Genomic DNA, 72,089 nt, shown 5'->3' with positions numbered 1-72,089 from the left:
GTACTTGATACTAATGGAGTTATTGTGGATTGGTATTGTTAAACAATGATGGCCACTAAGAGGGAAGGTGAATCAGTGGATACTAAAAATCTTTCCCTCAACAATTTCACTCCCAGTTCATCTGTTGAGCTTCTCTACACTCAATAGTAGCACAGATATAGTCCTTTGGGATGCACAACCACACTACCACACACGTTCTTGTAATCTAACATAGGAACATTCAACCCCAATCACAAATATTACTGCCAAGAGCTGTTATGCATAATGTTAAAAGTCCATCACTACTGCCCAGAGCTGATTCACATAATATGCACCTGTCACTCAAACACAACCTCAAACATTGCTGGAGCCTGGAGGGCCTCACTGATGGCATACATATAGACATAAATCGTGTGACACACCTTTCCTCTCAATTTGGTGGATTGCGGCTTTGTTGGCATATCTGCTACATTTTTCTCCGATTTAAAGAAGTCAAGCACAATGATACCATTATCAACATATTGCCTCACTAGATTATCCCTAAGGTGTATACCTTCTCTTACCATTAATAAATCCTTCTCTTAGTCTTTGCAAATGTCGTCTAAAAATCACAATGTAGTAGGAACTGGCTTTGGCCATAATGGTATGTTCGCTACTGAGTTTCTAAGTCATTTGACTTTTTCTAAAGCCATAAGTTTAGCTTTCATGGTGGAACCTAAAGTGAAAACATAACCGCTGGATTGTTGACCTATTTCCATAAAATCACACCACCACCTAAAGTAAATACATAACCACTAGTAGATAGAGTTTCCTTTGAATCTAAAATCCAATTAGCATCACAAAAACTTTCAAGCACAATGAATCTTCAAAGACTATTTGGGAAAAATAGTTTTTTCTTTCAAAGAGTTTCTAGGCATTAGATCAAATTTTGAGGTAGAACTTTTTGGTGTCTTCTTTGAGATTCATAAAGCTACGGAATTGCAGATTCAAAGATTATGGATTAAATGTGATTCGGCTTCAGTGGTTGTTTCCATCTAAGCTAATTCGATTCCTTGGGTTTTTATGCAAGACTGGAACTTTTTTAGTCCATTAATTCCTCTCTTCTATTGTTTGGAAAACTACTCATTTTTATAGAAAGGCTATTCTCTTAACTAACTTTTTGGTGAAGGTGGCAGTGAAGCAAGGAATCTCAACTTCTCAGGTTGCCCTCCATTTCACATTAATAGGGAGGAGCTGCAAGGGATGTGTTGTGCAAAGATTTTTGTCGGAGAGAAATCTACCGGCGGCACAACTAATATGCTAATGAAGAAACTAGATGGAATTGGGAATAATGGAGATGAGGCTGCGAAATACTCTTTCTTTATTGAACACTGAATATTGCTAATTGAGTTCCCTTTACATGAGGGTCTAGACCTTAATTTATAGTAATGGATGCGAGTTTGGGCCATCCTTCCTCTTTCTATAGTTTCCTTTTCTGGGTGCACGGTTTTAGGAAACTCCCATTCTGGTTGTGATTCCCTGTAAATCTTGGGATCTCTGGGATTCTTGAGACATGTGGGACCTTCCCTTGGTGGTTACATAACTGCTATTGTGGGCCATACTTCATAACCATCACGCGTGTGGGATTCTCCAAGCACGCCCCCAACTTCCTTTTGCTTACGAATCTGAGGGGTCCACATGTAAGGTCAGGATTTGAAGTACAAATTATGGCGTATCATTTGCCCCCTACTCCCTTTACCTCGGTTGAGGTGCAGGGAGTAATTTGATGAGTACCGATGATGAGCCTTGACGAATTGCCCGAAGCTCAGGTTGCTTGTTTGAGTCTGGCATGCACGGAGCTAGGCCTAGTTGGAGATGATTCTTTCTTTGTTGGATATATTTGCCCTTCATTGGTCGTCTATACATGCACCGCCACTAGCTGCTGTTAGTGTTTGGGAGCGAAATATCTGTCGCCTTTTGCGCTTTTTGAGGGGAGATTGATGGGACGTCATAAAGTTTAATTTTTGAACTTCCTTACTTTCCTGGTGTTCTTTGATGAAGACGCCCTGCCTTCGAGGTCTAGGTCCTTTCCTCTCCCTGTCATCTGGTCCGTTGAAAATAATTGTGCATTTGGATCTAACGGGAGTTACGAGGGTGTCCCCAAGGGTATAAAATGTTTCAACCTTCCTTAGTTTTCTCATCTCATTGTCTTCAAGCTCCTCTGTGAAAGATATTTCTTCGAGTTCTGCCCTAGCATCGTTTTGTGCCTTCCTATCTTCTTCGATCGTAATCTTCTTCATCCCCAGTAAGTGTTTTTCTCTCTTTCTTTTTATCTGCATTTCCTTTCTCTTCCTTTTTGTATCAGCCTCGGGGAAATGGGGAAATCCAAGAGAAATTCTTCTTCCAAAGATGACTCGAAAGTAGAATCCCTGCTAGACGAGGGTGAGAGATTATTCCACGAGGTTACCCAGGAAGGAAACCAAGGAATCTCCCCTCGATCGGCCCTAGCTAGAGGCGTAAGTTCTAGAATCTTCGCATTTGTTCCTCGGAGCTCCACTGGGGGGTTGGCCAGCATCTCCAGCCTTGACTCCATGAAATGGCTAAGAAGGAGGGGTTATCGAGTTTGACAACCGCAACATGATCCTACCATTGGAAAAGGGGTTGACGAGATTCCCTCCATTCTGACTGACTATAATCTTTTGGAGATCTGAAATGTCTATAAGATTCCAGAGGGGGTGGTTCTTAGAGTTCCTTCTCCCGAAGATAGACTGAATCAGCCCTGACCCCTGGAGGTGGGGCTTATCCTTGACGCCTTTGAAGCGGGACTTCAATATCCCTTTTCTCCTTTCGTGGGTCGACTTCGCAGGAATTATAAGATATCTCCCAGGCAACTGGTTCCCAATGGCTGGAGGTGTGTGGGAGCCTTTTAATCAAGTGCTTTCGGCTGGGGAGACACCCTTCCTATGCCCTATTCATCAGGTGCTTTACCTTAAATCAGAATAGCGGTCACCCCGGGTGGTACTATTTTTGCCAACATGGTGTACCTGTGGTGGATTCTCTACCATCGTCCAACCATGGTTGGAAGCAAAGGTTTTTCTGGGCAGTCTGTGAGGGTCCTGTGTGTCCCACCGCGTGGAATTACCCTGATACCACGGTGGGAAACAAAATTCCACCCTTGGACTCCAAGGATCAGGCGACTTTGGAGAAGATGATAGCTGATAGGAGCCGCATCAAGGCAGAGGTTATCGATGTCCAGGATATGGGCGAGCTGGAGTGGGGTGAGCATCTCGGGAGCTGCTCCCTTCCCCCTTCCTGTGGTGTTTCAGGTTGTATTATAACCTTTTCTTTGTTTGATACTTTCCTTTTATTGGCTGCAGTGGAGTTTCCTTTGGATTCCCTGGCATCCTTCATAGAGGAGGAATATCTTCAGGTTGCAGGGGAAAAAGTTCTTACCCCCTTGAACAAGAGCAAGAAGAGAAAAGCACCCTCCACTGAGCTAGGCAAGGATTCCCTGAAGAAAGGATCGTTCAAGCTTCCCCCTGCACCTCCCCGAGGTTCAAAAATTGTAGAAGCTTCCTCGGGTAAGGAGAAGACTTCTGACCCAGGGTTGGTTTCTCGGGAGGAGGGGTCCTTCATGATCCTGAAAGGTCTTCCTCCCCCCGACAATACCAAAAAAGACAAGGGCAAGGGCAAGGCCGATCTTGATGTGTTCGTTCCCCGATGGTCCATTAGCAATGACCAGAGGGTGATTGGCATTATCGCGACTGCCGAGAATATGGCCCCGAATTATGTTGCCCCAGCGAACCAGGACTGGCTTTCTGAGATGTTCGATGAGACGTTGGAGAAATCCACCCTTGCACGGGCCAATGAGGTGATGTTCTTTCCTTGGTTTACACTCCTACTCATTTCTTCCTGCTTGTTGACCTTCATTCTCTTTCGCCTTTGAACCGTCATTTTACCCTATAAATAGGGCTGGTATCCTTCACACTTTTGCTTCCCATGGAGATATGGGTTCTTCAATGTTGTCTTTCCGTTGCCATTCGTTAGAGATTCTATGGTTCTTATGGTGTTTTTGTTGCCATTGTTTTCTGAGATGCAGAGGTTGCATGTTCTTGATGGTTTACCTTCTTAGAAGTGCTACTTTTGGCTTCAATCTTCAATCGACATTGGCTTTCACAGCTTCGATCCTCAATCAACACGTAGTGTCCTTTGGGTTGGCGAGCCGTGATGGTCCCTCTTTGTGTGCCTTCCCTTTGCCAACTCTTTGGAGAGGGAATGTTGCATCAAAGAGGTAGAGAATCTTAAGGTGGCTGCTTCCCGCCGGCTTCACTATTAACGTATTTGGTGGGCAGTGGCATAGATCTGTCAATGCGCTGGAGAACAAGAAGCCCATGAAATGCCCAAGGCTCTTCGGACTCCTCATCTCTTGTGGTTTGAGAGGAGTAGTAACAGGGCTATTTTGGTGCTTCAGGGCGTTGATGGTGAATCCCATTTGGCAAGGTAGCTGGCTCTTGATTCTCAGGATTGCTTTAGAGCAGGTGGTATTGCATCATGAATACCGAGCTTAGTATCGTTCTGTGTGATGCGGTTGTCAATGTTCCCCCTGTCTCACACTTTGCAACACTCGGTGCTCAATTTTCATCAGCCTTCTTCTGCTCGGGAGTGCATAGACGGTTTTCTCCTCTCGGGCATTCATACATCCTGATCTGATTATACCCTGAGTAGGCATCCATGAAAGAAAGCATTTCATGGCCTGCCGTGGCGTCTATCAATAAATCAATACGATGCAAAGGGTAATAGTCTTTAGGACAAGCTTTATTCAAATCCGTGAAATCAATACACATTCGCTACTTACCATTCGGCTTGGGCACCATTACAACATTGGAAAGCCATTCTGGATAGATAGCCTCCTCGATGAAGCCGGCATTAAGCAACTTGGTTACCTCCTCGATCACCTTTTCTTGTCGTTCTGGTGCAAAGGTTCTCTTCTTCTGGAATACTGGCTTGGCGGTGGGGTATACGCTGAGTCTGTGTTCAGCTATCTTTCTATCTATCCATGGCATATCAGCAGCAGACCAGGAAAATACGTCTGCATTTGTCCTTAAGAAGTTTATGAGGGCGGTTTTTCTTTCGCCATTCAGGCCTGCGCCTATCTAGATGGTGCGTGTGGCACCCCCTTCCACTATTTCTATAGGGACCAACTCCTCGACTAGCTCACTCCTCTCCTGCTCACCGATATCTCAGTTGTCATCCAAGTGGATCAGATGCATTTGGAGCTCCTTTCCATTGGTCCTCAGGTATCCTTCATAGCAGCATCGGGCCGCCACCTGGCTTCCTCGACATTCCCCTACCCCATGGTCAGTTGGGAATTTTATGACTAGGTGTGGGGTTGAGACCACCGCCTGTAGTGCATTGAGTCCGGGTCGCCAGCATATTCCATTGTGCGTGGAATTCACCTTTACCACCAAGAAGTTCATCATAAGTCAGAGTGCCAATAATTCGGAAATTTGAGTGTCAAATTCTTCTATATCGGCCTTGAGGTAGAGGATGGGTTTAACTCGGATAATCGCATTGGGATTACTGAGTTGGATGGAGCACCAACGAGGGCTCTTATCCCACCAAAGAAGAGGTTCTTCACTGAAGTTGGGGGTCAACAGGTCAAGAAGCCAATAGAGAATGGTAGTTTTGACAGAGGTTGGCCAAAGAACGGATTGTGTAATTTGGTGAATTACAGAGGTTGTGATCCGTTGAGGAGTGAAGGCTGAATCATCACAGACAGATTTGTGAGACGTCAGTAAAGGAAGAGAAATATCACCAGAGGGATGGCGAATTTGAATAGAAGCAGAATGCAGGATGAATGGTAGATACTTATGCATAAAGTTCGTACCAAGAATAAAATCACCATGCATGTTGGGAAAACAAGTAATTTTGGGAATCATGAATTGCTTGTTTTGCAAAAAGATTGGGATATTATGAGCTCGATACTCAAGGGTTGTTGTTGGACCAGAAACGCCACTAATGTAAGTTGGTTGTTCCATTTTTTCCCAAAGGTAACCAGGGATAGCAGTTGTCTTACAAATGCATCCGGTAGCACCAGTATCTATAAGGATATCGAGAGAGTAGGGTTGAAATCCAGGGAAATCAAAGTGTCCTTTAACATAGGTGTAGGTTTTAGGATTTTGATTGGATTGGAAGAAGATATCGGTGTCGGTTGTGACATACCGGTGAAAGATGTTTACTTTTATCTTGTAATTTCCACGGCCATATATTCGTATAGGAGATTGATGTCCAGAGGAACACCAGGTTAGAAGAACCGTACGTGTTTTGGACCCTTGTCTCTCCCATTATTGAGAACGGGTTTAGCCCCCAGGAAATTATCTTTTTAATTGCTTTGATTATCCATGGCTGCCACACCTCCTTGTTTCTGTGATGACCCGCTCATCCCTTATGACCACTGTATTCACGCCCTGCACGATCGCACTAGCAATAGTGGTGCTTTAAATTCTTAATTGATCTCACTTTAGACCATAATGAAAAAATTACAAAAAAATTAGATAATACCCTCACTCTTTTGTCAGATCTGGTTGCCCAACAACCGGAGACACCTCCTGAGTACCCTACCCGGGCTATTTTTCTTGCTATAAGCACCCTTACTGAGGATCCCCCTTCTTCTGACCCTCCTCACGATGATAACTACGTTTATCATAAGAAAATTATGGACCATTGGAAAGATCGGTATAAAGATTCAAACGATAAAAATGAACAATCCCGACTTCTGTCTATGATGCAACAATTCTATGTTGACAACCAACAGAGTTTTGTCGCACATAACTTTGTGCTTTCTTGGCTGATTATCTTAGTAGGCCATGAATCCTCGGCATCCTCCTGACAAAGGGAAAGGTAAAGCTCACGCGACACCACATCGCAAGAGCAAGAAAAAAGCCTCTTCTCTTGGCTTACTCCCTACCCCCCCATGGCGGTATTCTCATTAGAGAACCCCAGGTAACAGCGGCAGTACCTACCCAATGGACTACCCCTTGTTACACTCGAGTTCCTGCCACAACAGCGGAATTCTCTCCTTCCCCTTCTCAGCCTTTTAGAACCTATTTCTTCCCCAGAAATAGTAAAGAACAGGACAGTCAGGACCCCTTTTATTTGTGGAATATGACCCCAGCCAACTACTCCCAGATTGTACAACAACAATCAGCTGCAAATATTCCGCCTTCTTCTTTTGGTCAATCGGTGACAAACACCACTGATTTCTTTCATCATGATGGAATACCTACCAAATGGTATCATCAGATAAATTCTTTATGGAAAACGCAAGTTGCCGGTCAGAAAAAACCGTTTTGCAACGCGCTTACCGCCTTCTCAAAGGCTCTTGGCACTTTATATTCCAAGCAGCTCACCCTTCAAAACATTGTGCTTGACTCAATTAGACAAACTGATTGGGACGATGTCACTTCCCCTGAGAAAGTACACAGCTTTCTTCAGATTGCAGATTGTGTTGAAGATCATTTAAAAGATGCTCTCTTCCATAAAACATATAAAATCTGTTCATATTTAAAAGTTAAAGAACTCCTCCCCAGGGAAATATTTTCAATGATACAACGTCATTGTGATGAAGAACAATACCAGCATTATAAAGAATTTTTGCTGGAATTCCCAAAAAATATAATATGAACTGAAGCCCATAACCAGTTCAAACTCATCTTCTACCCCGGCTCCGAACCTTGGAGTATTGCTGCTGTGGAATGGGGACTAGTAGGCCAACTGGTCTTCTCTAGTGATAATACTGTTGTCCTCGACCAATTGCCCATGATGATCAGAACCATGATCGCCCATGCAGTCGCCAATTGGAGATTCTCTGGTGGACTCAAATTCATCATCTGCAGCACTCTTGGCTGGCGTGAACGCGAACGCTTCTTCCAGCCATACCAGCTCTGGCACCTTCGCCCTGCCTCCTGCTATTCCTTAGCAGAACCTTCCCTTGTTACAAATGAAGACGAAGCTTTGAATATTGCGAACCTGCATATTCATGCCGAAGATCTGTACAAATAGTCCTTGATCGCCTTACATAGAGAAGCTCTCAGACTCACTCACCCTAACGGCTGTCCACGATACAAATCCCAATGTACCTGCTACCTCTGTAATGAAAAGGGCCATTTTTCCAATGAATGCTCAAACAAATCTAAGAATGCCCGTAAGATGATTCGTTACCTCGACGAATCCAACTACAAGATTCTTTTCTTCTCTGAAGTTTCTGACCCCACAGAACTTCTCTATGAAGTCTTCTCTGAATCCGATTTCTCCGATTCCGATAACGACTCTTCCGATTTCATCTTTATGGAAAACGAGTCTACAACCGATTTGACTCCTTCTCCCATTGAAATCCAACCGATTCCCTCACCTGAAAGTGACTCGGTTTCTCTTAACAAGAACAATACCAGCGTTATAAATAATTTTTGTTGGAATTCCCAAAAAATATAATACGAATTGAAGCCCATAACCAATTCAAACTCATCTTCTACCCCGGCTCCGAACCTTGGAGTATTGCTGCTGTGGAATGGGGACTAGTAGGTCAACTAGTCTTCTCTAGTGATAATACTGCTGTCCTCGACCAATTGCCCATGATGATCAGAACCATGATCGCCCATGCAGTCGCCAATTGGAGATTCTCTGGTGGACTCGAATTCACCATCTGCAGCACTCTTGGCTGGCGTGAACGCGAACGCTTCTTCCAGCCATACCAGCTCTGGCACCTTCGCCCTGCCTCCTGCTATTCCTTAGCAGAACCTTCCCTTGTTACAGATGAAGATGAAGCTTTGAATATTGCGAACCTGTATATTCATGCCGAAGATCTGTACAAACAGTCCTTGATTGCCTTACACAGAGAAGCTCTCGGACTCACTCACCCTAACGGTTGTCCATGATACCGTTACCTTGTCTCAGACGAACGATGACTCTTCGTCACCCAGTTCATGATGGATTATGAGATCCCTGATGAAGTTGCTGTCGATACATTCCAACTGATCGACCAGCTCCAGACGTTCTCTCCCGTCCTCAACATCCCTGGCACTCTCCTTGCCAATGTTGCCGAAGCAGTTGAAACCATGGCCGCCGCCGAACTTGCTGCTCAGGAAGCTGCCGCTGACGCTCTCATCAACGACCCTCTCTTTTCCGGTCACGATGAAGAAGATGTCAACCTTGGATCTGACTAACGTCATCCCGACATCGCCATGGTCCCACATGAATACATGAAGTGTTGAGTACCGCCGCCCTACGTCGGCAACACGTCGGAAGCTTACTATTCGGAATTGAAATAAAAATTTTGGAATCCGTGCGACCTCTCCCTCTACATAAGACAACTCATTTCTTCAGAGAAAGCAGACCTTGCTCCGCCAGCTCTCGAGTTTCGCCTCTCGCCTCCCTCTCTTTCTCTTCTCTTTCTCTTCTATCTTCTTTTCGATACCTTCTCTAAGGATCGACCTCCTGCATGTAAATTCCTCCTTGGGATGAATTATGTCATTCGACATATCCCGGATTCATCAACGACTCCAAAAGCATTGATACCCTTGGCAACCAAATCAATTTCGTGTTTTGCCATATCCTTGATCACTGTTTAAAGGCACGTGCTGCCAAATAGCTAAAACAGAAGGTCTCCCCTGGCCTCTGCAAAGATCTTCTAAACAATGAGTTCGAGTTTGGTACCAAGCCATCTCATGTCTCTAAATCCAAATCTTCTCATACGTTTCCTTTCTCTCGTAAAAAGAAACGGTATCATTGGAAGAAATTCCATAAAAAAGACTTCCCTTCCAAAGATTTTTCTTCAAAGAACAAACATTTTGCCAATAAATGATTTGTTTCCAAACGTACTCCTTACACTGGTAAAAAGGACAAATCCCAATGTACCTGCTACCTCTGTAATGAAAAGGGCCATTTTGCCAATGAATGCCCAAACAAATCTAAGAATGCCCGTAAGATGATTCGTTACCTCGACGAATGCAACTACGAGATTCTTTTCTTCTCTAAAGTTTCTGACCGCACGAACTTCTCTATGAAGTCTTCTCTGAATCCGATTTCTCTGATTCCGATAACGACTCTTCCGATTTCATCTTTATGGAAAATGAGTCTACAACCGATTCAACTCCTTCTCCGATTGAAATCCAACCGATTCCCTCACCTGAAAGTGACTCGGTTTCTCTTAATAATCTCCTTCGTGAAGATGTCTCTTTTGACCCTAACCTCTTCACTAAGCTTAAGTCTATTAAGCACGATGAGGTCTACAAGCTCTCCAAGCTTAACCTCTGGTCTAGGCGTTTCTTTGACCAAGCTTGTGGCAATACCACTGCTCAGTCTACAGATGACGCTACTCTTGAAATCTCCCTGTTCAATCCGGCTCAAATCCAACGATTAGTAGCCAAACACCCTCGTTTGAGATACATTCACATTGGTCTCATTCAGATTGAACTCACGGCGCTCTTTCGCCAAGGCATTGACACTCCTGTTATCATTGCCGTCTTTGACAAATGATTCCTTGCTGATCCAATTAATGCTTTAATCGATGGAATTGAGTCAAACTTCATTCACGGTTCAGTTTGGTTCAAACTGCGACCCAACTTCTTTCTCTCCATCCAAGATCCTAATCTTTGTGATTCCGTGGTTCTTAAAATTAAGACCCAATGGACTGGGATGAAAGCCGACAGCCATAATCTTGCTGTTAGCTGGAAATGTTTGCACGAGCTAACCAACGTTACCTCTACCAAACTCTTGGCCCTTCTGGATAAACGGTTCGTTGAACTTTTTGAACCAAAACCTTTCGAACACGAGATTCAACCTCGTTTACTCGATTGGCATGATATCCAACTTCCTCAGGAATGGATGCTATCTGATATTCTTGATACCCCTCAAAATATCACTGCTCCTCCTCCTCCTACCTTTGAACTCCAGGCTTCTGGTAACAATATTTACTTCAGAAGACGCTCTACTGGTTCTAGTCCATCTTTGACCCGGACTGCCAGCACCCCCTCGATTAGAACTGCCTCCGCAGGCTCCTTTGCTGCAGGATCTTCTTCTTGATGTTCCTCGCAATTTACCAGGAACATTCCTTCCTCCTAATTGGATACCTCCTTCTGGTCGAGCCTTCAAAGCTCCCCTTCCGAAAGATTTCACCCATAACACAGAGTCTACTGCTGTCATAAACATCTTTCACCGGTATGTCACAACCGACACCGATATCTTCTTCCAATCCAATCAAAATCCTAAAACCTACACCTATATTAAAGGACACTTTGATTTCCCTGGATTTCAACCCTACTCTCTCGATATCCTTATGGATACTGGTGCTACCGGATGCATTTGTAAGACAACTGCTATCCCTGGTTACCTTTGGGAAAAAATGGAACAGCCAACTTACATTGGTGGCGTTTCTGGTCCAACAATGACCCTTGAGTATCGAGCTCATTTGATTAGCCCAATTAATCCTACGAGAATTAGTTTCTTTGACTTTGGTTTTAAGAAAATCTCGAACAGCTTGGTTATCAGTTCGAATCAGAAACTTCTCAGGCAGAAGATAAATCCTAAAGCGTTGAATAGCATTCACAATTGCAAGGATTTCTTTTTCATATATTAAATAATTAATTTGAGCAGAAGTGAATTTACCAGAGTTATATCCACAAATTTGGTCATCAAAAGGGTTTTTGAGGGGTCGTGCTTTCAGGACACATCCCCAGTGTTCATTGCTAGCATCTGTTTCCAGAATTAAGAGATCACCAGCAAGAGGGAAGTAAATCGAGGGACAAGATTGGGTAATCTCGGCCTGGATAGAGAGGACGGTTTGTGTGTCAGACGGGGTCCAAGAAAAGTCAACATCTTTTTTCAATTTTAATAAAAGACTTTTTTCTTTAGAAGAGAGGTCCTTTATGTAATTGCGTCCATAGTTAAGAATTCCTAAGAACTGTTGGAGATATTGTTTGTCTCGTAAGACAGAGGGAAAATCCTTGATTTTAATCAGGATGTGATCTTGGAGTTGGAGTCCATGATCGGTCAAGATGAGACCAAGAAATTCGATTCGAGTTTTCTCGAGTTCGATCTTCTTAGGAGAAAGGATTATTCCATGATTGAGGAATAAACTACCGATGATACGAAGATGTTTCATATATTCAGTAGGAGAATCGGAGAAGACAAGAATGTCGTCAATATACGCCACACAAAAAGGGAGGTCGCCAAAGATGGAGTCAATCCAACGTTGGAAAATTTGAGGGGCAGTACATAATCCAAAGGGCATAACCATCCATTGGTAATGGTGATTAAAAGGAGTGGAGAAAGCTGTGAGAGGTTTGGATTCCTCAGTTAGCTTAATCTGCCAGAAGCCAGATTTTAAGTCAAACTTACTATAAATCGAGGCTTGTTTGGCACGATGGATGAGAACGTCTTTTCGAGGAATGAAGTATCCGTCGAAGACAATGTTCTGGTTTAAACGTTTGTAGTTTATAACCATACGGGCTTTGCCACGTTTTACTTCCGCATGATTGCGTACCATAAAAGCTGGGCAGGAGTGGGGACTTGTTGAAGGTTCAATAAGTCAGAGTGCCAATAATTCGGAAATTTGAGTGTCAAATTCTTCTATATCGGCCTTGAGGTAGAGGATGGGTTTAACTCGGATAATCGCATTGGGATTATCACCGTAGAGAGTTTGGGTTCTCTCCCCATGGTAACCAGCAGCTTAATTGATCCTTCCACCTGTATCGGGGCCCCATTGAAACCGTATAGGGGAGACTCCACTATTTTCAGCATCTCGGGTTTCAGAGCATCTTTTCAAATGCATCATAATACAGGATGTCAGCTGAACTCCCATTGTCCACCAGGATCCTCCCTACCGTGCAGTTAGCAATAACCATCTTGATTACCAAGGCATCATCATGGGGAGATTGAATATCCGCAAGGTCTTCACCAGAGAAGGTTATGTAATAATCAGTTCTCCTCTTTTTAACTATTGCCTCGCCTTGGAGTACATTCCGAGCGTGCTGCTTTTGGGAGTTTGAGGTTTCTCCTCCCATACCAGGCCCACCAAATATGGTTGTTATCTCCTTAGGGGTACATTCTCGGTATGGGGCTTACCTCGGTGTGGTTCCTCTTTATCAGCTCTGGGGGGTGATCTTTGTCTTCCCTCTGGCTCCTGAGCACGGTAATCTAGCTTGCTGTCATTCCCTTCTTTCTTGACGAATCAGCCTAGGCGCCCTCTCTGGATGAGAGCCTCTATCTCATCCTTCAACTGTCTACACTCCTTGGTATCGTGATCGTGGTCTTGATGAAAATGATAGTATTTGTTCTTGTTGCGCTCATGCGCTGGCTTAACCATCTTGGCCGGCCAGCGTAGGGTCACCTGGTCTTTGATTTCATTCAATATGTGTGCTCGGGTACGAGTCAAGGCCGTATAATCCTGCTCGGATTCCAATTCTGCAGCTTTGGGGACCCAAGATTTTTTGTCATCTTTCTTTTTCCTACCATCCTTTTCATCTCTACTGTGTTTTGTACCAATTTCTCGGGGGGTCTCCTCCTTTTCCTGAGCTTTCTTCTCGGTTTTATCTTCTTTCTCAGCCGCAAGAACTTCGGCCAAGTTGATATATTTTTCACATCTTGAGATCAACTCATACATGTCTCCTAGTTCATCCATGATTAAGGACTTTTTCAATTCGACATCTCAAATTCCGCTATGCAGCGCCTGGAACTTCACAATTTGATCCAAGTTTCGTACCTCCATGGCTTCTTTATTGAACCTTGTAAGACAACCCCTGATGGATTCATCAGGGTGCTGCTTTATGGCTAGAAGATTGGCGGCTGTTTTCTTGTGAACTTTACTGCTCACAAAGTGAGCCAAGAAGGCCCAGCTCAAATCTGTGAAGTTGGAGAGAGACCGTGGAGGGAGCCAAGAGAACCATTATCGCGCCGCTCCCTTTAGGGTAGAGGGGAAGGCCCTGCACATTATAGCATCTGAAGCACCTTGGAAGAACAGGAGGGACTTGAAAGTTTCCAAGTGATCCTCCGGATCCGTGGTGCCTGTATATTGCTCTATGGTTGGCATCTTGAACCCTTTTGGGAGGGCCTCGAATCGAGCCTCATCTGTGAATGCCAAGTCCGTAGTGAAGTGAAAGTTGTGAATTGGGGCTTGGTTCTTTCCCTTTATAACTTCTTGAATTTGGCCTTGGAGTTGCAAGACTTTGTCATTTAGGGCTTGCTCTACCTTCGTCATGTGTGAATCTTGATTCTTGGCTTTTCCCGGTATCTCCTTGTTCCTTCGTCGGGTGTTGTTGGCATTGTTATGGTTCTCGCTATGCTCCGGTGAACGAGATTTACCCCCATTCGGTAGTGGAGGTGGGGGTATGGGGATCCCCTGTAGGAGACCACGCTGCATCTCCAACATCTGCTCCATCTTGTCATCCCAGCAGGCCTGTATTATGTCGAACTGTTCCACTGTTACGTAATGTGGTGGGTCCCCTGGGAGCCTTGGCTAAGACTCCTCCTGACGCGGAAGCTCCTGGTCTTCTGGCATAAGATCTTCACCTTCTTGCCGGAAAGCAGTCGGACGGGCTAAGGCTCCTCCCTGACCAATAGCAGAAGGTCCTGGAGGAGGAATAGCCACTGCGGCGGTGGCGGATCGAGTGATCCTCGACAGGTTTTGGGTGTTGGTCATGGTGGGATCTTCGTAGGTCTTTGTTCTCCGTTTCCCACAGACGGTGCCAAATGTTGTGCAAAGATTTCTGCCGAAGAGAAATCTACCGATGGCATAACTGATATACTAATGAAGAAACTAGATGGAATTGGGAATAACGGAGATGAGGCTGCGAAATACTCTTTCTTTATTGAACACTGAATATTGCTAATTGAGTTCCCTTTACATGAGGGTCTAGCCCTTATTTTATAGTAATGGATGCGAGTTTGGGTCATCCTTCCTCGTTCTATAGTTTCCTTTTCTGGGTGCATGGTTTTAAGAAACTCCCATTCTGGTTGTGATTCCCCATAAATCTTGGGATCTCTGGGATTCTTGAGACATGTGGGACCTTCCCTTGGTGGTTACATAACTGCTGTTGTGGGCCATACTTCGTAACCGTCACGCGTGTGGGATTCTCCAAGCACACCCCCAACTTCCTTTTGCTTGTGAATCTGAGGGGTCCACGTGTAAGGTCAGGATTTGAAGTACAAATTATGGCGTATCAGGATGCATGCACACAAAGAAATCAATACCCACTTCATTTCCATGAATACCATTAGCTAGGTAGAGACAAGAAAGTAAGAACAAAATGAGGAGAAAATTGAGATAAAGAATAACAAGAGACTATGAGAGTGTCATAACTTATTTGACTACATGGTAAATCAAATCCCATCTTACAATTAATTATTTTTTATCTGAGCTGCTCAGTTGTACATTCAATTATGCAGGATGGCCATCCACTATAAATAAGTGTCTCTTGGAGAGAAACAAAACCATTTGGTCCTGATGCTTCTTCTTTGACATTTACAAGAAAGTTTTTCAGTTCAAATCTTTTAAAAATGTGATTGTAGAGAGTTGTTATGATAGATGTCTTCCCAATGCCACCTATACCACAAGTTCCCCCATGCCGAACATTATTAGAGTCAACAATATTCAACAAAAATGATAGGCCATCTATGCGACGGTTACCTAATCTAATACTAGTATTTTTAACGTTGCCCAACTGCTGATTAATGTTGCTCAATTCGCTCAATACCCAATCAACAACTAATTCGACTAGCTCTGCTTGATTCCTGCAATTTTTTCCAATAATGATGGAATAAAATATTAACTAACTAATGAGGTAAAAAAATATATATTTGAAAAAAAAAATGAAGAATATAAGTTTTTCAACCAAATAAAATAACCAAAAAAAAAAAAAAAAGGTAAGATAATCAAATAAACAACTGAGATCCTTGATCTTAAGGCTAAGAAGTAAGGTATTGTATATAAGATTAAAAAAAAGGGATAAAGTTCTCTGCAACGGAGGCACAGGGTGTGCTCAGATGCATGGTGTGTGGATGAAATGACCGGTCTGCCTCCCTAAATGCCCTAAATCTCACCCCATGTGTCTGGGTGCAGCCTACGCCCAGATGCACTCCTAGACGGATTCGGCTCCTGTTGTCACACCCCAAACCACCCCCTAGGAGGATTGGGTAGGTGACCCGAATTGCATAACAGCAATCCGCCAAATCCCACGGATCTAGAAGCAGTGCTTACAATCATGGAGCCACAACCAACGCTTTACCATAGGTAAGATCAGAGTGTCGCAGATAAACTACAGTTCAATAATAAAAGGAAGCATAACAATACGGGAAAACTATGATAATAGATATACATATAAAATTTTTACATTTCCCATCAACCCACAAGCAAAGAAAACAAAGATACAGAGCTGATAAGTACAATACTACATACATAAACATAAACAAGGCGAGCATACTCAACCCCAAAAAGAAAGAAAAGGAAAAGCTACAACAACGAAGTCAGAACGGGGATAACTCCAAATAACCCAAAAGGAGTCCCCAAGTCAAAAAAAGCAGTCACAAACACACTTCAATGGTCTTCATCAACAACCACCAAAAATGGGCGCAGGATTGGTATGACCTCCGTCGAGGTCCACACCAATATCATCGTAACAACCAAAAGTCTCCTCCTCGAGATGGCCCGCCATGCCACAGCGGCATCCACCTGCAAAATCATCTAAGAAAAACATTGCACAATAGAGTGTGAGACCCACTGAGCTCATGAGCAAATAACATCAATCATGCATGCACATGCAATCACAATTTACAATTCATATGGTCCTACATGATATGCAAGTCCAGCTTAATTATTAGCCACCTAGCAATACAACTAAGTCAGGTCTGTGCTACTACAATCCCCAATACATGTATCCCTAGTGCGGGCTTCTAACCCCTTCCCGCGATATACCCATTGAGTTGTCGGAGAGGACCAGTCACCTCCCGCATTCGTTCACCAAGGTCAGCCCGACCAGCCCTCTGTGATTAACCCGTGGGACAATCCATTTTTTTCTTTCTTTTCTTTTCTAGCTTATAGCCCATGTGCACCATTCCGGTGTTCTATTCATTTCTTTTTCTCTTTTTTTTTTTTTTTTTTATGGTCACCCCCACTGGCATCCAACACCTTAACCCCTGTTGGTAAGGGTGCATAGCACGGGTGATGAAACTCTAGCCCCATGTCTATATGGCATCGTATGAGTCAAGCGGTGTCAACCGTACCCCATAATACGGGCTACCACAGGCCCCATTTCCAAGCTGTCTATGGCATCTAGTCTAACATTCACAATCATCATAAAAGAATTCACAGTGTTGATCAATAGATAGTCATTATGCAGTGATTTGAGTAATTGAACAGAAGTAAATAACACAGCAATTATATTCAATTCTTATTAGCCGGCATCAGATCATGATTACATTTACACATATGATAGTATTATTCACTCACCAGTACTTGGCTCTAGGTACTCAGTCACAAATTCAGTTCCAGCTGTTGTTTGGTTGTTGTCCTCGAGCACAGGATCAAGTCCTAGATGTAAATCAAAAGTTGCCATGTTAAGTTATCAGTCTGTCATTAGAAGTCCTAGGATTACCCTAATCTTATTGGGTTAACCCGGGGTTCAATTTGTTCACTCTTGGAATCACTGGGCCATACACTGGGCCTTAGGTCATGTCCCGGTGCATCAACCAATGTCAGTGGCTCAAAGGGCAAAATGGTCATTTCTAGGGTTATACCTGACCCTAGGCTAGTGTTTGAGTTAAAATAATACCGCAAGCGTACGGGTCAATCGTAGCTACGGGTCGAACACGAGGAGATATACGCCACTCTATTTAATTAACTTAAAAGTAATGTAAAGTGAACCAAATTAAAGTGTTAAATTAAACTAATGAAAATTAATGCATCCTAACTCATAAGCATCTAACAAAATTAAAGGATTATATTGGCGTCCTAACACATGAGCATCTAACCTATCAAACTAACGTAAATTGGAAGGAATAACAAAAACGCAGCCACACTTCATAATCACATAAAAAGAAATAAGGGAATAAAAGTGCATCCACATACCACAACCATATAAAAAAAATAAAAGAAATAGAGGGAGAAGAAGAAGAAGATAGAGAGAGATAGAGGAGAGGGAGAATGAGATTGAGAGTTTAGATAGTAAAACCTTGATGTCCTTGCATGAATGTAACTGAAAAGCTTGAATACTTCATAAACTTACCTTGACCTCCTCTTCTAAATCTTCAAGTCTTGTCATCAACTTAAGAACTTAGACTAGAAGGCTTAAAACCTAAATTAGAATTAAGAAATTACAACCCAATTGAAGACTTAAATTGAAATTAAAGCATAAACTAAACCTATTACAACCATTAAATGAAAATCAAAAAGCAAACTAGAACTTAGAAAAGCCAAAAATCATAACTTAGAAGGAGAAGAAGAAAAGAAATTTTACTAAGTGAATGAACTAAAAATTACACTAAAAAACTGAATTAAAATTGAACTAGAAACTAACTAAAAACTGAACTAAAAAACTAACTTCTTACAACCCAAAGGGCAAGGGGTATTTATAGGGGGAAGAGAAGAGAAGGGAGAAGAGGGAAGTGTAGGAGAAATATTCCTTAAGAAAAGAGAATATTCTCTTCTCCTTCCTCTTTTACAATGCCTTGAATCCTAAGAAAAAAGAAAAAAATAGAAAGAAGAAGAAGAGAAGATTGTTTACATAGACCTTCTATTTCTAGAAAAGTAAACTTCCAATTCTAACAAGTGCTTCCTTTTCTTTGTAGATATCTTCTCCAAGCAATAAAATCAAAGCATCTTTGATTTTTCAACTTTCCATAGGTGAGAATGTCTTTCAAAATAAGTCTATCCCAAGTAGAATTCCAGAAGTGCCCTTGAGAAGTTGGAGGAGAGAGAGAGTAAGGGTGATGACTAGGATTCCTTCAAGAATAAATAAAATATCCATTCTGTCCTTCAGAAAACGTGGAGCATGGAGTGCTTATATAGGCCTCATCATTGTGTTCCTTGCGAAAAATCACCCAAAATAGACCCAAATTTCGTCCAATTTGGAGTTCGGGAGCCCAAGATATCTCAAGTTGAAGTTGGACTGTCCAGAGCCCTCCAAATGGAATCTTTCGGGTACAAGAAATGTAACTTCTAATAATTCTATTAAGGCCCCTGCAATCTGAACTTTCGCTTCACTTTGTCTCCGGCCGACTGTCAATAATTTCAAATAAACCCCTACAGACCATTTTCGCGCTTCGTTACGGAAACGGCCGTAACTTCTTCGTTTCAACTCGGAATCAAGTGCCGTTTAAACCGTTGCGAAGCTGACTCGATGGGCTACGCATCCAAGCCATTAACACCTTTAAACACCTTAAAAACATTTCCTTAGCATCATCTCCTCCATTTTCACAAGAATTCACCTAAAACCTGAAAAGCATAAGAAAGCACCGAGTAACTCTGTCCAATATGGTAAAATGTATGCTTTATGCCCTAAGATTTCACACATAAATGTGCTCATCAGATTCCCCCACACTTGAACGTTACTTGTCCTCAAGTAAAGCAAAAGAAAAACTAATCTAGAATGCAGAAAATCCTAACTCACTTTCGTAGGAATCACGGTTGCACTTAGCATGTGCAACAAGCCTTTGAACCCCTAGGTTACCCCTAGTGGACGAGTTGTGTCTCGTGGGTGTTTGCAGTGAATATACACCCAAAATTCAATTGTAAATGAATGCTGCAAATTTTAATCATAGCATAAGTAGGACAGTGTACATAATCCCAAAAAGTGTTCAACTAAAGATCAAGGAGCCAAAGGTTCCCCCACACTTGAATTTTATCACCCCACATCAATTCAAGTAACAAGTATGCATCAAGTTCAAGGGATCTCCTCATATTTTCTGAACACTACTCACCTTCAAGTAAACCCCCCATAGCATCGATGGAACCACTGACTTAGGCATTGAGTATTGTTGACCATATATTTTTTTTTTTTTCAGGCATTAAGGCAAAAGTTTTTTTCTTTTTCAACCACAAACTCTATTTCTACTCCACTACTGTTCTCTGAATGACATGGTGGAGCATACACCAGACACCCAAATACTTGGTAGCTTCGCTTTTTGCATATATCCATAAGACATTGAGACATTGATGCAAGAGTTTTTTTTTTTTTTTTTAGTTTCTTTCCAAGGAATTTCGATCAAGTCACCCTGCTTCATGAGGCACGATGCCTGTCTAGTCCCAAGGAATTCCACTTTCTTTTCTGTTCCTTGCTTCTTCTTTTTCTCATTCACTTCCACTTTCATGCCTTGCCTTGCCACAAACAAATTGGTCTCAACTACTAGCCAAAAGATCAAAGGGTCCATAAAACACATAGAGGAATCTAGCCATCAAATGAAATAACGCTCATATTTTTCAATTCAATCCCTCTCACCGGATACAAACCAATTACCATCCTTGAAAAGAGATTTTTTATTATTTCGCATGCTAGGACACCTAATTCCCTCTTTCTCTCGCTTTGCAATCAAAGAGACATATGCACAAAATCAAACTATTGTCACAATCAAAATTCACCAATTAAGCCCAACATCCCCCCCACACTTAATTCATGCAGTGTCCTCAATGCATGCATAAAAGAAAGAATAAGGACAAGGGAGGAGATGAAGGGGTTTACCGGATATAATCAACAAAGAGGATCATGAAGAGTCATGAGCTCTACAAAAAGTGCTAGGAGCAGCAACAGAAATCTCAATCCATGCCCAGTAAATGGAGAAATAGCTTCAGACCCAGAAAACACTCGACCATGAATTTTAGTAAAGCGAGAAATAATATGGAAGTTAAGCACAACTGAGAAATTTCCAATAGAAAAATCTATCCTCATGGGACAGTGAAAAATGAATGCATTAAAACTCAGGCCATAAATTCTTCCCTTCTCTCCCATTTGCAATGTAGAACACCTATCATTTTTTGAAAAACCAATCAAAAACGGATCACAATAAGCATACAAAGGATTATGAATAACCTCATCTAAATAATCATCAAAAATTGGAGGCTTACTCAAATCAATTATAGCAATACAATTATCCGCTATTTGCATAACTTGGTTTGCCAAATAAGGATCATGGAAATATGCTTGAAAGGCATTATGACTAACATTGTCCTCCTCAATAAAATCGTCAAACCTAGGAGTTTTGGACAAATCAACATGTGAGACAATGGAATCCTCAAAATGACAATTATCTAAGTTTTCCAAAGAGAGAGGGGGAGATCGAATTTCCTGGCTTTCTATGTTATCATGAAAATCTGATTCTAAATCAATAAATTCACTAGGCTCACTAAAATCAGAAATTTCAGGCAAAAGGTGGACTTCCCCAGGTAGCTCATCAAACCTCGCTTCACTAATATCTTGAGGAGACTCAATCTCAACAAATAAATCATCATGAAAAGCAGCTTGTTGGGAATGAAGCTCATTAACCTCAAACTGGGGTGGTGGACTTTCAATATCATTAAACTGGGGATGGGGCGGTTCAGGCTGACTAGGTAATGTACCCATTTCCTCCTTTTGCACCATGGTTATCAGTTGAGAGAGTTGCTTCTCCATGGTATTTTGGCTTGTTGTGAGAAGGTCTATGTATTTCTCAAGCTCATTCAGTCTGGCCTCCTCACCCATGTTTTGAAACTCAAGGGGTTGGTGATATGGTTTAAGGAGAGGTGGCCCATTGAGATTTAATGGAGGGTTGGGCATTGGAGGACCAAACTGACCATGATATTGGAAATTGGGTGGTCCAGCTTGGTTATTCCATTGATCCCACGAGAAATAGGGATGATCACTCCACCCGTGATTGTAAGTGCCAAAAGAATTGTATTGAAATTGAGGGCTCACATTCTCATCACCATAGTTACCCCCATAAAGATTAGGGCATCCTTCCATAACATGGATTGTTTGGGGATGTGACCAATCAAAATTTTTGGAAAACCCATAGTTGGGTTGGGGAGCAAAATTGTACTGGGGTGGTGCAAAATTGTTCTCTATCTCACTACTTTTGGCTTCCCTAACTTGTTTAAACATTTCCTCCAAAATCATGGTTGCCTTAGCATAGGTCCATCTTTCCCCCAAAGTCTTATTTGGAAGTGTATCTGCCATAATTCTAAACTAACCACCTATCCCAAATTGAGGCCTCCCATAAAAAAATATATATATTTAAAGAAAAATAAAAGACTAGAAAAAATAATACTAAAAACAAGAGGGAGCCCAAGGTAGATAGTGTATCTATCCCTCAGAAATCGAAACAATGATTCCAAAGCTGTAAGGTTGCCATATAGGTTGACAGTAAGGGAACCCGTATAGTCTTCACAAGCCACCTACGGGCGACTCCAAATGGATTCTAATGTAGGGTGGAGGACTACTATACGTTTATGTTTCCAACACTCTCACTATGTCGCTTTCCTGTTATTAAGAGTGGTCACCTCCAAAGATAAGTCACATGCCAATCCAAACCACCCAACGAATCAATGGGCACCAAGATTGGCTGGGTTTGGGCATATGAAAGACTTTAGATTGGGCGCACACTATTTGAAACAGAAGAGAGAAACAAGAAGAGGTTTTCAAAAACCATTTTTTTTTTTTTTTAAGAGAACAGGAGAAAGAGAAGAAACTAAAGCACTTCGAATTACTTAAAAATCAAAAAAATAAAGTGGTCAATAATCTCCCCGGCAACGGCGCCAAAAACTTGTTTGAGTTAAAATAATACCGCAAGCGTACGGGTCAATCGTAGCTACGGGTCGAACACGAGGAGATATACGCCACTCTATTTAATTAACTTAAAAGTAATGCAAAGTGAACCAAATTAAAGTGTTAAATTAAACTAATGAAAATTAATGCATCCTAACTCATAAGCATCTAACAAAATTAAAGGATTATATTGGCGTCCTAACACATGAGCATCTAATCTATCAAACTAACGTAAATTGGAAGGAATAACAAAAACGCAGCCACACTTCATAATCACATAAAAAGAAATAAGGGAATAAAAGTGCATCCACATACCACAACCATATAAAAAAAATAAAAGAAATAGAGGGAGAAGAAGAAGAAGATAGAGAGAGATAGAGGAGAGGGAGAATGAGATTGAGAGTTTAGATAGTAAAACCTTGATGTCCTTGCATGAATGTAACTGAAAAGCTTGAATACTTCATAAACTTACCTTGACCTCCTCTTCTAAATCTTCAAGTCTTGTCATCAACTTAAGAACTTAGACTAGAAGGCTTAAAACCTAAATTAGAATTAAGAAATTACAACCCAATTGAAGACTTAAATTGAAATTAAAGCATAAACTAAACCTATTACAACCATTAAATGAAAATCAAAAAGCAAACTAGAACTTAGAAAAGCCAAAAATCATAACTTAGAAGGAGAAGAAGAAAAGAAATTTTACTAAGTGAATGAACTAAAAATTACACTAAAAAACTGAATTAAAATTGAACTAGAAACTAACTAAAAATTGAACTAAAAAACTAACTTCTTACAACCCAAAGGGCAAGGGGTATTTATAGGGGGAAGAGAAGAGAAGGGAGAAGAGGGAAGTGTAGGAGAAATATTCCTTAAGAAAAGAGAATATTTTCTTCTCCTTCCTCTTTTACAATGCCTTGAATCCTAAGAAAAAAGAAAAAAATAGAAAGAAGAATAAGAGAAGATTGTTTACATAGACCTTCTATTTCTAGAAAAGTAAACTTCCAATTCTAACAAGTGCTTCCTTTTCTTTGTAGATATCTTCTCCAAGCAATAAAATCAAAGCATCTTTGATTTTTCAACTTTCCATAGGTGAGAATGTCTTTCAAAATAAGTCTATCCCAAGTAGAATTCCAGAAGTGCCCTTGAGAAGTTGGAGGAGAGAGAGAGTAAGGGTGATGACTAGGATTCCTTCAAGAATAAATAAAATATCCATTCTGTCCTTCAGAAAACGTGGAGCATGGGGTGCTTATATAGGCCTCATCATTGTGTTCCTTGCGAAAAATCACCCAAAATAGACCCAAATTTCGTCCAATTTGGAGTTCGGGAGCCCAAGATATCTCAAGTTGAAGTTGGACTGTCCAGAGCCCTCCAAATGGAATCTTTCGGGTACAAGAAATGTAACTTCTAATAATTCTATTAAGGCCCCTGCAATCTGAACTTTCGCTTCACTTTGTCTCCGGCCGACTGTCAATAATTTCAAATAAACCCCTACAGACCATTTTCGCGCTTCGTTACGGAAACGGCCGTAACTTCTTCGTTTCAACTCGGAATCAAGTGTCGTTTAAACCGTTGCGAAGCTGACTCGATGGGCTACGCATCCAAGCCATTAACACCTTTAAACACCTTAAAAACATTTCCTTAGCATCATCTCCTCCATTTTCACAAGAATTCACCTAAAACCTGAAAAGCATAAGAAAGCACCGAGTAACTCTGTCCAATATGGTAAAATGTATGCTTTATGCCCTAAGATTTCACACATAAATGTGCTCATCAGATAGGATATGCTTATAGTGTTGTCCACAGCTTGTCTGTGCTTTAGGACCAAGCACAGCAGCACTCCCTTTACCTGTGGGGCCCACTAGGGTTCCAAAGCACTCTCAAATAAAAGATAGATGTGGGAAAGGGTATTTTAGTCTTTTCCCACATCCCACAGTGTCCAGGGGCCATTGGGTGAGATCCCCCCAACTCAGTCCACCAAAACAGTGATTTTCCACTCACTGGGTGTTGGCTTTGGGCGTTGCCGCATTGCCCAGTGCCTGTAGAATTGATGCAGGCTGAGTTTCCAAGGTGGGGCCTGCAAGGTTGGGCTCTAAATGGATCCTTTGCATGTCAGGGGGGTCTATTAGCCCCTAAGATGGCCTACACCATGGTCCAATTGGATTGTTCATCAGATCCATCTTTAGGCTGACAGTGGCTGCCCAAGTAGCCCAAATGAATAGTATTTAGGGTTTTGGCTATGCTTGGGAGTTGGTTTCAGCCACATGCAGGGCTGGAACAGCATGCCAAATGAGGGTCCAGGGCTGCAATCCTCTAGGGTTTGATCTCTGCAGCCCTAGCTTGCACCCAGGGTTCCAATCCATAGATCAGAAGTGAATCTGGGTAGTGCAGCTGTGCACAGCCAGATTCAACTCACAAGAACAGCATATCTAAATGTTTAAAATGTATAAATATTCCAGATCTTCCATGCACAAGGTCTACATGGCAGATCTGGACCAATACTGGGCAAACCCTAGTTAGTCTGGGCTTCCCAGGGAGCAAAAACATAGTATATACAGAGGGGGAATGGGAACAGCAGGTGAGGATAGGTATTTTTATACCTAAAGCAGCCTGAGAATAGGCTCGGCTGCGGGCTGGGATGGCTGCAGCAGGTCTCCCCCTCCTCTTCTTCCTTCTTCCTTCTCCTTCTTCTTCTCTTTCTCTCCTTTTCCCTCTCTTTCTCTCCTCTCGGTTTCAGCAGGAAATAAGAGCTATAAATGAGCTTAGGCCTGCCTATTTATAGGCCCAAGACCAACTAAGGTCTGTTTGGTCACTAAGTCCCTTTTTAAAAATCAGTTTTTAACTTGATTCTGACTGATTCTGGGCTCACTAGTGGGGTCCACACTAAACCAGGGGTATGAGGTGGTCCCTCAAACTCCCCTCTATCAATGGAGGGTTCCCATGTTCATGTTGGGTGGTCTCCACAATTAAAATAATAAAAAATATGCAGATTCGGTCACTGGGCGATGTCACTGGGCCTTGCTGCATCGCCCAGTGCCATGGCCCAGAGAATTCCAGCAACTGAAACTCAAAGGGACTTGCACAGGGGTTTGACAGTAAGTTAGGGTATTGTCCCCACATGTCAAATAGGAGGTTTTACACACTTTTTTCACATAGGTGGGTCCCACTATTATTAGGAGGAGAGAGATTACCTAGGATCCAAGTCATACATCAGGCTGTGAGTTGCACAGTTGCAAGGATCTGCTATCCATCTTCTGACAGGTATATAGGGAAACCTGTTCAAAGTATTCTCATTGATCTCATTGAGTGGAGTGATGCTCCACAATGATCCTGGTTTCCTGGCTAGGGGTTCCTGCCCTTCAATCAAAAATCTAGCCAATCAGGAGCAGGGTTTGACATTTCCCCCACCTTACAAAAATTTCGTCCTCAAAATTTGCTTACCTTGTAATCCAAAAAGTTCGGGATACTTCTCCTTCATTTCTTCTTCACGTTCCCATGAAGCTTCTTCTACTGGATTGTTTCCCCATCGAACTTTCACAAAAGCGATGGTACGGTTACGGAGGTTATGCTCCTTTCTGTCCAATATCTCCGTAGGGTGTTCTTCATAGGTCATATCCACATCCAACTATTCAGGTTCAGTTGACAGCACATGTGTCGGATTGTTAATATACTTCCTCAACATCGACACATGAAAAACATCGTGGACGCCTAGCAAAGATGGTGGTAACGCCAGTCGATATGCTACGGATCCCACCTTATTAAGAATTTCTTAAGGACCGATGAATCTGGGGCTCAACTTGCCCTTCTTGTTGAAACGGGGCAATCCTTTAGTTGGGGATACTCGGAGGAATACTTTTTCTCCGACTTCAAACTCGATATCTTTCCTTCGATTATCCGCATAACTTTTCTATCTTGACTTGGCTGCCTTGATCTTCTCTCTTATGATATCCACCTTATCGCAAGTCGCTTGTATCATCTTAGGTCTGAGATATTTTTGCTCGCCAACTTCATCTCAATAAAGTGGAGTTCGGCACTTCCTGCCACAGAGTGCTTCAAATGGTGCCATGCCAATGGTGGAGTGGTAGCTATTATTGTGTGCAAATTCCACCCTAGGTATGTGAGCATCCCAACTGTCATTCATTTCCAAAACACAGGCTCGGAGCATGTCCTCCAGAGTCTGAATGTTTCTTTCTGATTGTCCGTCCGTCTGTGGATGGAAAGCCGTGCTAAGATTTAGTTGAGATCCCAATGCCTTCTGCAAACTTCTCCAAAACCTTGAGGTGCAACGAGGATCTCAGTCAGACACATTACTGACAGGCATGCCGTGTAAGCAGACTATGTTTTCAATGTATATCTGGGCAAGCTTCTCCATTGGATAACTTATTTTGATTGGTATGAAGTGTGCCACCTTTGTTAGTCCATCTACAATCACCCAAATTGCGTTTGCCCTTCCTGGTGTTGGGCAAGTTTGTCACAAAATCCATAGTGATTCTTTCCCACTTCCACTCAGGTATGGGAAGTGGCTGTAACAATCCGTACGGTCGGTGTCTCTCCGCTTTTATTTGTTGACAGGTGAGGCACTTGGACATATATATTGCTATGGTTGCTTTCATTCCCATCCACCAGTAATACTTCATCAAATCCTTGTACATCTTTGTACTTTCGGGGTGGATTGTGTAGGGTGAGTTGTGTGCCTCTTTAAGAATTTGGTCTTGGATATCATAGTCATATGGCACGCACAATCTATCTCAAAACTTCACTGCGCCATCTTGGGCAAAGGAAAAATCTGGGTCCTTATGGACACCTTGTTGAACTTCCCAAATTATTTTGGCCAGCTTGGGATCCAATGGTTGTTTCACAATTATTTCCTCTCGTATCGACGGCTGCAGGTTCATAGCTGCAAATTGCATAGCCGTTCCTTCGATCATGAGTTCCAAATCAAATTTTTGAGCTTCCTCTATTAATTGCTCACTTACGACCAAAGATGCGAGGGACGTAGTCCGAGATTTCCTGCTTAAAGCATCCGTAACAACGTTGGCCTTGCCGAGGTGGTACTGGATTTCACAATCATAGTCTTTCACCAATTCCAACTACCGCCTCTGTCTCATATTTAGCTCCTTCTGGCTGAAGAAATACTTCAAACTTTTATGATCGCTGAAGATCTCGCTCTTTTCACCGTCTAGGTAATGTCACCAGATTTTTAACACAAAAACTACCGCTGCCAACTCTAAATCATGAGTGGGGTAGTTTTTCTCATGTTCCTTTAACTGCCTGGAGGCGTAGGCGACTACCTTACCTTTCTGCATCAAGACTCCATCCAATCCTGTCCTAGATGCATCAGTGTATACTACCATTCCTCCGGTGCTTTCTGGAATGGTTAGGACTGGAGCTGATACTAATCGGTTCTTCAACTCCTAAAAGCTTTTCTCACACTCTTCATTCCATTCGAATTTGGCTCCCTTCCTTGTAAGTTTTGTCATTGGTGCCGAAATCCATGAGAAATTTTTAATAAACCTCTGATAGTAATCGGCCAATCCTAAGAAACTTCGAATCTCAGTAGGACTCTTCGGAGTTTCCCATTCAAGAACCGCTTTCACCTTGCCTAGGTCTACTTTGATGCCGTCTTTGGTGACGATGTGTCCTAGGAATCCAATTTGGTGAAGCCAAAATTCACATTTACTAAATTTAGCAAAGAGTTGGTGTTCCCGCAACCGCTACAACATGAAAGTAAGGTGTCGCACGTGCTCTTCCTCACTCTTAGAGTACACCAGGATGTCATCAATAAATACTATGACGAACTTATCCAGCATGTCATGGAACACTCTATTCATCATATCCATGAATGCTGTCGAGGCGTTGGTTAACCCGAACGATAAAACTAAGAATTTATAGTATCTGTATCGAGTTCGGAACGCCATTTTATGAATGTCACCACTTTTGATCTTCAGTTGATGGTATCCTGACCTAAGATCGATCTTGGAGAAAACTCTCGCTCCTTGTAGCTGATCAAATAGGTCGTCGATACGCGGCAACGGATATCGATTCTTAATTGTCAGTTTATTTAACTAGCAATAGTCGATACACAACCACATACTACCATCCTTCTTCTTAACAAACAGCACGGGTGCTCCCCAGGGTGATACACTGGGTCGAATAAATCCCTTCTTCAACAGGTCCTGAAGTTGAGTCTGCAACTCTTTCAACTCGATTGGCGCCATTCGATATGGTGCCTTGGATACCGATGCTGCTCCAGGAATCAAATCAATCGCGAATTCTATATCGCGGTCCAGCGGCAGTTGAGTTAGATCTTCTGGAAATACATCAAGAAACTCTCTGACGATGTGGAGTTCCTCCAAGGGTTTTATCTTCGCCTCCGTGTCTATCACAGTGGCCAAAAAGCCTTGGCATCCTTCTTTTAGTAACTTCCGTGCTTGGAGTGCGGATAATGTTATCCTTCTGGATTTCCTCCTTGGTTCACTTTGATAGGTGAAGTCTAACCCATCTTCCAAGTTGAACCTTATCTTCTTCTCCGCACACAAGACGTTTGCGCCATAGGCCGACAACCAGTCCATGCCTAGGATTACGTCAAAATCATTTGCATCCATCTTTATCAATCGTGCGGTTAGTTCCCTTCCACATATCTCAATCTGACAAGGGTTGTAGACCTCCTTCAATCTCACGACACTCCCTGTCGGTGTGTTGACTACTAGCTCATGCCCGATGTCCCTTGGTTGATCTTGCATCTTACTCGCAAATGTTGAGGAGACGAAAGAGTGGGTCGCGCCCGAGTCGAATAATACTCGTACGGGTATGGTTGAGACATTCAGGGTACCTAGGGTTCTTAGGTAATTTAGGTTACATGTAGTAAGCCAATTAGTCCCTATAATTAAGTAGTGTTCTGCAACTTACCTGTTAATACGTTGGGGTTTGCCTCAGGTTCTTCATTTGTTAAAGCATACACCTTTCCTTACATCCGATTGTCTCGTGGCTGAAATGGCCTAGCGTAGGGCTGGTTTGATGAGTTGATGCCATACCCACGCGATCTGCAATCTCAAGCCATATGTCCTTCCCTGTTGCACAAATAGCACTTAAAGGGTGGAGCTCCAGGTGTTGAAGCTTTGCTCGCTTGACTGGTTGCTGGTTAGGCTGGCGAGGCTACTATCGTTGCTTGACTAGTAGTAGGGTGAGCAAGTCGAGTAAATGTAGGGAGAAAAGAATTCTGACCCATGTTCGGCCTACGATATGGAGTCAAAGTAGGGCTTGGACTTGAACCTCTATAAACTTTATTCGGCCAGCCAAAAGTTTGAAAATTATTTGACCTTTTGTTCAAGCCAGTCGACGTCATAGTCTTTTCTTTCTCCTTTTCCTTAAACTTATCCTCCATTGTCTTTGCTTTCTAGACCATTTGAGCATAATCCCAAATATCCATGATTGACAGAACTGACCCGATCTCAGTTTTGAGTCCTTTCTCAAATTTCTTTGCCTTACTAACTTCCCCTTTCAGGTGCTCTGGGGCAAAATGGAACAGATCTTCAAATCGCTGTTGATAGTCCAGCATTGATTTAGTTCCTTGCACCAGTGCAATAAATTCTGCTTCCTTCCTATCCTTAAAACTCTCAGGGAAATAGTTCTTGAAGAAAATCTCCTTGAACTGTGCCCACGTGGGATTTGGGTGAGCAGCTTCCAAATTAGGCCTAGTTGCCTTCCACCAAGCTTCGGCTTCTTTCTGCAACTGATAACCTGCACAAATAATCTTTTGTGCTTCCGTGCACTCAAGTACTTCAAATGCCTTTTCTAGGGCACTGATCCAATTTTTTGATCGTTGTTGGATGATCTATGGCATTCAACTATCTTAACTAGTTCCCGGAGACACCATTTGCTATCCGCATAGCCTTTAGAGAAGATAGGAATCGAGATTTTGGATTCTTGGATTGCATCAAAAAGTGCAGGTTGGATCTCTTCTCCACCCCACAGTCCTTCGTTGTCTATAAACACATCGATTCCTTCTCTTTCCAGAGCTTTGTGAAGGAAACCAGTGAAGTTATTGTGTGTTTCTTCGCCTCTAAAATTGAGGAACACATCATAAGTGAATGATCCAGAGGATGAGGAAGAGAAAGCTCCATCATCATGTGCCGCCATGAAGTTGTTGCAGGTTGCAAAGATGATACCAAGGAGCTTTCTTTTTTCAATGATTTCTCTTTGTGAAAAATTGGTTCTTAGGAGTATTTATATTGCCTTTTGTTAATTATTCCCAAATGTTATTTAATGCAGTTTTTAATGTAAGGTCAAAAAGAGATTTTCAAAATTTTGAAATTTTTTTTCTTCAAAAATTTATAGTTTTTATTTTATGTGAAATGACAGAATAACTTTCATTAAAAAAAATGCATTAAATATTTTTTGAAATAAAATAAGACAATTAAATGAAGGTATCAAGTTCTAAAATACACTTATCATTTCAAAACTCCCTTATATAGCATGTAGCATGCTGATTGAATTTCCAGGTTACTTTCTCTGATTTTTTATTCTTAATGACTGCCATTAAACTATGGGATTATTGACCCGGTCAATCAAATGACTGACATTTTGATAATTGATTGATATCAAGACATTGGTTCCAAACTAAGTTTGTTTCATTATGATTAAGTGGTCATGAGTTCAAATCTCTGAAAAACAGCCTCTCAAAAAAAGTGGGGATAAAGTTGCGTATATTATGATCAAAAAAATAAAAATAAAATGAGAATAGACAGCATCTCTTTTTCCCCCACCATCATAGGGAGATGGAGTCCAAACTGACTACAGCTACTCAATTTTGACCCATTCAATCTCCATCAATACACTTATAAAGAATTCCTCCATTTATAGTCCAGATGATCAGAGTCTCAACTATGTAGCTGGGTAAGAGAAAAGAAGTATTTGAATACTAGAATAAGTAGGTTTTTCAGTCCATGAAGTTAAATATTTCCAGCCCTATAAGTATATTCCCAATTGATGCGCATAAACCACCTCATAATAAACCCCAATTTATAACATAAATTAAAATTACCACAAGATTTCCATTTGTGTTCAAAGAAAGAAAAGAAATTCGGGTGTTTGACCGGTGAATGCCTCAAAATAAAACACCATTTTAAATGAGACTAGAGAAAAGGGTTTAAAAGAAATAAAATGAGTTTATGATCCGAAGCCAAAAAGACAACTAAGCATATGGTCAATGCTAAACCCGCATAGGGCTGGCCATATACTTGTCTAAACAGTCCCGAATCAATTTTGGGAATTACTTACAACATTTCATTATTTATCCATGTTGGATTTATGTGTCCATCAAATCTGGTTTGGTCCGGTTTACTTTGTATTGAACATTTTATATATTTTGGTTTAATATTATCATATGCAATATAAACTTTTTGAGCATTATGTGTCCGTAAGTTTTACTTAAAATGGTAGTCACGACTAAGATTTGGGTTGGGCACTCTTATCATATGGTCGTCGCATTAGATATGCCTAGGCATGTTGATGTCAGGGTATGAATGCGAGTACACATCATAATGTGCATTGGCGAAGAATCTTATTTGTCGATTCCCTCATGTATTACTGCCAGATGTAGGATAGGATAGACATGTGTCACCAAGACCCTATACCTGAGAGGAACTCGTCACTGCAAAATGTAACCACATATCTTTGGATCATCAATGACTAAGATTCAAGAGAATCAAAGCCGGTGTTCTAGGAAAGTACGAACATTTCGTGAGTGAGAGAGTTGCTCAACATGGTTACCACTGCTCAGTTGGGGAACATCAAGATAGAGAATGTCTGTGGATGGTCGGATCGGAATCGGGATCCAGTGCAATTTTAGAAATGGTTTTTGCAAAACCTATTTTTACATAAAATGATAGATTATATGTCGTTTTAATTGAAAATATTTTATCGTGTTTTGTGAGACCCGATCACGTACACAGACGCTCTCATATAGACATGTACTATGGAATGGGGCTTGGTACTACATGTGTACATGCCCTAGATTCCAAAATGATGATGTTGATTAGTGGTGGGTTGGTACATAATAATTAATTATTATGTGAGGATATAATTGGAATTTACTAATTAGTTAATTGTTTATTTAATTTATTGAATATGGTGTAATTTATTATTTATCTATTAAATATAAAATAATTAATTAATTAAATTATTCCCTATTAGATTCTACTTCTTCACCAATTAAAAACCCATCAGGTTTAAACAGGTTCAAGTCAATGAGGAAAGAGAGTGTCAGACTCTCACTGGGAGTTTTCCAAACAGGGCTTTAGAAGCCCTATCTATTTAAACACCTAAACTGTGAAGGGGGAGAGGTTTTTTTTTCAGCCTTAGACGGTTTTGGGTGCTGCCCCTCTCTCCCACGTTTTTGGCTCTCTCACTCTCTCTCTTGATCTCTCTATCTCCTTCTTCTTGCTCTCTCTAGTTTTTGAGAGTTAGGGATTTGGAAACCCAGATTTGTGCTTGAAGATCTGAAGAGATTATTGGATTGACTTGGAGAACCTTGGTGGCACCATTGGAGGTTCAAACCTGTTTACCTGGTGTGCTCATTGGAGGAAGAACCACTGTCTGTTGGAAGAGCAACACTTGAGGCTCATCAGGTTAGCAAGTTTCTGTTAATTCCTCTTAATTTAATTATATGCTTATTCATGGGATATGAAAGAAACCCGAGTCTATCTCTTTTTGTTGCGCATTCGGGTATAGGATGGATCTCTCTTTCCATAGGATGGAAAAGATTGAGATGAATTTTTTCTCTCTTAGGGATTCCATAATTTTATGGGACAAGAAAGAGAAGGATTGGATTACACTAGGGTTCCCATTGGCAACTATGGGCAACCCTAAATTTAAATAGGGTCACAGTAGGGCACCCATGGGAGACCATGGGAAACCCTAAAATTTAAATTGGGTGCCTTAGGGCAACCAGACTTTCCAATTCTTGTGAACCCAAGATGATGCTTCTTATTAGTTTCCCAGGAGAACCATGGAGATGATCCCATGGACTACTATTTGACTAACAGTGTTGCATCAAAGCGACCTTTCTCATCTATGGATATCACATAATTAAATTTAGATGCATTTATTATGTATGGGATGCAAGTTATTAAGTTTTTATTGGATTTGTTAAGGATGCACATGGGTAGTTATTTGGTTATTGTAACAACCTTCCCATGTGCACCTGGGTAGTTACAAGGTTGTTAAATTTTTTTAGCAACCTGCCCATGTGAGTTGGTTATAATCTTGATAAACCATGTTCATTTTCAATTATTGAAAAATTGTACCTAATTAGGGAAGGAGATTTTTATTAATTTTTTGATGTGGGGGTGGAGCGCATACTACCAAGCACCCCTGCACGTTCCTCCCCTAGACCTTGCCCATAACCCATGACCGCGGCCTGTGCCAGTATGCGTGTTTGAATTTAAAATAAAACCGCAAGCGTACAGGTCAATCGTAGTTATGGGTCGAACACGGGGAGATATACGCCACTCTATTTAACTAACTTAAAAGTAATGCAAAGTGAACCAAATTAAAGTGTTAAATTAAACTAACGAAAATCAATGCATCCTAACTCATAAGCATCTAACAAAATTAAGGGATTAAATCGACGTCCTAACACATGAACATCTAACCTATCAAACTAAAGCGAATTGAAAGGAATAAAAAAGCAGTCACACATACTAACCACATAAAAAGAAATAAGGGAATAAAAATGCATCCACAAACCACAACCATATAAAATTAAAATAAAAGAAATAGAGGGAGAAGAAGAAGAAGATAAAGAGAGATAGAGGAGATGGAGAATGAGATTGAGAGTTTAGATAGCAAAACCTGGATGTGCTTGCATGAATGTAATTGAAAAGCTTGAATACTTGCATAAAGTTACCATGGCCTCCTTTTCTAAATCTTCAAGTCTTGTCATCAACTTAAGAACTTAGACTAAAAGGCTTAAAACCTAAACTAGAATTAAGAAATTACAACCCAATTGAAGACTTAAATTGAAATTAAAGCATAAACTAAGCCTATTATAACCATTAAATGAAAATCAAAAAAGCAAACTAGAACTTAGAAAAGTCAAAAATCACAAATTAGAAGGAGAAGAAGAGAAGAAATTCCACTCAGTGAATGAGCAACATTATAAAGGAGAGGGTAGGGGTATTTATAGGGCGAAGAGAGGAGAAGAGAGAAGAGGGAAGTGTAGGAGAAATATTCCCTAAGAAAAGAGAATATTCTCCTCTCCTTCCTCTCTTACAATGCCTTGAATCCTAAGAAAAAAGAAAAAAAAAATAGAAAGAAGAAGAAGAGAAGATTGTTTATATAGACCTTCTATTTCTAGAAAAGTAAACTTCCAATTCTAACAAGTGCTTCATATCTTCTCCAAGCAATGAGATCAAAGCATCTTTGATTTTTCAACTTTCCATAGATGAGAAAATATTTTTCAAAATAAATCTATCCCAAGTAGAATTTTAGAAGTGCCCTTGGAAAGTTGGAGGAGAGAGAGAGTGATGACTAGGATTCCACTCATAATTAATGAAATGCCAAATCTGTCCTTTAAAAAATATAGAGCATGGGATGCTTATATAGGCCTCACCATTGTGTTTCTTGCGAAAAATCATCCAAAATAGACCCAAATTTTGTCCAATTTGGAGTTCGGGAGCCCAAGATATCTCAAGTTGAAGTTGGACTGTCCAGAACCTTCCAAACGGAATCTCTCGGCTAACAAAGAAACTTTTGAGAATTGTGCTACAGATCTTTGAATCCAAACTTTCGCTTTACTTTGTCCCCGACCGATTTTTGATAATTACAAACAAACCCCTGTAGACCATCTTCGCACGGCATTACGAAAACGGCCGCAACTTCTTCGTTTCAACTCGGAATCAAGTGCCGTTTGAACCGTTGCGAAGCTGACTCAATGGGCAACGCATCCATACTATTAACACCTTAAAATTATGCTAAGGGGCCCACTGTAATCACATTCAAATTTGACTAATTGGCTTGATTCTTTTAGTGCTCAATCCAAACTCGGTTTTCTTAACTTCTGGGCGCTTCTGGCTATTCTTAGCATCTTTTGCTCCATTTACACAAGAATTCACCTAAAACCTGAAAAAGCACAAGAAAGCACCGAAGTAACTCAATCCAATGTGGTAAAATATATGCTTTATGCCCTAAGATTTCACACATAAATGTGCTCATTAGATTCCCCCACACTTGAACGTTACTTGTCCTCAAGTAAAGCAAAAGAAAAACTAACCTAGAATGCAAAAAATCCTAACTCACTTTCGTAGGAATCACGGTTGCACTTAGTATGTGCAACAAGCCTTTAAACCCCTCGGTTACCGCTAATGGACGAGTTTTGTCTTGTGGGTGTTTGCAGTGAATATACACCCAAAATTCAATAAATCAAAAAGAATGATGTAAATTTTTTTCTCATGGCATAAGTAAGATAGTGCACACAATCTCAAAGAAATACTCAACTAAAGATCAAGGAGCCAAAGGTCCCCCCACACTTGAATTTTATCACCCCACATCAATTCAAGAAACTAGCATATATCAAGATTAAGGGATCTCCTCTTATCTTCTGAACACTACTCACCTTCAAGTAAATCACTCATAGCATTGATGGAACCAAAGACTTAGGCATTGAGTATTTTTGACCATCCATTCTTTTCAGGCATTAAGGCAAAAACATTTTTTTTTTCTAAACCACAAACTCTATTTCTACTCCACTACTGTTATCTGAATGACATGGTGGAGTACACACCAGACACCCAAATACTTGGTAGCTTCGCTTTTTGCATATATCCATAAGACATTGAGACATTGATGCAAGAGAGTTTTTTTTTTTTTTTTTTTTTGAGTTTCCTTCCAAGGAGTTTCAATCAAGTCACCCTGCTTCATGAGGCACAGTGCCCTGTCTATTCCCAAGGAATTCCACTTTCCTTTCTGTTTCTTTTTTTTTTTTTCTCATTCACTTTCATGCCTTGCCGTGCCACAAACAAATTGGTCTCAACTACTAGCCAAAAGATCAAAGGGTCCATAAAACACATAGAGGAATCTAGCCATCAAATGAAATAGTACTCATATTTTCCAATTTAGTCCCTCTCACAGGATACAAACCAACTACTGTCCTTGAAAATAGATTTTTTATTATTTCGCATGCTAGGGCACCTAATTCCCTCTTTCTCTCGCTTTGCAATCAAAGAGACTTATGCACAACACCAAACTACCGGCCCAATCAAAATTTACCAAATAAGCAATGTCACACACCCCCCCCCCCACACTTAAGTCATGCAGTGTCCTCAATACATGCATAAAAGAAAGAATAAGGACAAGGGAGGAGATGAGGGGGCTTACCAAATATAATAAATAACTAAAAGGATCATGAAGAGTCATGAGCTCTACAACAAGTACTTGGGGCATCAAAAGAAATCGCAATCCATGGCCGATAAATATAGAAAGAGCTTCAAAATCAGAAAACACTCGACCATGAATTTTAGTAAAACGAAAAATAATATAGAAGTTAAGCACAACTGCGAAATATCCAATAGAAAAATCTATCCTCATGGGACAATGGAAAATGAAGGCATTAAAACTCAGGCAATAAATCCTCCCATTCTCTCCCGTTTGCAATGTAGAACACATGTCATGTTTAGAAAAACCAACCAAAAATGGATCGCAGTAAGCATAAAAAAGATCATGAATATCAGTAACATCATCAAGATAATCATAAAAAATGAGAGGTTTACTAAAATCAATCCTAGCAATAAAACTATCCGCCCTTTGCAGAACTTGGTTTTCCTAATAAGAATCATGATAATTTGCTTGAAGTACATCAGGACTAACACTGTCCTGCTCAATAACATCATTAAACCTAGGAGGTTTGGACAAATCAACATGCGAGACAATGGAATCCTCAAAATGACCATTATCTGGGTTGTCCAAAGAGAGAGAGGGAGATTGAATTTCCTGGGTTTCTATGTTATCGTGAAAATCTAATTCTAAATCAATAAAAATACTGTGCTCACTAAAATCAGAATTTTCAGGCAAAAGGTGGATTTCCCCAGGTAGCTCATCAAACCTCGCTTCACTAATATCATTAAAAGACTCAATCTCAACAAATAGATCGTCATGAAAAGCATCTTGTTGGGAGTCACTCTCATTAACCTCAAACTGGGATAGTGGACTTTCAACATCATTAAACTGGGGATGGGGGGTTCATTCTGAACAAGAATCTGATAACATAGACTAGGTTCAGGCTGACTAGGTAATGTACCCATTTCCTCCTCCCGTAAAATGGTGATCAGTTGAGAGAGTTGCTTCTCCATTCTATCCATAGTCCTTTCTAGCTCATTCATTCTTGTTCAATTCATTGGAGGGTTGGGCATTGGAAGATCAAACTGACCATGACATTGGAAATTGGGTAGTCCAGCTTGGTTATGCCATTGATCCAACGAGAAATCGGGATGATTACTCCACCCCTGATTATAAGTGCCAAAAGAATTGTATTAAAATTGAGGACTCACATTCTCATCACCATATCTACCCCCATAAAGATTAGGGCATCCTTCCATAACATGAATTGTCTAGGGATGTGACCAATCAAAATTTTCCGAAAGCCCATAGTTGGGTTGGGGAGAAAAATTGTACTAGGGTGGTGCAAAATTGTTCTCTATCTCACTACTTTTGGCTTCCCTAGTCTATTTAAACATTTCCTCCAAAGCCATGGTTGCCTTAGCATAGTTCCATCTTTCCCCCAAAGTCATATGTGAAAGTGTATCTCTCATTATTCTAAACTAACCACCTATCCCAAATTGAGGTCTCCTTTAGAAAAATTAAAGAAAAATAAAAGACTAGAAAAAATTCACTAAAAACATGAGGGAGCCCAAGGTAGATAATGCATCTATCCCTCAAAAATTGAAACAATGGTTCCAAAGCTGTAAGGTTACCATATAGGTTAACAACAAGGGAACCCGTATAGTCTTCAATAGCCACCTATGGGCGACTCCAAATGGATTCTGATATAGAGTGGAGGTCTACTATACGTTTATGTTTCCAACGCTCTCACTATGTCGCTTTCCTGTTATCAAGAGTGGTCACCTCCAAAGATAAGTCACATGCCAAACCACCCAACCAAGTCAAGATGTAGCATCATAGCTAACTTAATCCTATGAGGAACACCAAAAGATGGAGGGTTGGAGCATATGAAGGACTTTAGATTGGGCGCATACTATTTGAAACAAAAGAGAAACAAGACGAGGTTTTCAAAAACTGATTTTTTTTTTTTTTTAGAAAAAGAAGAGAAGAAAATAAACTAAAACACTTCAAACTACTTAAAAATCAGAAAAATAAAGTGGACAATAATCTCCCCGGCAACGGCACCAAAAACTTGTTTGAGTTAAAATAAAACAACAAACGTACGGGTCAATCGTAGCTACGGGTCGAACACGACGAGATATACGCCAATCTATTTAATTAACTTAAAAGTAATGCAAAGTCAACCAAATTAAAGTGTTAAATTAAACTAATTGAACTAACGAAAATCAATGCATCCTAACTCATAAGCATCTAACAAAATTAAGGGATTAAATCGACGTCCTAACACATGAGCATCTAACCTATCAAACTAAAGCGAATTGAAAGGAATAAAAATGCAGCCACACATACTAACCACATAAAAAGAAATAAGGGAATAAAAATGCATCCACAAACCACAACCATATAAAATTAAAATAAAAGAAATAGAGGGAGAAGAAGAAGAAGATAGAGAGAGATAGAGGAGATGGAGAATGAGATTGAGAGTTTAGATAGTAAAACCTGGATGTGCTTGCATGAATGTAATTGAAAAACCTGAATACTTATATAAACTTACCATGGCCTCCTCTTCTAAATCTTCAAGTCTTGTCATCAACTTAAGAACTTAGACTAGAAGGCTTAAAACCTAAATTAGAATTAAGAAATTACAATCCAATTGAAGACTTAAATTGAAATTAAAGCATAAACTAAACCTATTATAACCATTAAATGAAAATAAAAAAAACAAACTAGAACTTAGAAAAGCCAAAAATCACAAATTAGAAGGAGAAGAAGAGAAGAAATTTCACTTAGTGAATGAGCAACATTACAAAGGAGAGGGTAGGAGTATTTATAGGGGGAAGAGAGGAGAAGAGAGAAGAGGAAAGTGTAGGAGAAATATTCCCTAAGAAAATAGAATATTCTCTTCTCCTTCCTCTTTTACAATGACTTGAATCCTAAGAAAAAAGAAAAAAAAAATAGAAAGAAGAAGAAGAGAAGATTGTTTACATAGACCTTCTATTTCTAGAAAAGTAAACTTCCAATTCTAACAAGTGCTTCCTTTTTTTGTAGATATCTTCTCCAAGCAATGAGATCAAAGCATCTTTGATTTTTCAACCTTCCATGGATGAGAAAATATCTTTCAAAATAAATCTATCCCAAGTAGAATTCCAGAAGTGCCCTTGGAAAGTTGGAGGAGAGAGATAGTGATGACTAGGATTCCACTCATAATTAATGAAATGCCAAATCTATCCTTCAAAACACTTGGAGCATGGGATGGTTATATAGGCCTCACCATTGTGGTCCTTGCGAAAAATCACCTAAAATAGACCCAAATTTCATCCAATTTGGAGTTCGGGAGCCCAAGATATCTCAAGTTGAAGTTGGACTGTCCAGAGCCTTCCAAATGGAATCTCTCGGCTAACAGAGAAACTTTTGAGAATTGTGCTAAAGCCCCTCGAATCCAAACTTTCACTTTACTTTATCTCCGGCCAATTTTTGATAATTACAAACAAACCCCTATAGACCATCTTCGCGCGTCGTTACGAAGACGGCCGTAACTTCTTCGTTTCAACTCGGAATCAAGTGCCGTTTGAACCGTTGCGAAGCTGACTCAATGGGCTACGCATCCATATTATAAACATCTTAAAACTATGCTAAGGGGCCCACTGAAATCACATTCAAATTTGACTAACTAGCTTGATTCTTTTAGTGCTCAATCCAAACTCGATTTTCTCAACTCCTGGGCGCTTCCGGCTATTCTTAGCATATTTTACTCAATTTATACAAGAATTCACCTAAAACCTAAAAAACACAAGAAAGCACCAAAGTAACTCTATCCAATGTGGTAAAATGTATGCTTTATGCCCTAAGATTTCACACATAAATGTGCTCATCAATGCGGTTGGCAAATTTTTTTGTTTTCCTGCAGTATTTTTCCCTCCAGTATTTAAAAAATAAATAAATAAATAAAAATTTACAAAAAAGAATTTTATTTTTAAACATTAGTTTTGTGGTTGGAGGAAGAAGATGGGTGAAGAGATACTTCTCTCCACCCATTTGGAATTAAAATTGGATTTTAATTTTTATGGGTTTGGGTACATGTTATCACATATTCACATGTGATGTGGTGTTTCTATATTTTATGAAATCCATATGTGTTTCTATACTTCCATGGTTATGCCCATACATGATTTGCATTAGCTATGTGATTATGGGATTGACTGTCTAATAATCTGGATGATTATTTTGGCATGACTTAATTTCATGGGATTAATGGGTCGATGTGATGCTTCTCTCTCTCTCTCTCTCTCTCTCTCTCTCTCTCTCTCTCTCTCCACCTATCTTTTTTATAAATAAATGTACTCCACCCCATGGGCAGCCTAAATGGTGGGTTGATTTCTCCATGCAGGGTTTCTTTATTATGGAAAGAAAAGTGTATAGAATTTTTCCTAGGTTTCCATTGTAATTTTACAGGAGATGAGATTTCCCAGTGCATGTTGATGATGATCTGCATGTGTTCAAAGTTCATGGAGATGATGATCGGCAACTTTGAAGGAAGATCGGATGGAGGAGATGATCGAGTTGAAGCATGTGACATCCTTGGCATGATGATGCGATCATGAAGATTATTAGATTTAAATTTTTTAATGGGAGGGAATTAATTTATTACTTCTATTAAAATGTTGTCATCCCATAATCACTTTAATTAATGTTGATTAATTGTTATATGTGTTGTCATCCATGATATTATGTGGGAGTTTATCATTATCCCTCTTTGATGACAATACATGTATGATATGGATTAGTCTAGGTTATTAGACATATCCATGGCCTCTTATTGAAGGTAAGTGTAGAGGTTGTGTGATATGACCCAGCATACGTTGACAGAACATTATCAGGCTCATTATCGCATGATCATCTATATTTATCTCTATCTAGATACGTTAGGGTATGGATAGTGAGAGGGCACTGCGACAGTGGACCATCTTTCATGATTCCATGGTTCTAACTAATGTAATAGGTATATACATGACTTGGGTGTATGTCAGCCGATAGGATCTAGACATGACACCCAAGTGGCCGAAAATATTGGAAGACCATGAGGCGGACAGATTAGTTCACACTACCATGTTGTATATAATGATTCCTGACAGGTAAGTTATGCATGCAAGGGTTGTAGGTATTCAATTCATTTTTTGGGTGATGAGGGAGACCTAAATTATGAGAGACGATTGATATATGCTCAAATTTTTATCGATGGTTATTAATATCCGCGTGGTTTACTTGTACATGTGTAGATTCTTATTCAATGGTTGCCATTAACTCCAACTTGTTAATACTCATTAACGATTATAAATTAAATGGAACGAATTATGTTAATTGGTACTGGAGAATTAAATTGCTCCTAAGTGCAGAAGGTCTTTTCACGGTTCTTGATGAAAAAATTTCCCTTGAACCCCACCATGATGATTTTAAGGGACAAAAGATAATGTAGGATTTCCATATGAGGAATTCAAAAGCATCACTCCACATCCTATGATCATTGGAAAAGTTAGTATTGGACTCAGTCAAGGATATACGTACTACAAGAGGCAAAATGGATAAGCTTGCTGAATTGTTCAACAGGCATCTGTCACAAGCGCATTGTGGCATAGTGAGTCAGATCAATAATTACAAAATGGCCTAAGGAACTCCCGTGATGGATCATGTCATGAAAATGATTAATCTATTTAAAAAACTGAAATCCATGGGGACCAAGTTTGATCTATGGTACAATACTGATGTGATCTTATCATCACTCATTTCTATCCATGCACCCTTTAGGATATCTTATAAGATGTCAGATAAGGAACTGGAGCTCACCGAGCTTGCTAATGCACTGGTAGAAGCGAAACTTATCTTGAAAAAGGATAAGGCTGAGGTCAATGCAACTGATGTGATGCCTTCTTCAAATGGGAAGAAGAACAAAAGGGGAAATAAGGGTAAAACCCTAAAACCCAAGGTTAGAAAGTCTAACAATAAGAAGGCTAAAAGCAAGTGCTTCAATTGCAAGAAGGAGGGTCACTGAAAAAGAAACTGTCATGCATTCCTGGCCACTGTGAAAGATAAAAAGCCAAATGATACAGAGGCTACTAAAGAAGGTACATGTGATGTAAAATTCTTTATGAGTCTAATTTTCCCTTTGAATAGATCAATTTTTGATTGGTGGATAGTGATTCCACTATTTACATTTGCAATACATTGCAGGGGTTCAAGGAGACAAGGAAATTGGAAAGAAATGAGGTGCATCTTCGGATGGGCACTAGAGTTGAAACCATGGCGATGGCTGAAGGAACTTTTTATTTAAAATTTGATTCCATTGATTTAGTTTTAAAGGAATGTTATTATGCCCTATTTTAAGAGGAAGATACTCTCTGTTTCTAAATTATTTATGGAAGGGTATAGTTTTTTCTTTAATTCTGAATTGGTCATTCTTTTAAATAATTTTTTATGACATCTTGATATTTGCAAAGTGGCTTGTATTTCCTAGATTGCCTTCTTAGAACGAATATAGTTTCAAATGTTGATTTGAAGTATAAAGCAGCTTCAGTGAACACAACATATCTGTGACATCTAGGATTAGGTCACATTAACATGGGCCGAATCAGTAGGCTAGTAAGAGGTGGACCTTTAGAGAGTTCAAAGGTGGAACCTTTCCTATATGTGAGTCATGCCTTCAGGGCAGGATGACCAAGAAATCCTTTAGCAATAAAGGTACTAGAGTCATAAATCCGTTAGAGTTGATATATACTGATGTGTGTGGACCCATGAATAAACAAAATAGTGTATTCGAACGACGCAAATGAACTTTATTGGATATGGTCCGTACGATGCTCATTTATAGTGAATTGCCTCTTTCTTTCTGGGGGTTCGTCTTAGAAACAACTATCTACATCTTGAATAGGGTTCCAACAAAGTCTGTAGATAAGACACTCTTTGAGTTGTGGAAAGGGCGTAAGCCTAGCATACAACAACTTAGGGTATAGGGTTGTATAGCACATATGCGAAAGAAACAGACAGACAAATTGGAATCCAAGACTTCAAGGTGCTATTTCTTAACCTATCCCAAAGGAATGATTGGTTACTATTTCTATGACCCAGTTGACCAAAAGATCATCGTTAGTAAACATGTTACATTTTTGGAGGAAGAGATTTTGGCCAAGAAATCTGAACCTGTAGTTATTGAAGAGTTATTGGATAACTCAGAAACTTCACTTTTAAAAGTGAGACCAATCAACATACCCACTGAAAATCCAACACCTCAAGAACCTCGACAGTGGGAGGACTATTAGACCACCCACTAGGTTTACTCTTCTCACCAAAGAAGAGAAAACAGTGGAAGAGTTTCACATGGTGTTAGTTGAATTGGACGATGATCCAATAACATACTCAGAGGTTCTTAAGGATGTTGATGCCACTAGGTGGCTAGAGGCAATGTGCTTTGAAATCGATTCAATGCATTCCAATAAGGTCTGGACTCTAGTTGATCCACCACTTGGCATCAAGCCCATTGGATATAAGGGGATCTTCAAGAGGAAGAAGGGCACCGGTGGAAAGGTTGAATGATTCAAAGCGAGATTGGTGGTAAAAGGGTATACTCAGCAAGGGGGTATAGATTATGAGGAAACCTTTTCTCCAGTGGCGATGATGAAATCCATCAGGGTTTTATTGGCAATTGTAGCATACTATGATTATCAGATCTGGCAAATGGATGTGCAAACTATATTCCTGAATGGAGTTCTTCAAGAAGAAATTTATATGCAACAGCCAAAGGGGTTCTCTTCCTTAGAGAAAGAAAGAAAAGTATACAAATTGCAGAGGTCCATCCGTGGACTGAAGGAGGCTTCCAGAAGCTAGAACATCATATTTGATCAATCAATCAAATCATTTGGTTATGATCAAAATATGGATGAGCCATGCATTTACAAGAAGATTAGTAGGAGCGCAATAAGTTTTCTTGTTTTATATGTAAATGACATATTACTCAGTGGTAACGATGTAAAGTTTTTTTCATCAGTTAAGCAGTGGTTGTCCACTACTTTTTCGATGAAAGACTTTGGTGAAACCAGTTATATCCTTGGGATCAAACTTGTAAGAGATCGCTAGAAAAGGATATTAGGCTTGTCACAGGTTACCTATTATGAAGATCTAGTCTTTTCCCGTCTCGACGCTTGATGGCACACAGGGGTTATATGCTCCTTGGTCGGAGGGAGAGAAGGAATGCATCTTCTCAAGGGGTATATGTCAATTTGTCAGGGGATGGGGGTCATACAATAACATGAAATGGAGTCACCACCTAGGGTTAGGGTCTAGAACCCATAGGTGGAGCTCTAGAAGGGCTATAAGACTTCGATTGTGTAGACGCTGAATTTTGTCAACCCCCCAGCAATGACGAAAATCGAACGCGAAAGACTGGCAATGCCCTCTAAGCTCTTTTTCTTCAGAGTAACCTAGACACCCCCTGTTCCACCTCGTTTCCACCCACGATCCCCTGTATCCTCGATACGATCCCGTATAACGCCCTGCTCGAAGCCATGGCCTAGCAGTGCCGTACGTAGCTGCGGCACCGTACGGTAGCGCCGCACCTAGCAAAAAATCCACCCCATGACGCCGCGCGGCAGCACCGCGGGGACCAAAAACATGATTTTTTTTGCCCGACGCCGTCAGATAAGATTTTTTCTATAAATTCCTCCACCTCTCATTTCAACAAGTTCCAAGTTGAGGAGAGGGGGGACCCCTAGAGCTCAAGTTTTCCTTATTTCCTCTTTTTCCTAGTTTCAGGGCCCTACCCCAGTCCAATTTCGAGCCTTCGAGCCTCGTCCATCTGTTTGGAGTCTGGGTCCCCCGGATCCGCCTCCCCTAATCCGTTTCCACCCACACCCCAGAACTCTCCCATGGCCTAGTCACCCTGCCCGACGTACTTTCGAAGCTTTCTGACGTCGTTATTCTGTCCAAGGTCCTAGTGCCTGATTGAGCTGCATTTATATATGAACTTCTTATTTAATTTAGCAGCTCTTGTCCAATAATTATGGTTTGTTGCACTAAAATACTTGAATTATTGGTTATTACAGGGATATTGGAGTTTACAGATATTTGATGCTAAAGGGGACAGCTTAGGAACACATTATAGAAGAGGGACTGATTGTAATTTAGAAAGCTAGAAGATTTAAAATTCCTTTTTATCTCTCCTTCCAATCATCACTTCATTATTATTCTCCTTCTTTATCTCTTTTCAATAACTAACCATCCCATCATCTCTCCACCTCTCTCTCTCTCTCTCATCTCCATCTCATACGTAACACCTCTCTCTCTCTTTTACTTTCCTATTCCAACCCGATTCTTTCTCTTTCTTTTTCTAATTTAAAACCATCTCACCTCTTCCCACTTGAAGGAAAAAATGGACTGATTCTAAACAGTGGGCAGAATACAAATATTGATCCCTATCCCCCACCGAGAGACAGGGAGGAGAAATAGAATACCATACTCATGCGGCTAAGAGAGAAGAGAGGGTCTTAGGGGTTCTACTTGGAGACATTGAGATCGCCATCACTTCCGTTGCTGTCATGAAGATCAACTGTAGCAGTGCTCCCTTGATCGCCATGTGTAGCTAAATTCCCAACCTATTCTCAGGGAGATGAAACTCTGTGAAGTTAATTTATTTTATTTTCTTCGCACATTGACTATTTGATGTTAAGACCTCTGTAATTCTTTGATCTGGTTTCATGATGACATCTAGTTAGGATCTTTTGTTTCTGTGCTTCAATTGATTCATTCGAATATTGGTTTTCTTTTCCCATATGGATGTACCGAAGATAGGTTATAACTGAAAGAACTAAGTGTGCCAAGCCTCGTAGCGAAGGACGATAGTACTCGTCAAGATACCCTATATCTAGGAGGAACCCTATACTTGGTGGTGTCATTGGGCTTGTAGCCGCAGTGAACCGTAATGTGCGAGATAGTGAATAAAATCAATCTAACAGAGTGAATTCGACCTGAGGATAGTTCTTCTCATCTTATCATTCACATTATTCTTTGTTAATCGTTGTTCTAGGTTTAGTTTAATTTCTAATTACCTTTAATTAGCTTAATTAATTCTTTGCAATATATTTCTTCCAGTTCCCTGTAGATCGACCCCTTACTTGCTATTAGCTAGATTAATTAAGGGTTTTATTTTTGACCAGTTAACGACACGATCAAATTTTGGCGCCGTTGCCAGGGAACCAAAGCACGGTTGCTAAGATTGATTGAGTTGTTTTGTGTTACTTTGTTTTAGTTTTAATTTTATAATTCCAGAATTTTTATTTTTATTTTTAATCTCTTTATTAGGTTAATTTTAATTTTAGTATACCTAACATTCTCTTTGTTTGTGCAGAAAGCCAAGTAGATCGAGTAAGGACAGGCTGTCCGTTTGGTTTACTTTTAATTCCTAGACTTTATGTAATTAGGGTTATTTAATGTAATTTTTTTCCAGCATTAGATTGGGTGTTTAGTTTTAATTTTAATTTTCCCAGACCCTTAAGATCACATAACCGTTCATTAGGGACAACATGTGGAATTGCACAGTCGCCAACACCACGTAAGTATTTTCGTTAGTTTTAAATTAGTTATTTTTTTACTTTGTAGTTCTGATTTTTATTTTTATTAATTTTTTTATTAGTTATCACGTTTTAATTTACTAGTTTTAATTTTTGTTTAATTAGCATGTGCAACCTGTGTTGTGTTTTATGCATGGTCGACGTTCTTTGCACCCCAACCTGACTTCCCTTGACCTAAAAATAGAGCAATCTGTGGCTAGACCTAAGGATAAGGATAATAGTAATAAAATGGATGACGAAAACCAGCCAAGAAGGTTGTTGAGTGAGCACTTCACTCCAACTGCCTATACCCCTACATCTTGTATTCAATTGCTTGCCATTCTGGCTGCTCAATATAAGATCAAGTCCAACATCATATAGATGTTACCATCCTATTATGGACTTGCTAATGAGGAGCCTTATAAGCATCTTGATGAGTTCTTAGAGGTATGCTCTACAGTCAAAATCCAAAACCTCTCTGAAGATGCCTTAAAGTTGCTTCTGTTCCCATTTTCCTTAAAGGACAAAGCCAAACACTGGCTTCAATATCTAGATTCGGTTAGGATTTCTACATGGGCGGGAATGTAGCCAGAATTTCTAAAAAAATTCTTCCCCATTGGCCGGACTAATAGCCTTAGCGAGCCATTATTAATTTCTCCTAATTAGAGGGCGAACAATTTCATGAAGCGTGGGAAAGACTCAAAGAATTACTTAGGAAGTGCCCCCACCACGTTGTCCCAAAATGGCAGTTAGTCCAGTGTTTTTATGATGGACTCCATGATCGATATAGGCAGATGGTGGACTCCTCTTGTGGTGGAACATTTATGCACAAGAATGAGACGGAAGCATGGGATCTTTTTAAACCCCTTAGCAAGAATTCCCAATATCAGGCTTTGGCCTCTCGGACTGAGATTCCACACATAGGGCAACCAAAGAAAGGTGGTCTCTATGAGATCAATCCAACTGTAAAGATGACTGCTAAGGTTGATATGTTGTCCAAGAAATTGGACTATCTGATGTCTATAAGGCAGCATCCCATGTCCCCCTTTCCCAATGAGTTTCCCTCCACCCAATCAGACTGAAGCCTGTGCCCTATGTGTTAGCCCTAGTCACTATGTGACAAACTGCCCTTTGGCTACACAATACCCTGAGTTTGTTCAGGAACAGGTGCAAACGGCTCAAGGTTTTCCTAAACCAGGTAATGATCCTTTTCCCAATACCTATAATCCGGGATGGAGAAACCACCCAAACTTTTCATGGGGAAACTCAATACCTAATAACCCTCCAAACCCACCATATAGGCCACCATTTAATGTTCAAACCAATGCCTATATGGGTGGACAGCCACCATATCCTCAACCCCAATGGAATCAATCCTTTAAGGAAAAGGTGCTAAAAAAGCATTAAGTGGACTTGAGAAGAACACACAGCTGCTTTACTCATATACTCAGTCCATTAATAAGATAGAGAACCAACAGGGTCAGCTAGCCGATGCCAAAAGTAGGAGGGACGCTAGCCAATTGCCAAGTCAACCAATAGGTAACCCAAATAGTCAAATGGATAGAAGGAAAGAGCAAGTCTAGTCGGTCAAAGTTCTGAGGAGTGCCAAAAGGGTGGACAAACCTGATGCATCCCTAGCCACTAATGGGATGCTGCCCACTAGTTTTCAAGGTCAGGGAGAGGCTAAGTCAACCCAAAAGAAATCCAGTGGTGATGTAGACACACATGATTCCATCACTGAAACATCACCTGTGAAACCCATTCATCAGTTTCCAAGGAAGGGGCTGCACATTCCTATTGTGGAAGGACCATCACCTAATTCTTACATTCCAAGGCTCCCTTTTCCCCAAGCCCTTCAGATTCCATCATACCCCCCTTCAGGGTAAATAGGGTGAGAAGATGCAAGAGATGATCGACTTGTTCCAACAAGTTCGCATCAATCTCCCCCTCTTGGATGCTATCAAGCAAGTTCCTGCTTACGCTAAGTTTTTGAAAGATCTCTGCACCCAAAAGCGTAAGTTGAGAACTCAAATTCCAAAGACTGTCCATTTGACTAAACAAGTTAGTTTGGTAATTTGCAGCCACCTACCCCCTAAGCTTAAGGACCCAGGTGCACCTCTTATTTCTTGCATCATTGAAGATCTCTCCATAATTAGGGCACTACTTGATTTAGGGGCTAGTGTGAATATTTTGCCTAGTTCAGTCTATGACAGATTTGGTTTAGGAGATTTGAAACCCACTGAGGTTATCCTTCAATTGGTTGATCGTTCAATCAAAACACCTCGTGGGTTGTTAGAAGATATTTTAATGAAGGTGGAAGAATTGTACTTTCCTATGGACTTCCTTGTCCTGGATATGGATACAACCACCACAGTCAAGCTTCCCCCTATCATTTTAGGGCGCCCCTTCTTAGCTACTGCAAATGCTTACATAAATTGTAGATTGGGTGCCATTGACATCTCTTTTAGGAATAAGAAGCTTAGGCTTAACATCTTCAATGCATCTTTAGGTTTCATTGGAGAGGAAGAGTGTTTTGGATTGGATTTATTAGATGAAGTTGTGGCTGATCACACTTCTCACATGCTTGTTGATGACCCTTTACAGCACTATGTAATGTTTGGAGAGGAGTTTGAGGCATATACTGAAGAGGTGAACACTTTGCTAGATTCCTCACCCTCTTCAGAATGGCCACCTTGGACAGTTAGGTTTGAGCCTCTCCCCCTTTTGGTTACATCTCCCCAACTTTCTTCTAAACCGGCTCCTTGGTATGATTTGATCCTTGACCCTCCGTGAGTCATTCTGAGTCTAGCTGAAGACTCTAAACTTAGCGCTCTGTGGGAGGCAACCCACTATTTTTTCTTTAGTACTTTTGTTTTTTTTGTATTTGTTTATTTTTGTTTTTTTTAGGTAGCTGCTACTGATTGTTGGATGCACTATTCTGCCATATATTGTTGATTTCTTTTACACTCCTTCCTTTATCCCTGTTTTTATTCTTCTGCATGCATTGAGGACACTGCATAACTTTAAGTGTGGGGGGGGGGGTGTGAGGCTGATTGGCAGATTTTTATTTTTTGGCTTTTGGTAAGTTTTACATGTCTCTCTGTTACTTTGATGCGAAACGCGGGAGAGAGAGACTTAGGAACCCTAATCTGAAGTAATGAAAACCCTATTGAGAGGACAATAGCTAGTATGTGTCCTAAGGTGGGTTTTAACTCAGACAATAAGAGCCCCATCTTGTCTGTAGGGACATACTACATGGGTATCTTGTGTTTCTTTGAGCTTTTGGTTAGGAGCTGAGACCAAGTTTAGTTTTGGCGTGACATAAAAAATAAAAAAACAAAGATAAAAAAAAAGAGAGAAAGAGAAAAAAGAAATAAATAAAAGTAAGAGTTGAATTCCTTGGAGCTAGACAGGGCACTCCACCTCAGGAAGGGAGGTGACTTGATCGACACTTCTTAGGGTGAAACCTCTAAAAAAGAACTCTAGCATCACTATCCTTGTGGATATATGTAAGAAACAAAGCTACCAAGTAGATCAGGTGTCTTGTGTAGTGACCCTGCATGGCATTTGAGGAATAGTAGTGGAGTAACAAATGGAGTTCATTGTGGAAAAAAAAAAAAGAAGAGAAGGAAGAAATGTCATTGCCTTGGTACAATTGTATGGTCAAAAATGCTCCGAAGCCTAAAGTCCTTGGTGCCCTTGACGTCATGAGTGGTCTTACCTTAAGTAAGGTGGTGTTTGGAAGATATGGGGAGATTCCCTAATTAGGATGTGTACATGTTGCTAGAATCAATATTGGGTACTAAGAGCTTAATTGTGGGGGTACCTTTATCTTCTTGATCTTAAGTGGAACATCTTAGTTTCGGGTTTTGTGTGTGCTTCTTACCCATTGTCAAAATTTAAACTTGCAATCATGAATTTTGTGTGTGTATATTCCCTGCAAACACTCATGAGACAAACCTCATCCACTAAGGGTAACCTAGGGGTTTAAAGGCTTGTTGCACATGCTAAGTGCAACCGTGATTCCTACGAAAGTGAGTTAGATTTTTTTTTTTGTTTTCTTTATTTTCTTTTCACTCGAGGACAAGCAAAAGCTTAAGTTGGGGAGTGTGATCGAGCTGCATTTATATATGCATTTCTTATTTAATTTAGTAGCTCTTGTCTAATAATTATGGTTTATTACACTAAAATACTTGAATTATTGGTTATTACAGGGATATTGGAGTTTGCAGATATTTGATGCTAAAGGGGACAGCTTAAGAATACATTATAGAAGAGGGACTTGATTATAATTTAGAATGCTAGAAGATTTAAAATTCCTTTTTATCTCTCCTTCCAATCATCACTTCATTATTATTCTCCTTCTTTATCTCTTTTCAATAACTAACCATCCCATCATCTCTTCACCTCTCTCTCTCTCTCTCATCTCCATCTCATACGTAACACCTCTCTCTCTCTTTTACTTTACTATTCCAACCCGATTCTTTCTCTTTCTTTTTCTAATTTAAAACCATCTCACCTCTTCCCACTTGAAGGAAAAAATGGACTGATTCTAAACAGTGGGCAGAATACAAATATTGATCCCTATCCCCCACCGAGAGACAGGGAGGAGAAATAGAATACCATACTCGTGCGGCTAAGAGAGAAGAGAGGGTCTTAGGGGCTCTACTTGGAGATATTGAGATCGCCATCACTTCTGTTGCTGTCATGAAGATCAACTGTAGCAGTGCTCTCTTGATCGCCATGTGTAGCTAAATTCCCAACCTATTCTCAGGGAGATGAAACTCTGTGAAGTTAATTTATTTTATTTTCTTTGCACATTGACTATTTGATGTTAAGACCTCTGTAATTCTTTGATCTGGTTTCATGATGACATCTAGTTAGGATCTTTTGTTTCTGTGCTTCAATTGATTCATTCGAATATTGGTTTTCTTTTCCCATATGGATGTACCGAAGATAGGTTATAACTGAAAGAACTAAGCGTGCCAAGCCTCGTAGCGAAGGACGATAGTACTCGTCAAGATACCCTATATCTAGGAGGAACCCTATACTTTGTGGTGTCATTGGGCTTGTAGCCGCAGTGAACCGTAATGTGTGAGATAGTGAATAAAATCAATCTAACAGAGTAAATTCGACCTGAGAATAGTTCTTCTCATCTTATCATTCACATTATTCTTTGTTAATCGTTGTTCTAGGTTTAGTTTAATTTCAAATTACCTTTAATTAGCTTAATTAATTCTTTACAATATTTCTTCCAGTTCCCCGTAGATCGACCCCTTACTTGCTACTTGCTAGATTAATTTAGGATTTATTTTGACCGGTTAACGACACGATCAATTCCCGACACCTGTGCGCCGTTACTCTGCCCGACATCCCAGACTAGTCTCTGAAGTTTTCTGACGCCGTTATTCTATCCGAGGTCCTAGTGCCCGACACTTGTGAGCCGTTACTTTGCCTGACATCCGGGTGATTACTTCCCAAAGATTTTTCGATGCCGTTACTCTGCCTGACATCTGGGCAATCACTTTCTGATGCCATTACTTTGTTCGATGAAGGACAAAGCTAGTGTTTTGACTCCACCTGAGTTGGGGGACGCGATCCATCCCTTATAATTGCATTGGTTTAAGACATATTGGTATTTCATTCTTTCATTGCACTTTAATTTCGTAACAATGTAGACTTTTAAATTACTCTCGTTTAGTGTATGGTAGTTAATTTAAATTAATTTAATTTAAAGCAGTTTATGCATCATTTTAGTTATACATGTGGAAATAGGACATTTATGAAGGGAGAATATTCGAAAACCAGCATCTAGTAGAAAGACCGGTTTACCTTGGCGAGGTGGATGCCTAACACCTTCCCACTCTTGTAACCTGACCACTTACCCCGAGTCTCTGACCAGACCAAACAAAGTCTCATAGCCATTCACAGGGCTATACCAATGGGTCATAGGCCCTTATCCTAGGTGGTGACTTCATTTCATTTAATTGTATGACCCCCATCCCCTGATAAATCAAAACCATCAAGAAGATGCATTCCTTCTCTCTTTCCAATCTAGGAGCACAACCCCAAAAACCCCTCGGGGACAGAGCGTCCGGGAACGCACGTGATTTCTTCCCCCCGAGAGGAACGGATCCTCACGGTGGCGACTCTGCTAGGGATTGATGGTCAAGATTTCAATACTAGATGCTACCATTGAACGTAAGAATAATCTTTCTTCTGCATTGTTTGATTGATAACATGTTTGGCTAACCCCTTTTATGTACTTACTGCATCATGTATCATGTTCGAAGTGAAATCAAACGAGGGTACTCCTTGTTGTGCCCCTACCCTCGAGGAGATGAGGCACATCATACTAAGTACTCTGAGATCGGATGATACCCACTTTCGCCACCACTATCATGCACGCACACACAACATGGAAACACACAGCCCCGTGATTTGTCGTTGGACCCCATATGTAGATATGGGTAATTCACGGCTAAGCCACAACCCTTGATATTTACTGTATGAGTTTAGAATCACCGATGAGGGTATTCACTAGTGTGTCATGGGGTACTTCGCTACCCAAAAAAGGCACTAGCTTGATTACTTTGAGATCATGTGACCTACTCTCCAGGTATATTAAAAGAACCATGTGCCGACAATTCGCAACCACGAGCGATAGGTATATAGATTCTGTCAAGGGTAGCCTTGTTCTATCCTATCAGCCTACCTATTTCATGCATCATGTAGAAAATTAGACTATATATGATAGGATATGCCACAAACTAACATAGCAACCCTTCGGGGCCAAAAACGAGGTTCTTGGCAGTATATCATCCTTAATGTAGTTTACCCATCATGAGAAAGAGCTCTATTTGTCCCTCGGATGTCCCCCGATATCCCTCGATAAAAGTAACACAATTGTCCAAGGTGGTATATCAAAAAAAAAAATGTAGCCTCGATAGTCCCTCGAAAAAATGATACACTGCCCAAGATATTATGTCAATAATGGAGCTTTGGTTATCCCAAAATGGAAGGCACTCTTTATCAACAAAGGATAGATTGTCAAGAGATCCTAGAGAAGGCCTCTTCGTAACAATCTGATGAGCACATTTATCTGTGAAATCTTAGGGCATAAAACATACATTTTACCACATTGGACAGAGTTACTCGGTGTTTTCTTGTGTTTTTCAGGGTTTAGGTGAATTCTTGTGAAATGGAGGAGGTGATGCTAAGGAAATATTTTTAATCTGTTTAGAGGTGTTAATGGCTTGGATGCGTAGCCCATCGAGTCAGCTTCGCAACGGTTCAAACGACACTTGATTCCGAGTTGAAACGAAGAAGTTACGGCCGTTTCCGTAACGAAGAACGAAAATGGTCTGTAGGGTTTATTTGTAATTATTGACAGTCGGCCGGGGACAAAGTGAAGCGAAAGTTCAGATTCCAGGGGCCTTAACGAAATAACCAGAAGTTATATTTTTTGTACCCGAAAGATTCCATTTGGAGGGCTCTAGACAGTCCAACTTCAACTTGAGATATCTTGGGCTCCTGAACTCCAAATTGGACGAAATTTGGGTCTATTTTGGGTGATTTTTCACAAGGAACACAATGGTGAGGTGTATATAAGCACCCCATGCTCCACGTTTTTTGAAGTACAGAATGGGTATTTTATTTATTCTTGAAGGAATCCTAGTCATCACCCTTACTCTCTCTCTCCTCCAACTTTTCAAGGGCATTTCTGAAATTCTACTTGGGATAGATTTATTTTGAAAGATATTTTCTCATCTATGGAATGTTGAAAAATCAAAGATGCTTTGATTTTATTGCTTGGAGAAGATATCTACAAAGAAAAGGAAGCACAAGTTAGAATTAGAAATTTACCTTTCTAAAAATAGCAGGTTTATGTAAACAATCTTCTCTTCTTCTTCTTTATTTTTTTTAATTTTTTCTTAGGATTCAAGGCATTGTAAAAGAGGAAGGAGAAGAGAATATTATCTTTTCTCAGGGAATATTTCTCTTACACTTCTTTCTTCTCTCTTCTCCTCTCTTCCCCCTATAAATACCCCTTGCCCTTTGGGTTGTAAGAAGTTAGTTTTTTAGTTAAGTTTTTAGTTAGTTTCTAGTTCAATTTTAATTCAGTTTTTTAGTGTAATTTTTACTTCATTCACTTAGTGAAATTTTCTCTTCTTTTCCTATTTTTGGCTTAAGTTCTTAGTTTTGATTTCATAAGTCTAGTTTAATGGTTGTAATAGTTTTAGTTTAAAGTTTTCTAGTCTAAGTTCCTATGTTGATGACAAGACATGGAGATTTAAAAGAGGAAGCCATAGTGAGTTTATTCAAGTATTCAAGCACATCAAGGTATCTCATTCTCTAAACCCTTAATCTCATTCTCCCTCTCCTCTATCTCTCTCTATCTTCTTCTTCTTCTCCCTCTATTTCTTTTATTTTTTTTTTTATATGGTTGTGGTTTGTGGATGCACTTTTATTCCCTTATTTCTTTTTATGTGATTATGAAGTGTGGCTGCATTTTTGTTATTCCTTCCAATTTACGTTAGTTTGATAGGTTAGATGCTCATGTGTTAGGACGCCAACTTAATCCCTTAATTTTGTTAGATGCTTATGAGTTAAGATGCATTAATTTTCATTAGTTTCATTAGTTTAATTTAACACTTTAATTTGGTTCACTTTGCATTACTTTTAAGTTAGTTAAATAGAGTGGCGTATATCTCCTCGTGTTCGACCCGTAGCTACGATTGACCCGTACGCTTGCGATATAATTTTTAAATTCAAACAAGTTTTTGGCGCCGGTGCCGAGGAGATTATTGACCACTTTATTTTTTTGAGTTTTAAGTAATTCGAAGTGCTTTAGTTTCTTCTCTTTCTCCTCTTTCTTTTAAAAAAAAAAAAAAAAAATTTTGAAAACCTCTTCTTGTTTCTCTTCTGTTTCAAATAGTGTGCGCTCAATCTAAAGTCCTTCATATACCCAAACCCAACCAATCTTGGTGTCCCTTAATTCGTTGGGTGGTTTGGATTGGCATGTGACTTATCTTTGGAGGTGACCACTCTTGATAACAGGAAAGCAACATAGTGAGAGTTTTGGAAACATAAACGTATAGTAGTCCTCCACCCTACATCAGAATCCATTTGGGGTCGCCCGTAGGTGGCTCATGAAGACTATACGGGTTCCCTTGCTGTCAACCTATATGGCAACCTTACAGCTTTGGAACCATTGTTTCAATTTCTGAGGGATAGATGCACTATCTACCTTGGGCTCCCTCTTATTTTTAGTATTTTTTTTTCTAGTCTTTTATTTTTTTTTTTAACTTTTGTTTTTTATGGGAGACCTCAATTTGGGATAGGTGGTTAATTTAGAATAATGGGAGATACACTTCCATATAAGACTTTGGGGGAAAAATGGACCTATGCTCAGGCAACCATGATTTTGGAGAAAATGTTTAAACAGGTTAGGGAAGCCAAAAGTAGTGAGAAAGAGAACAATTTTGCACCACCCCAGTACAATTTTGCTCCCCAACCCAACTATGGGCTTTCGGGAAATTTAAATTGGTCACATCCCCAGACTATCCATGTTATGGAATGATGCCCTAATCTTTATGGGGGTAGCTATGGTGATGAGAATGTGAGTCCTCAATTTCAATACAATTCCTTTGCCACGTACAATCACGGGTGGAGTGATCATCCCTATTTCTCGTGGGATCAATGGAATAACCAAGCTGGACCACCCAATTTCCAATATCATGGTCAGTTTGGTCCTCCAATGACCAATCCTCCATTGAATCTCAATGGGCCACCTCTCCTTAAACCATATCACCAATCCCTTGAGTTTCAAAACATGGGTGAGGAGGCCAGACTGAATGAGCTTGAGAAATACATAGATCTTCTCACAACAAGCCAAAATACCATGGAGAAGCAACTCTCTCAACTGATAACCATGGTGCAAGAGGAGGAAACGGGTATATTACCTAGTCAGCCTGAACCCCAGTTTAATGATATTGAAAGTCCACCACCCCAGTTTAAGGTTAATGAGAGTCATTCCCAACCAGCTACTTTTCATGATGATTTATTTGTTGAGATTGAGTCTCCTCAGGATATTAGTAAAGCGAGATTTGATGAGCTACCTGGGAAAGTCCAATTTTTTCCTGAAATTTTTGATTTTAGTGAGCCTAGTGTTTTTATTGATTTAGAATCAGATTTTCATGATAACATAGAAACCCAGGAAATTCGATTTCCCCCTCTCTCTTTGGAAAACTTAGATAATTGTCATTTTGAGGATTCCATTGTCTCACATGTTGATTTGTCCAAACCTCCTAGGTTTGACGATTTTATTAAGGAGGACAATGTTAGTCATAATGCCTTTCAAGCATATTTCCATGATCCTTATTTGGCAAACCAAGTTATGCAAAGAGCAGATAGTTGTATTGCTAGGATTGATTTGAGTAAACCTCCAATTTTTTATGATTATTTAGATGAGGTTATTCATAATCCTTTTTATGTTTATTGTGATCCGTTTTTGATTGATTTTTCAAAGAATGATAGGTGTTCTACATTGCAAATGGGAGAGAAGGGAAGGATTTATGACCTGAGTTTTAGTGCCTTCATTTTTCACTGTCCCATGAGAGCAGTTTTTTCTATTGGATATTTCTCAGTTGTGCTTAACTTTTATATTATTTCTCGTTTTACTAAAATTCATGGTCGAGTGTTTTCTGGGTCTGAAGCTATTTCTCCATTTACTGGCCATGGATTGAGATTTCTGTTGCTGCTCCTAGTACTTTTTGTAAAGCTCATCACTCTTCATGATCCTCTTTGTTGATTATATCTGGTAAACCCCTTCATCTCCTCCCTTGTCCTTATTTTTTTTCTTTTAAGCCCCTTCATCTCCTCCCTTGTCCTTATTTTTTTTCTTTTATGCATGCAATGAGGACACTGCATGAATTAAGTGTGGGGGGGATGTTGGGCTTAATTGGTGAATTTTGATTGTGACAATAGTTTGGTTTTGTGCATATGTCTCTTTGATTGCAAAGCAAGAGAAAGAGGGAATTAGGTGTCCTAGCATGCAAAATAATAAAAAATCCCTTTTCAAGGACGGTAGTTGGTTTGTATCCGGTGAGAGGAATTGAATTGGAAAATATGAGCGTTATTTCATTTGATGGCTAGATTCTTCTATGTGTTTTATGGACCCTTTGATCTTTTGGCTAGTAGTTGAGACCAATTTGTTTGTGGCAAGGCAAGGCATGAAAGTGGAAGTGAATGAAAAAAAGAAAAAGAAAAAAAATAAGGAACAAAAAAGAAAAGTGAAATTCCTTGGAACTAGACAGGGCACTATGCCTCATGAAGCAGGGTGACTTGATCGAAATTCCTTGGAAGGAAACTCAAAAAAAAACTCTTGCATCAATGTCTCAATGTCTTTATGGATATATGCAAAAAGCGAAGCTACCAAGTATTTGGGTGTCTGGTGTATGCTCCACCATGTCATTCAGAGAACAGTAGTAGAGTAGAAATAGAGTTTGTGGAAAAGAAAGAAAAAAAAAAAAAATAAGCTTTTGTCTTAATGCCTGAAAAGAAAGTATGGTCAACAATACTCAATGCCTAAGTCTTTGGTTTCATCGATGCTATCAGTGATTTACTTGAAGGTGAGTAGTGTTCAGAAAATATGAGGAGATCCCTTGACCTTGATGCATGCTTGTTACTTGAATTGATGTGGGGTGATAAAATTCAAGTGTGGGGGAACCTTTGGCTCCTTGATCTTTAGTTGATCACTTTTTGGGATTATGTGCACTGTCTTACTTATGCCATGATTAAAATTTGCAGCATTTATTTACAATTGAATTTTGGGTGTATATTCACTGTAAACATCCACGAGACACAACTCGTCCACTAGGGGTAACCTAGGGGTTTAAATGCTTGTTGCACATGCTAAGTGCAACCGTGATTCCTACGAAAGTGAGTTAGGATTTTCTGCATTCTAGGTTAGTTTTTGTTTTTGCTTTACTTGAGGGCAAGTAACGTTTAAGTGTGGGGGAATCTGATGAGTATATTTATGTGTGAAATCTTAGGGCATAAAACATACATTTTACCACATTGGACAGAGTTACTCGGTGCTTTCTTGTGTTTTTCAAGGTTTAGGTGAATTCTTGTGAAATGGAGGAGGTGATGCTAAGAAAATATTTTTAAGCTATTTAGAGGTGTAAATGGCTTGGATACGTAGCCCATCGAGTCAGCTTCACAACGGTTCAAACGACACTTGATTCTGAGTTGAAACGAAGAAGTTACGGCCGTTTCCGTAACGAAGAATGAAAATGGTCTGTAGGGTTTATTTGTAATTATTGACAGTCAGCCTGGGACAAAGTGAAGCGAAAGTTCGGATTTCAGGGCCCTTAACGAAATAACCAGAAGTTATATTTCCTCTACCCGAAAGATTCCATTTGGAGGGCTCTAGACAGTCCAACTTCAACTTGAGATATCTTGGGCTCCTGAACTCCAAATTGGACGAAATTTGGGTCTATTTTTGGTGATTTTTCGCAAGGAACACAGTGGTGAGGCGTATATAAGCACCCCATGCTTCACGTTTTCTGAAGGACAGAATGGATATTTTATTTATTCTTGAAGGAATCCTAGTGATCACCCTTACTCTCTCTCTCCTTCAACTTTTCAAGGGCACTTCTGGAATTCTACTTGGGATAGATTTATTTCAAAAGATATTTTCTCATCTATGGAAGGTTGAAAAATCAAAAATGTTTTGATTTTATTGCTTAGAGAAGATATCTACAAAGAAAAGGAAGCACAAGTTAGAATTAGAAATTTACCTTTCTAAAAATAGCAGGTCTATGTAAACAATCTTCTCTTCTTCTTCTTTCTATTTTTTTATTTTTTCTTAGGATTCAAGGCATTTTAAAAGAGGAAGGAGAAGAGAATATTTTCTTTTCTTAGGGAATATTTCTCCTACACTTCCTTCTTCTCTCTTCTCCTCTCTTCCCCCTATAAATACCCCTTGCCCTTTGGGTTGTAATAAGTTAATTTTTTAGTTCAGTTTTTAGTTAGTTTCTAGTTCAATTTTAATTCAATTTTGTAGTGTAATTTTTACTTCATTCACTTAGTGAAATTTTCTCTTCTTTTCCTATTTTTGGCTTAAGTTCTTAGTTTTGATTTCAAGTTCTTAGTTTTGATTTCATAAGTCTAGTTTAATGGTTGTAATAGTTTTAGTTTAAAGCTTCCTAGTCTAAGTTCCTATGTTGATGACAAGACATGGAGATTTAGAAGAGGAAGCCATGGTGAGTTTATTCAAGTATTCAAGCACATCAAGGTATCTCATTCTCTAAACCCTTAATCTCATTCTCCCTCTCCTCTATCTCTCTCTATCTTCTTCTTCTTCTCCCTCTATTTCTTTTATTTTTTTTTTATATGGTTGTGGTTTGTGGATGCACTTTTATTCCCTTATTTCTTTTTATGTGATTATGAAGTGTGGCTGCATTTTTGTTATTCCTTCCAATTTACGTTAGTTTGATAGGTTAGATGCTCATGTGTTAGGACGCCAACTTAATCCCTTAATTTTGTTAGATGCTTATGAGTTAGGATGCATTAATTTTCATTAGTTCATTAGTTTAATTTAACACTTTAATTTGGTTTACTTTGCATTACTTTTAAGTTAGTTAAATAAAGTGGCGTATATCTCCTCGTGTTCGATCCGTAGCTACGATTGACCCGTACGCTTGCGATATAATTTTTAAACTCAAACACAATCCTAATTCAATCTCTGGGAGCCATCGAACAAGGAAGGATTTATGGTGAGATTATATCGACTTACAGGGCCATGGGAGTCATTCCTAGGTCATTTCTAGGTCTGATGAAGATCTCACCATTAATTACCCAGAGTAAGATGGAGGTAAGAGGTCAGAAATGGATCAATACGCTACCCAACTGCTACATGTATATATGTGTTTGTATATTTGCTTTTGTAAACCAAAACATAAATATGTATATATACATATATAAAGAAAAAAAATATAAAAAATGATAATTTGTTTGTCACTCAAAATCCTAAAACGATCTTTCGCCCTTGCAAGGCACAATTCCGCGATAAAAGAACTCTTTGTTGCCCACTTGGGACCGTCAGGCCTGCCGATTAACTTAGGCCGACCTCCACCAGTCTCCATCCTCTTCATCTAATAGAAGTTCTAGCCCATATTCTAGTCCCGCAAGGCAAAGTCTAGTAAGGTCACCTCCTCTTACGAGTACCATGGATCCACCAAAGGCCAGCTCTTCAGAAGAAGTTTTAAGTCAGGAAATGATTAGCATGCGAAGAGAGATGATTGAGATGAAGCAGTTAGTTACATAGATGGTTCAGGAAATGCAAAGCCAACCTCGAGGGGACAGTGCACAAATCCCCAGAGAACCCAAGGTGACACCTATACCCAGAGCACAACCCAAAGTTATGATAAAGGAGCAAGAAGTTGTGGTCATCAAGACCCCACAAAATCCCCTTGAAACTGAAAGAGATAAACAGATGAGAGAGAAAGTTGAAAATCTGAAGATTGTTGTGTAAGGGAAAGCAGTAGCGAAGCCAGAAGATGATTTGGTCTTCTTCCCAATGGAGAGAATACCTGAAGACTTCAAATGGAAACTTGACAAATTCGACCGGATAGGGGACCCCAAAGCCCACCTAAAGATCTTCATTACTATGGCCAAGTCATGGGAGCTTACAGAAAATCAAATGGGTAAGGCCTTCCTTTACTCACTGGCTGGATCAGCTCTGAGTTGGTTCACTCAATTGGACCAGGCTCAAACTCACCAAGCAGAATTCTTACAACATTGAGGTAGACATCACTCGGCGTGAGCTAGAAACCTTAAGGCAAGGAGCTGATGAAGGATTTTCTAATTTCATTATGAGGTTCTGCGAGAAGCCATCTAGGATGTGGAAATGTCTGAATGAAGCAGAACAAGTGGAAATGATACTAGAGAACTTACATGGGGAGTACCATGACCACCTCTACTGCCAGTACATCAAAACATTTGAAGCACTCATAGCTGCAGGAAAGCGAATTGAAGACAAGCTCTTCAAGGGAAAGCAAGCCCAGGCTTCAACTAAGGAGGCCTCTGGATCTTATCCTAATAAGAACAACAAAGTAGGAAGAGGGAAGGGTCCCGAAGTGAATGCGGTCACCATTGGCCAGTACACCGAGAAGAAGATTTCACCAACAGCCACTGCACCATTGGTTATTCAAGAAGAACAGTCAGCTTCTCCTAGACAATTTACTTTTGGCAATATGACTCCTACTTGCCTCTTCTTCAAACTTAAAAGGGAAGGAATGTTGGATGTTGTACCACCGAGACATGTAGATTTGGCCAATCCGCTTCTCGGATACAAGCAAAAAATGCACTACTACTAACACAATCAGAAAGGTCATTAGACCGACAAATGCATACACCTCAAGCATGTCATACAAGACCTGATCGACGTAGGGAAGATAGCGTTGAAAGTAGAACAATAGCCCAATGTAACTACTAATCCTTTGCCAAACCATGGGGTAAATATGTTATAAGAGGATCTCACTTGTGAGGACTCGACGGTCTTGATTTGACCCATGAAGCAAGAACGGGGGCTGATGGATTCTCGAATTTATAGGGCTATCCTAACAGCCCAAACCAAGGAAAATGAGAAGAAAAGAAAAGAATTGGAGGCGCTAAGGCAAAGGCCGAATGAAGGATTCTCCGACTTCGTCAAAAGATTCTGTGAAGAAGCTTAACAAATGCAACCTCACCTAATGGAGGAAGAGTAAGTGGGGATAATCCTGGAAAATTTGTATGGAGTGTATCATGAATATCTTTACACTCAGCAGCGTGAGATACTGGAAGCATTCACCACCTTGAATGGGTCGCTTGATGAAGATGAACTTGACTCCCTGAGATCGTCCTTGGAATCTGGGAATGCCTTGGAAGAAGGGACAACTGGTTTGGACCCAACTACTCTAATTCGGCCCGTAGGGAGTGCCTTGAAGGAGTTAAAGAGAATTTGGAGGGATAAGGTGGATCTCATGTGGCAGATGGACCTCCCAGCAGAAGCAAGGACCAATATCGATAATTTCCTAAGAATTATGTACAAAGAAGAGATGAAACAAAGTCAACCAATGCCATTTCGTGGCCAAATCTGATACGCTCGGAAGAGGAGAGTGAAAAGGATGATGGTGTGTGCCTATTATGCAAGAACCAACTGCAATGGAAAGTTCAAAAACCGCGGGCAGCGATGTGACCGAGGGAAGGGCCTAGCCTCTAACCACCAAACTATGAAATTGGAATATCTAGAGAATGGGCTAGATAGCCTTGGGCCTTATACGCAATTGAAAAAGTTCAAGTTCACCGATTATGAGATCAGCCACATGGCACATGTGGAAAACTCAGAAGATGAAGAAGAATGCGCTAACCTAATGGTTCACATTCAATCAATTGGGGAAGAGCCACCTGAGGGTAACATGAAAACCATTGAAGAGGTCATGCCAAGCTTGATCCAAGCCATATATGCACTGGCCATTGATGAGACTCTCTCCGGAGACACTTTCATGGTCCAAATAGGAGGGAATACCGACGTCAGCGAAGAAGAAGATTTCGAGTCACAATCTGAAGATGAGTTCTCCGTTGAAACTTTAATAAACAATATTAGAGTAGACAATGACGAAATGGGCCCAACTGGTTTGATTCAATCCATCCCTCCCAGAAATGAGGGAAGCAGCAGTAGTGAGCAAGAAAAATCTCCCCAGAAAGTCTGAGAAGAGTTCATCAAAGAAGAACACTTCAACAGATGAGGCATTAGCATCTTCCATCAAGTGCAAGACATCCTTGAGCTAATATCCACAGCCCATTACACCATGTACAGAGCTACCCCTAGCTTCCCGAACATGGTGTACGGTCACTTGGCAGAGCAAGTTGAAAAGATAGAATTACCAGCATAAGAAGATGCACTTCAGAGAATATTGCATGAGTTGAGAAACCTAGCTTGGCTGAATCTTGCCTTAATAAAGGATTTCTTTGGGAATCCACCCCAAGATCCTATGTTATACTCAGATGACTTCCCCTACGCAGATCCACCAAAAATGATGGAGTAATGGGAAAATTGGGTCGGTAACGTCAATACCGGAGATCCATATTTTGATCCAACAAAAGAAATTCACCCTGTTCATAGTGGGGGAGAAGAAAGTAACCCAAGTCATCAAGCTTCTAAGGAACAGGCAGATGAAGAAACATCCAGTGAAAGTCTAAACGATGAAGTAATGGATGAGGATACCAGTAATGGACTACCCAACAAAGCATCTAAAATGGAGGAAGAACCTACTATTAACCAGTATGCAGAAATCTGTTGGCCAAGAGTTTGGTCCCTTCCATTCGAAGTAAGAGGGATCCTCAAAACAGTTGATAAGATTCATCAAATGCTTCTTAAGGTAGCACTTTCAGACAAAAGATATGAAGAAGAACTACAACGACAACAACCGGTAAATGAAAAAAGGCCATTACCTCAAGTCCTGAAAGAACTGGAAAATGCGGTCTACCTCGTGTTCACTTTGGCAAGAGATTTGTGCGGAAGTCCTCTAGCATCTCCAAACCGTGGAAGTGAGGAGTATCACGAATGGGCACAAGTAGATGATAGGTTCTACCTCTACAACATCAACACGGATGAGCAAATGAGAGATCCCAGATAGAACATTCATCCTATAATTTCCAGCGATGAAGAAGCATCAGAAGATGAGGAACATTTTGAGTCCTTAGTTGAAGCCGTGAGGTTCCAAAAGTTAGCCAGTGAGATCTTTGAAATGATCCAGCAGATGATGCCAGTAGGCCCGCGAAAACCAAATATTAACCAACTTATCAGACTCCTCTGTGGAAAGCAAGAGGACCTATTTAAGATCTTGCAAAAGACCCAAAGGACGATCATTTCCTTGAAGGTAGAGAGCGAAGTCACTTGTCTAAGAAGGAAGAGCTCAATGGTAGGTGACCTGGAGGATGACGATCTATGCCCGGTAGAGCTCATTGTTAAAGGAAAAGAACCTGAAGTATCAAAGACTCAGAGTGGAAGAAATTTCAAAGATAAGGATCTGATTGTAGAGAAACTATACGCACCTGCCTTACCTTAAAGCACGTACGAGCCAGAAAATCAAGTGTTCAATCAACTGAAAAAGATACAAGCTAACATCTTCATTTGGGGGTTGTTGATGGCCTCCCCACCACATCAGGAAGCAATCCTGAAAGCACTTAACAAAGTTCAAGTACCATAGAAATGGGCCCAGAGGAACTTTCAAACATCGTGGGGGCTACCTATGCCACACATTCTCTCTCGTTCTCCAAAGATAATATGCCACCTAGAGGAAAGAATCATAATCGGGTGTTGCACATTACAGTAGAATGCAATGGGAATCAGGTCCCCCAAGTCTTGATAGATAATGGATCAGCTCTCAACATCACACCTCTCAAGGCCGCAAGCTGCATAGGGCTGGACCTCGCTCGTATGAAGCCCTCTGCTCAGACAATCCGAGCATATGACAACACAAGAAGGAAAGTTCTGGGAGTTTTGACCTTTAAGATCTGAGTCAGACCTGCCCAGTTCACAATGGAATGTCAAGTGATTGGCATTCAAGCGTCATTCAACATGTTAATAGGATGACCCTGGATACATTCTATAGGGGTGATGGCCTCAAGCCGACATCAGAAAATGAAGTTTATCCATGAAGGGAAGATGATCACTATCTTCGATGACCCAAAAATAGTCCACACCTTGGCAAACATCGAGGTAGGGGTAAAAACTCTAGAAGACACCCAACTAGGTAGATTCGAGAGTGGGGCAATCAGTGTGACGACCTCAAAAGTAAGATAGATAATCCCATTTAGATATCCATCCACATGGAGTAAGACAACTTTGAAGATGATGAACAACGTGGAATATTTCCCAGGGCTTGGACTGGGAAGAATCAGCAAGGGATTTCGGAATTCCCTGAGTTTCCAACCTACAGCAACCGTCGCAGACTGTGATATAAAGCACCAAGAAAGAAAGGTAAATTTGGAAACAACCAGAAATATGAGAAGGCGAGCACCATCATGGGGCCATCTCAATATTTTAAGACTCTAAACGGGTATTTTGTCAAGGAAGGGGAGAACTTCCCATACTATGGGAATATTGAGCCTTGGTTCGATCATTACAAGGGAAGCCTCCAGTCGGGATTTGGAGTCTTCTTTCAAGACAACATCGACTGGGTGGCGCTAGAAGTGGAACAAACAAAATTGAAAGATGCCAAAGAAGAATGGAGCATCAGAGAATTGTTCGAGATAGCCATGATTTCTGCAGGAGACGAAGAAGGACTAAAACCTCATCTTTTGATTCACCCTCTCCAAGAACCAATTGTAAACTGGATCAGTGTCTCTGAAAGGTTTCAGGAAATAGAGTCTCAAGGAGTGGTCAGCTCTGAACTAGTCTCATCTGTCAATAAGTCTATTGTAATCAAGGAAGGTAGTACCTTCTAGTCTGTCGAGTCTGCTTGTACTCCTCTTTCCGTCATGAATGAAGTCAACCATTCCAAGTATGCCTCTTCTTCTTCTTCTTTCGATTCATCTTCCGATGATAAGGATATCCTTGAACACCATCACTTAATAAATCAACTAAAGCAAAGAAAAGCCTAGCCTATCCGAGAGGACACGTGTCTCATAAATCTAGGAACAGAACAGTGTCCCCGAATGGTTAAAATTGGCTCCACTCGATAAGGAGGAAGTTAGTCAGATGACAGCCCGGTTGAAAGAATTCCAAGAAGTGTTTGCATGGTCCTATAAAGATATGCCAGGCATCGATCCAAAGATAGTACAGCATCAGCTGCCCACTTACACAGACGCTCAGCTTGTCAAACAGAAGCCCAAAAGAATGCTTCTGGAATGGAGTGAAAAGATCAGGGAAGAAGTCATTAAGTAGTGGAATGCAGGATTTCTCCAAGTGGCACAATACCCTCAATGGTTGTCCAATATTATCCCAGTTCCCAAGAAAGACAGAAAAGTATGGATGTGTGTGGATTTCTGAGACCTCAATAAAGCCAGCCCCAAGGATGACTTCCCATTGCCGCCCATTGACTTGCTGGTGGATAACATAGCAAAGCATGCCCTATTGTCATTTATGGACAAGTTTTCTGGGTATAATCAGATTAGGATGTGTCCAAAGGACAGAGAGAAGACAGCGTTCACCACTCCATGGGGAACTTATTGTTACAAGGTAATGCCCTTTGGTCTAAAGAACACAGGAGCAATGTATCAAAGAGCAGCCACGGTCATCCTATATGACATGATACACAAAGAAGTGGAAGTGTATGTGGATGACATGATCGTCAAATTGGTCACCTGGCAAAGGCATTTTTTGGCACTGAGAAAGTTCCTCGAGCGAATCAAAGAGTACAAGCTCAGATTGAACCCTCAAAAATGTGTATTCGGAGCAATAGTAGGGAAGCTTCTAGGATTTCTCATCAACGAAAGAGGAATAGAGGTGGATCCCGACAAAATAAAGGCTATAACAAAAATGCCATCACCAAAAATAGAAAAAGAAATCTAAGGTTTCTTGGGTCACATCCAATACATAAGCCGGTTCATAGCACGTCTAACCGCGACATGTGAACCCATTTTCAAGCTCTTGAGAAAAGAAGAACCAAAAGAATGGAATGACAAGTCCCAAGAGGCATTCGAAAAAATAAAAGAGTTCTTGACTCATCCACCAGTATTTGTCCCGCCAATGTTGGGTGAACTGCTGCTATTATACATATCCATCGAAGAAATGGCAATGGGGTCAATGGTAGCATAGCTTGATCAGAAGAATGGGGAAGAGCACACAATCTACTACTTGAACAAGAAATTGCTAAAATACATAACTCGTTATACCCCTTTGGAAAAGACATGCACTGCCTTGGTTTGGGTAACTAAAAGATTGAGGCATTACATGCTTTCACACCCAATCCGACTCATCTCAAGGATGGACCAGATAAAATACTTGTTTGAAAAGCCAGTGTTGACCGAAAGGATGGCCAAATGGCTGTTGTTATTACCAAAATTTGACATAACATATGTCAACCAAAAGTCTATGAAGGGGCGAGCAATCTCGGACCATCTAGCTGCACATCTGGTGGAATTGGATTCATGACCAATGGAAGATCTGTTCCCAAATGAAGACTTAGCATGCATGGAAGAAGAAGAATGCAAAGACTGGTGGCAATTGTATTTTGATGGCACAACCAATCAAAGGGGATACGGGGCCAAAATATTGCTAATAACACCCGAAGACCTTTACCTCCCTTCTACTTTTCGATTAGAATTCCCATGTACCAACAACATCGCAGAGTATGAAGCATGGGTGGTTGGCCTGGAGGCCACCATGGCATTGGGAATCAGGAAGCTGAAAGTTTATGGGGATTCGTCAATCGTAATCTGTCAAACCCAAGGAAAATGGAAAACGAAGATGAAAAGCTGAAACCCTATTAGGAACACTTGGAAGGGATAATAAAAAATTTTAAAGAAATCACATTCGAATATTTACCAAGAGTCAACAACAAATTTACAAACGCTTTGGCTAACCTGACCTCAATGGTTTAATGCAACTCAGATACCCAAATCCGACCATTTCTGGTAGGCAAAAGATGTGAGCCGGCGTATTGAAGAATCAGTGAATGTCTTGACAGCTGATGGAAAAAATATGGTTCACACCCATAACTGATTTCATCAGAGAAAGGAGGTATCCTGAACATTTTACTATGGGAGAAAAGAAGCGGCTACGAAAGTATGCCACATAATTCATGCTCCAAGGAGACTTGTTGACTACCTTCTTGCAATCCAATTCCACCTGAAGTTTAGTGAAACAGCAACCACAACTTCTACAAGAGCACAATGAATTGCAATAGCTTCACCTTGAACCGCCGATCTAAAGTGGTGTAGAGTCGAGAATGCCTTCATCTGATAGCCCCTATGATCTCTGAAAATGAAATCTAGAACCCCCCCCCCTTTGAACTTTTATTTCTTAACTCTGCATCACAATTGACCTTATGGTAACCGACCGGTGGAGATATCCAATTGAGAACAACATTAGGCTCACTATAAGATGAAGATGATGTTCCATGGCCACCAACAGAAGCAACATGGAACTAAAGGAAAGCTCGCTCAGCCATTATAATTATCTCCTGCGTTGTCCAATTTTTAGTGTTGAACACTTAATTATTCCTTACTCTCTAAAGATACCAGCACAGGAAAGAAACATGTGATAGAACACGTGCAACTTTCTTATGTTGGCGATATAAGGAATCCCAACTATTCAACCAATCTGAGAACTTGGGTACCTGATTTGTTGGAGGGCTATGTGATAAGGAACTGCCAAACCAAATCGTTTTGGCAAATGGACACTCAAGGATCAAGTGATCTATTGTCTCTTTGTTTTCACCACAACAGCGACATGATGGATCGATATGAACTTGCCATGAGAGGAGACCGTCACCAGTAGCAACGCCTTCCGCACATATTCTCTAGAAAAATAATTAATTATTCGGAGAGTTTGGAGTGACCATATGCATTTCCACACCGCATTCCCAGATCTGTGTTTGAAGATTTGAAGAAGAGAATCTAGGATTGTCTTGGAGAACCTTGGTAGCACCATTGGAGGTTCAAGATTGTTTACCTGGTGTGCTCATTGGAGGAAGAACCACTGTCTATTAGAGGAGCAACGCTTGAGGCTCAAAAGGTTAGCAATTCTTTGATTATTTATTTGTTATTTCATGGGATGTGAAACAAAATCCAAATCGATTCTTTTCGTTGCGCATTCGGGTATGGGATGGTTTCCTTTTCCCATGGGATGGAAATAGAGGATTCTCTTTTCTTGTTTCTTTCCCGTAATTTTTATGGGACAAGAAAAAAGATGGTTTGTATAAATTTTTATACCAAACCTTTTCTATATAATGGTTGGATTCCCATTGGCAACCATGGAGGTGATCAAGAGAATTCAACTTTGATCTTATAAATCCCTAGGGGATTGGGTGAACCAAGAGATGATCCCAGGACTGCCTAACAGTTCTCAGGTCCCATATCTATCACACCCCAAACCACCCCCTGGGAGGATTAGGTAGGTGACCCGAATTGCATAACGGCAATCCGCCAAATCCCACGGATCTAGAAACAGTTAATTCATTCATAGACACACATCCATAGTAATACAACATGTAACTCAGAGTGCTGCAGATAGCTATATTTGCATTAAAAGATAAAAGAAGTGTAGCAATATAGGAAATGATGTTATACACATAAATATTTCTGATCATTCCCTCTCTAACTCCCACAAATAAAATAGTAAAAGCTAATATATACATCAGCGGAAATAAATAAAATAAAAAAAAGATATATACAGGGCGAGGTAACTCAAGCCCTAAAAAAGGGAGTAAAAGACTAAAAGCAGGAACAATAACCACGGAGAACACTCGCATCAATGGCACGACCTCCATCGGGGTCCATATCAATATCATCATAACCACCATGGCTCTCCTTCGGGTAATAAGCCTCCCCACCACAGTGACATCGACCTGTAAGATCATCTAATAGAAAAACATAGATAACAGAGTATGAGCTCCACTGAGCCCGTGAATGAAACATATCATCATGCATGCATATGCAACCACAATCCATATGATCTTACATGATATGCAGATCAAATTACTTATTAGCCACCTGTCAATACAACTAAGTTAGGGTAGTGCTACTACAATCCCTAATACATGTATCCCTGGTGCGGGCTTCTAACCCCTTCCCGCGATACACCCATTGAGTTGTCGGAGAGGACCAGTCAGCTCCCGCATTCGTTCACCAAGGTCAACCCGACCAGCCCTCTGTGATTAACCTGTGAGGCATCCACCCCTTTTTCTCTTTTCTTTTCTTTTCTGGCTTATCCAGCATATAGCCTATAATCACATTTCTTTTCTTTTCTTTTTCTTTTTCTCATATATACGGTCACTCCCACAGGCATCCAACACCTTAACCCTTGTTGGTAAGGGTGCGTAGCACGGGTGATGAAACTCTAACCCCATGTCTATATGGCATCGTATGAGTCAGGAGGTGTCAACCATATCCCATTCTACGGGCAACCACAGGCCTCATTTCCAAGCCAGCTGCGGCATCTAGTCTAGCATTCACAATCAGCATAGAATATTCAAGTATAATTATCCAACAGTCAACATAGTGTTGTAATGAATTTATATCACAGTATTATTATTATAAAATTTTAATTTCAACATATTATTCATGTTACACGTATATACGCGATGACATTCCACTCACCTTGGTCTGGGTCTACAATTTCAATTGCTGTTTCAGTTCCGGCTGGTGTCTGACAATGCACCTCAAGCGCGGGGTCAAATCCTAAAGTATTAAATCAAAAATGTGTTAT

At 40.4% G+C, this 72,089-nt stretch overlaps 1 long non-coding RNA gene across 1 annotated transcript; it reads left to right on the top strand.

The window, feature by feature from the left end:
• Positions 1-21,620: 21,620 nt before the first annotated feature.
• Positions 21,621-48,828, top strand: LOC122662349. Its single transcript, XR_006333006.1, has 3 exons — positions 21,621-21,632; positions 30,597-30,888; positions 48,818-48,828. It is a non-coding gene; the product is annotated as an uncharacterized LOC122662349 (long non-coding RNA).
• The last annotated feature ends 23,261 nt before the right edge of the window (positions 48,829-72,089 follow it).

Source organism: Telopea speciosissima, chromosome 5 (assembly GCF_018873765.1).
Source record: "Telopea speciosissima isolate NSW1024214 ecotype Mountain lineage chromosome 5, Tspe_v1, whole genome shotgun sequence".
In the NCBI taxonomy this organism is placed as follows: domain Eukaryota; kingdom Viridiplantae; phylum Streptophyta; class Magnoliopsida; order Proteales; family Proteaceae; genus Telopea; species Telopea speciosissima.
This window is presented reverse-complemented; position numbering and strand designations above follow the sequence as displayed.